We start from the raw sequence: 60,948 nt of genomic DNA, 5'->3' as shown, positions 1-60,948 counted from the left end.
ACTTTTCATTATTTTACTACCATTTATAAAGTTGCTTTACAAAATAATTATAAGGTTTTAGACAAACCTTTGGAAAAAAAAAGAAAAAGGAAAGCAACCTATGTGTTTTTTTAGAAGAGATATAGAAAGCCCATTCAAGCCTTAATCTTGTCCTTTCATTTGTTTCCTAAGATTAGCTCTTTAATCTCCACCTTACATCTTTTTCAATCACTTAATTTAGCAACCCTTCTCACCCAAAATCTATATATCAATCTCTCTTGAACTCTCTCCCATTTTCTTGAATTTTTAGTCTCGTCTCGTCTCGTCGCGTCTTCAGCAGTTTTTTTTATTTTTTTCTAAAACTTCAACGGACCATAACTTCTTCGTTTTAGCTCCGATTCGAGCGTGGTCAGATCCGTTGGACTTGTATCGACGAGAGGAATCCTATCTAGGCTTGAAGGAGGACAATGATTCAACCATTTAAGGAGAAAAAGAATAAGTTTTTCTTATTTTGCTCTTTATTTTAAATTACAATTTGATGTATTTTTGCTTTCAATTTCAATTAAAATAGAGTTCTTTTTTGTTTTCTTTTTCCTTCTCAAGTTCTTAATGGCAATTCTCTTCTTTCTACTTTTTATTTTTATTTTTTTGACTTTCTTCATGAGTAACTAAATCATATATACTTAGGGTTTAGATGAAACCATGGGGAAGGAGAAAGGTTTTTAATTAAATTTAATGGTATGGAATTAATGGTTTATAATTGTTGCATACCAATCATTCATGCCATTTGATTTCCCCTTTCGTATGAGTGATTGTTATGAACATTATAAATATTTTTATAGCCTTTAAAATTGGAGTGTCTTTGATAAATTACTCATGAGCAATGACATCCATTGATCTTATTTTTCATAGACTAATTATCAAATATACAATTCAATACACAAAAATTATTTTAATTAATTAATCTAATCCAAGCCCATGGTGGATTCTAACCCTAAGTACTCTTTTATATTGAATTAAGGTTTTTACAATATTCCAAATTACTTTTGTAATTTTTCAATTTATTTAAGCCCTTAGAATTTAATTTTCTAATTAAATTAGATAAGTAGTCAATAGAGATCATTAAAATTTGGTACACTTTGCCTAAATTGGGATTTTAAATAAAAAAGATCTTAGTTGAATTTGATTCTTAGATTGAATAGAATATACGCTTATATAGTGTTGGCTCCGAGGTCAAGTCCACGGAAATCCTGAGTCAATTCCAGGCAACATTATATCATAGTTAGTATTCTAATCGGTACACGAATAGGATTGACAACTAGATTTCTCTTCACTGAGTTCGACCCTTATTTACACGATCCGTGCACTTGCGGTTATTTAATATCTCTAACAAGTTTTTGGCACCGTTGCCGGGAAGAGAGTTGCATTAGAATCTTAATTATTCGAAGTGTTAGATTAGTAGTTATTTTTAGTTTAGTTATATTTTTGGTTTCTTGCCTATCCATCTTTCTTACTTGGTTTTCTTGTGTCTATAACCGTAGGTTGGGTGAGGAACTCGGCCAATCGACTAGAAAGAGCAAACCGGTTAGAGTCGGCGGAAGACATCGAACCAAATCCAAATCAAGTAGTCATGGCGGAAGAACAAGAGCCGCCCAAGAGTTTGCGCGATCGCTTCTATCCGGCTCGAACCACGCAACCTTCTTGCATTAGATTGCCGATTGCACAAGGCACTAATTTTGAGCTAAAATCGTAATTTATCTCTTTGCTTCCTCATTTTCATGGCCTCCCTTCGGATGATGCTTATTTATTTTTGCGTGAGTTTGAAGATGTGTGTACTTTGATTAAGTTGCAACAACTTACCGATGATGCGGTAAAGTTGCGGTTTATTACGTTTTCACTCAAGGATGGAGCCAAAAAGTGGCTCTATGGATTACCAACGAACTCCATCACCACTTGGGAGGAGTTCGCCGTCGCTTTCCTAAAAAAGTTTTTTCCATTACATAAAACTAATAAGCTTAGAAATGATATTTTACAATTCAAACAAAAGCCATTAGAGTCATTTTCTAAGTTTATGGAGACGTTCAAAGACCTACTCCAAGAGTGTCCTCACCATGGAATTGATTTGTGGCACTTATGCCAAATTGTTTATGAGGGCATAGATTACCAAACAAAGCAACTTCTTGAGTCCATGTGTCCTAACGGTTTTACATCTTTCACAGATGAGGTCGCGGCATGGAACTTCTTACTTGATTTGGCGGAAAAAATAAGAGAGTGGGAATCCACTCAAGACGGTGAGAGAGCCACTTCAAGCAAGGGATTTCTCACAGAGGGTGCCGTGGCTAAAGAGGCCAATCTTGATAGCCTAATCAAAAGGCTAGAAGCAATAGTTGTCAAAGGACCCTCACAAGTCAATCAAATTGCACACAGTGTTCACATGTGTAATTGGTGTCAAGCCACGGACCATGTCATGGAAGAGTGTCCAACTCTTGTTAAATTTGGTAATTCTAATGAGAATGTGAGTGCTCTTTATGCTAATAATCCTTATTCTAGCACTTATAATCCGGGATGGAGAAATCATCCCAACTTTTCATGGAGTCAAAGTGGGCCATCTAATTTCCAAGGCCAAGGCCAATTCGACCAACGTAGGCCCGCCTTCCCTCCCACTTTTGTTCGGCCATCACCTTCCCCTCCTACTTTTCAAAACCCCATGATTAATAATGTTTCAAATAAGCAACCGCTGGGATTTCAAAAACAAGGAGAGTCAGCACGCATAGCTTCCTTAGAAAAAAGCATAGAACTTCTCACTAGCACTTTCATGACAAGCCAACACAACATGGAGAAGCAAATCTCCCAACTTGCCATGGCGTTGCATGAGAGGGAAAAGGGAAAGATGCCAAGTCAACCCGTTCCTAATCCAAGGAACGTGAATATGAATGTGAATCAACAGGTACAGCCAAATCAGTTGAATGCCATTCAACCAATTTTGCCACTGCAAGAGCCCTCCAACGAATGTAATGCCGTATATGCTTTATGGAGTGGTAGAGATTACCACAAGGAGGATGTCAGATCCGAACCCTCTAAAGATCATCAAGAGATAGCCAAAGAGGTAAGTAAAGACTCCCCTCTCACAAGTTCAACTGCGGAACCCGAACAGGTAAGTGAAGAGCAGGCAATTTCTCCACCTGAAAAGGAGTATGTGCCTAAAGCTCATTTTCCAATGAGACTTGCTAATAATAAGAAGATGGATGCCGTGGATAAAATTTTAAATGTGTTTAAACAAGTGCAAATTAACATTCCTTTATTAGATGCGATTTCTCAGGTTCCTACTTATGCCAAAGTGTTGAAAGATTTGTGCCCACAAAAACGCACAACTAATGTGCTCAAATATAAGTTCCATCTTGTCTCAACAAATGGTGGCTAAGTATAAGGATCCAGGATGTCCTACTATTTCTTGCATTATTGGTAACACAAATATTGAACATGCTCTTTTGGATTTGGGTGCAAGTGTAAATCTCTTGCCTTTTCTATATTTAAGCACCTAGGATTAGGAGACCTCAAACCAACCACCATCACTCTTAAATTGGCGGATAGATCAATTAAAACACCCAAAGGGATGGTTGATGATGCGTTAGTTAAAGTAGGTGATTTTTTATTTTCCGTAGATTTTGTTGTGTTAGATACCGAGGGGGTGCATGGTCTGCTAGGTATCATATCTTCTTAGGCTTTATACTTATCTTGGATGTATTCATATGGTTTCATCATTTCCAATGATAAGTATCATGTTCTAGAGTCTTAAAACTCTCTAGAACTCTCCTTCATAGGATATTGCTTGAGCTATTTATCTCATTGCTTATGAAGTGTGTCTCTTATCATGAGTTTTAAAGAACATCTTTCATCATGATAAGATCAAATGGCTATACATTTATACACATATCTACAGCCATTGTGTATTGTCATGCCTTGCCTCATAGGTTTTATCCAAGGCCATTGACAATCTCTTGGGAGAGAGAATTGATTCTTTGAGCTTGTCATGTTCCATCATCTCTTCCAAGATTTTAGCTTTGGAGAACTCAAATTGATTGATTTAAAATTATCAGTCATTCACAGCTTGTCTTTGGTACTTGTCTCCTTCTATCATGCTAGATGTAATAAGATGGTCATGACTAAAGGCTGGCATGTGCACTTCATGTTCATCCTCTCAAGGATGACTTTTTGATGAAGGAGAAGATTTAAAACAAATACCCAATCTCTCAATCCAGAAAGATTTGTCAAAAGATGCTCCCTTACATGGAAAAAAGGGTCAAGCATTTATCTAAGCTCTTCTAAACATTCATCAGTAGAAGAGTTTCAGATAGAAGAAAAGAAGTTTAGTTGTACTTCTTTCGAGAGATTTTCAAATACCACTTTTTTCATTTCAAGATGTATTAAATTGAAATGTCGTATCAAGCTTCCTTTATTTGATCATGTATATTGAGCTTTATGGTTGCCATGGATATGTACCTCATTGAGTTCATTCGCGTATCCATGTGTTTATTAGACCATCTGCCTTAAACTCATATCCTTTGTCTAATAATCATCCATTCATATTCAAAGTGTGATTGTTTTATGAATGGAGCAATCCTAATGGTTAAAGGTGATTAATTAAATCATGGGTTCTATATGCCCTGAACTATTACATTTAGATTAGATGCACATAGTCAGGGGAAGCTTTCACTTGCAAATATATATTCCTCTAAGGGCAAGCAACTGGAACTCAAAAGTTATTTTATAGTTTTGAGCATGTTCATGCTCAAGAAGAGACTTGTCTGCCCTATGACAAGAAAACCCCCATTCGAAGCAATTTATGAACCTAAATGGTTATGTCATCAATCCGAGGATATTCTCGCTCAGGTAGATACTTATCTGCTTCAAAAGTTGCAAAATAAGCCCAAGTATTCAAATCACTAACCAGTTTAACCATTTTCTGTCATGCCCTAATACATAGGTTTCACCTACGGCTAATGACAAATAAATAGGGGGAGAGCTAAATAATTATATACTCATGTTTATATAGATCATTGTGATGTGCTCACATGGTTTATTGCCCCCATACTTGTGCTTACCATGCAGATCTTTAGATCAAATTAAAAAAAAGGGCTTATCATGCACTTTACTTTATTTTCTATTTTGATAAGCATCATATGAGCTTGAATGTCATATCATATACAATATATATAGCTTATATAAGCTATCATTCATCTTGGCACCCCACTTGCACTTTCACTTGCATATCCCTACCTTTTTGCTGTTGCCAAAAGGGGGAGAATTTTGAAAATTGATTAGGTAGTCCAATTGTATATGCACCATATGATTTACATTATCATTTTACGCTTGTGTATATAGTGAGGGGGAGCATGGCTTAATTGTTTATAATATTTAATGCTTATTCATCTATTTGTTTAATATCTTCTGCCTCTCTAATCAATTTTGTTTGCCATCATAAAAAATGGGGAGAACGTAAGCCCAAGGGTTCCCATGGGTTAATCATTCACCTTACCTTCTTGTTTTGATGCTAGCAAACCAAATTGATTAGCATTTATGGACAAATGTGTCGCTTTGAGGTGTTGTGTTGTACACAGAAATTTCATTTCATAATCGCCATTACCCAACTCTTCACAACACATGGCTTGTGGATCAAGAAGCAAAGGAACCAAGAGCTTGCACCTACAGTGAAGAAATTCTCATTTGAAGATGTTCAAATCAAGAAGCTCATCATGAAGATTCCACAAGTTCCTAGCAAGTGTCAAGAAGGAGCTTGGAGTTGAACATGCCATGGTGACACCTCATGCACCTCACAACATGATTTGAAGATTGGAGGAAGTCACAAAAGCCAAGACAAGTTGAAGATGTTCACCTCAAGCTAAAGAAGTCCATGGAAGTGCAAAGGAGCCTACACATTCCAAGAAGTCTCAATGGTATTCATTTTTAGAATGTATTTAGAGTCCTCTTGATTTTATGTTTAAATGCACTTTCAAAAGGTTTTGAAATGGTTTTCATACTTAACTTTTCACATCTTTGAAAATCATACACACACCCAAAAATGTGTTTGAAAACCTAGGACTTAAGCCCAAAGACCATGGCCCAAAAGCACCTGAACTTTTAAAGTACAAATGAAATTTTATACAGGGTCGGTCGACGTGGAGGTTAAAAATAGATAGGGTGTGCCCAAAAAATCAGCTCCATAGGATCTGATTTTTGATGGGCCCTATCATAGATAGGATGTGCCCAAAAAATCAGCTGCATAGGATCATCCTAGCCTTTCGATTTGTGGAGGTTAAAAATGGACAGTGGAGGTCAAAAACACAGTGACCCCACGTTGTTTTGATGGTCCAAAGCATTCCTTTGATGGGCCCTGACATAGATAGGATGTGCCTAAAAAATCATCTCCATAGGATCATCCTAACCCTTCGATTTATGGAGGTTAAAATGGACGCGTATAAACTCCAAAAATCTATCCATTTTTAACCTCCACAAATCAAAGGTTTAGGATGATCCTATGTAGCTGATTTTTTGGGCACACTCGATCTATGCGAGGGCCTATCAAATGAATGTTTTGGATTATCCAAATAATGTGGGCACACTATATTTTTTCGTCGGCGGACTAGAGAAGCTTCTCTAGTCGGCCGACTAGAAAAACTTTACTCTATATAACTATTCGATCTAGGCTTACGAGTTGACACAGATTGCTGACGAAATAGTAGCAAACATTAGAGAACACTCATCTCTAAGATCTTAAAATTCATCAGATGTACTTTTGGAGTTCCTGGTTGGCTTTCGGTTGTTTTTACTCTTATATCCTTTAGTAAAAAAAAAAAAAAGTTGGGTAGACCCAGAACCGAACTGAACCAACCTGATCAAGATCGGTTCTTGTTCGGTTCAGTTCAATGGTTCCATGGTTCGGTTCTAGTTCCCAATGTTGGGAGCCGATAGGGATTGGTTGGTTTTGGGGATACCCTAGAACCGAACCAACCCGAACTATGTCCACCCCTAATCATAATGCATACAAGATTGAGCTCCCTCCAAATATCGACACTCATTCAACTTTCAATGTTCAAGACTTGAGAACATATCATGAAGAGTTTGATGAGAACTCGTGGGTGAGTACTTTCTCATCCGAAGATGATGATACAGTGCCAACATGGCAGCCAGGTCATGCGTAGGTGGCTTGGGTGGAGTTCCGAATTGTATTCCTGCTATAATGTTGCTACCCATTTTTTAACCTTATTTTTTGAATTCTATATGATAGAATTTGGAAAAGTGGTAAACTAAGAAGTTGTAGATATTTTTAGACATTTCCAACAAGTATTTGTGCTCGAAAATTGGATAAGTGGTTAAAAAGTTATGGTAGTTTTAGTGGACTATGTCTGTGGGCTCCCAAGCTAATCAAATTTTGTCAGTTCGCTATGTAAGTCCCTAAGCTAGCTTGTGGAGGAGCTTGAACGAATTTTCTCTTGTTGTCTTTTATTTAAAGGGCTAGAAACCATCTTTAGATGGATTTTGGATTTTGATTAACTTATGTAATTGATGGAATATCAATTGGATTGAGCATTGCTCCCATCTTCTTCTTCTTTTCTAATTTATGTTCTTCAGTTCTTATTTCTCTTCTTCTTCCCTCTTAAGCATCCGCATTAAAAGCCATAAGAGATACCATTAGAGAAAATGTCGCATGGTGCATCAATAAGTAAAGTTATTTTGTTTTATTTGTGCATGATGACCCTTTTATTGACATGATTATTGATGAGCACATTTATGTGTGAATATTAGTTGTTAAGAATCCTTATTTTCTACTTATAACAGTGCTACCGAAGGTATTTTCCCTTGTTTTTTTATGTTTCAGGTTATTTTCAAAAAAATCCATGGAAAATGTGCTAAGGAGATGGAATTACAAGGAAAATCCAAGCTTGGAAAGTTCTTTGGTGAATTGATCAAGTGTGAAATGCAATCAATGGCTGAGATCAAGTGAAGATACGATCTCATTCGAAGATCAAATGGGTGATCCAATTTACCGGATTTGTAGAGTGCAAGCTTTGGATCGAAATCGGTATCAACACAATCTCATCTCATATGAAATTTCACCGGATCTACGGACTACGAAGGAGATACATGGCTGATTTGGATGATCACACCATTGGACGGTCAAGATTACGTTTTGGAAAGTCAATGGGCAGCTATTTATTATGAAGCAAGTCGAATGGATGGTATAGACCATTCCTTGGAGATCAACGCATAGAAGAAGCAAAAAAAGTTGTTTTGTGTGCATTACATTGGAAGGGTAGATTAAGCATTTGCGAAACTATATGGCAAACTTGCAATTATTGGGAAAAGTGGGGACGAAAAGGTAGTTTCACAAACCAAAGAAGAGGAAAAATGGAAATTCAATCCCACGTATCTATTTGTCTCTCTCGCACTTTCTCTTCCATCCAAAGTTGGTTTTTCCATATTAACTCAAAACTCTCTCCCCTTTATACCCTTTTATCCCACGGCTCCGTATTTCTTTCCTATTCTCACAACTCATCTCATCCCTTGAAAACATTACACAACTTTCACTCACTCTCATCTCTCCCTATATTATAGCCCACGATCCTTTTTTCTCTCATTTTTCCTTTATTTTCTTTCTCTCCCCTAGCCGACTCTCTTTCTTTATACTCCCCTCTCGTTTCTTATTTTATCTCCCCATTATCAACCGACCCAATCAAATGGATGGTTTGGATGAGCCCAAATAACTCCAACCGACCCTACTCTCTCTCATCCCTTACTGTTTAGCCGCCCATATCACTCCCTATTTCGGTAGATTTTTTTTTAATAGCAATTCCCTTATTTTGTTGGCACCATTAAGTGGAAAAGAAAATAGCTGAATTTCATCCCGTTGAATGGATGGTCCGGATTGTTTGATGGAGTTGATTCTCGGATGCCACTTATGCATTATACCATGTGTGTCTCATGTATGGTGTGGCCCTCTCATGCTTATTCACTTCCGGCCAACTATGGGAGAGATTCACTACTGTTTTGTTTTAGAAATACTCTATTCTTTCAATTCGGTTCAAGAAAGTGGGACCCTTGGAGTTTTGCATGCAAATTAAAAAAAGGTAATTTGTTACTGGAATCAATTTGAAAGCAAAAATCTGCCACTTTTGTTGAGTCTTCAATTAAGAAAGGATATGTGAAAAAGAAGATGCTAGCAAGATGATATTGGGAAAGAAGGATATTTTGGGAAACAAAATATGGTAATTGAATGAGTTCTATTCAACGTTTTGGGTTACTTCAACTTTTTGGGTTACTCTCTCTTACACTATTTAGAAAGTCATAGTCTCCTTTGTAAATACGTATGATATAAGTGGGGCCCACAAAAATTCGTCAAGTAATCCACCGACTTGGGGGAAGAATCCAATTGAAAAGGGGTCATTTAATCAATTTAAAAAAGAGAATCGTGCAACCCTCTTGGGATTTGGCCCATCTTAAAAAAAAGAAAAGAAAGAGAAGTGAGTATTTTTTTCTTTCCCATGGCTACCATCAACCAATTCCAAGAACTCAAATTCACAAGAAAGCTCAGTCATCATGAATCATCCAAGGAGAATTGGAGAGGAGTTTTGAAGAGGAGGGTCGAAAATTTCTTTTCTTTCTTTTGGAATATGCTTGTACTTGGACAATTCAATTAAAGGGGAAGCACTCTTATTCTTTTGAATTATTGTTTATTTTTATTTCTTTTAGTTTAGATTATTGATCATGGTAATCTTTTATTATTTGTGTTTTGAATCAATGATGAGTAGCTAAATTTTTAATCTTAGGGTTTAGATGAAGCCTTAAGGGTAGATTAAATTTGTTAGTTTGTGTGATCTAACGGTCTAGATTCAATTTTGTGAATATAATTTTCATATACAAGGGGTTGTAAATTCGAATTATAGATCATATATGCCATTGATTTTGTCTTGTATATGTGATCGTTGATGAGAACTTATAGAGACTTGTATAGATATTGAAAATTGTTTGTGTACTTGATCGATTACTCATGGGAAATGTCATCCATTGATTGGATTCTTCATTGATCGGATTGATCATCTGTACAAGTCAATCTAATTCAAGATTGTGATAGAAGCGAATCTATATATAGAAACTAATAATTTTTGTCTAACCTATGGTGGATTCTAACCCTAAGACTTTTTATTTGAATTTTAGGCAACATTCCAATAGTTTTACAACTTTGCACCTATATAGTTCTTTAAGTTTTTCATTAAATTAAATAATTATTCTGTTAGATTAGTGACTAAATTAGTGGTTAAAATTCTCAATCAAATCAGTCATTTAATTTATTATATATATAAAAAAAATTTAGTAGTTAAATTGCTTGAATAGGTTTCCCTTAGATTAGAGAAGTTGTTTCTGTTAATTGAAAAATTGTTAGACTACTAAATTGGCTTTAATGTAATCATTTAGATTAGATAATCAGTAGATAATTAGTAGTAATATTTTGATAATTGTTCACTTTGCCTAATTTAAGAGGTTTAATAGCTCTTCCTTGAGTTCGACCCGTAGCTACGATTGACCCGTGCGCTTGCGGTATAATTTTGTGCAAACAAGTTTTTGGCGCTGCTGCCAGGGAAGAGTTTTTATTAAATTCTTAACTATTCGAAGTGTTTTAATTTTAGTAATTTTTTTTCTAGTTTATATTAGATTTAATTATTGCATATTTTTAGTTGCTTGTTTGTTTGCCTTGGTGATTTTGATCTTTGCATGAGTACTGGTTGGGTACGAAACTCTGTGAACCGATTAGAAAGATCAATTAAATCAGAATTAGATACAGACACAGAAACAAAAGTCGAGATTCAACCTATACCTATAGACATTGCAGATGAGGTAGCACCCAAAAGCCTTAGGGATAGATTTTATCCAGCCCGAACAGCACAACCCTCATGTATACGTTTGCCTGCTGCACAGGGAAACAAATTTGAACTTAAATCCCAATTCATCACCATGTTACCTCATTTTCATGAGCTACCTTCTGAGGATGCCTATCCATTTCTTCAGGAGTTTGAGGAAGTGTGTGTCCTCATTAAAATGCAGCAACTCTCTGATGATGCGGTAAAGCTTAGATTTATCACTTTTTCACTCAAGGAGGGAGCTAAGAAATGGCTCTATGGTCTCCCTACCAATTCCATCACCACATGGGAGCAATTTACTATTGCCTTCCTTAAAAAGTTTTTTCCTATGCATAAAACTAATAAACTGAGGAATGATATTCTTCAGTTTAAGCAAAAACCAATTGAGTCTTTTTTCAAGTTTATAGAGAGGTTTAAGGACCTCCTCCAAGAATGCCCTCATCACGGACTTGACACTTGGCATTTGTGCCAAATTATTTATGAGGGTATTGATTATCAAACCAAGCAATTATTAGAGTCTATGTGCCCAACAGGATTTACATCATACACAGATGAAAATGCTGCTTCGAATTTTCTGCTTGATTTGGCTAAAAAGACTCGTGAGTGGGAATCAACTCAAGAAAGTGAAAGAGCCACTGGTAAGGAATTTTTTATTGAGGGTACTGTAGCTAAAGAGGCTCACCTAGATAGTCTTATCAAAAGACTAGAAGCCATAGTGGTCAAAGGACCTTCACAGGTCAATCAGGTTAGTCAAACAGCCCCTATGTGTAGTTGGTGTCAAGATCACACCCATATTGTGGAAGAGTGCCCCAACCTTTCTCAGCCTAGCAGTGGTACTGAGAACGTAAGTGCTATGTTTCAAAATAATCCATTTAGTAACACTTACAACCCGGGTTGGAGGAATCATCCTAATTTCTCGTGGAGTCAACCCAATTACCAAGCTGCACAACCTAGTTTCCAAAATCAGGGCCAGTTTGGCCCACCAAGGCCAAATCTGCCACCAAATCTTATTAGGCCATCTACTAACCCCCTACCCAATCCAAATTAGTTCCAAAATCAAATCCAAATTCACTTTTCAAATCAGATCCAAACCCCTCAGGTTTCCCAAAACAGGCTGATTCGGCTAGGATCAGTTCCTTAGAAAAGAGCGTAGAACTTCTCATGAGTACTTTCATGACTAGTCAACACAATATGGAGAAGCAAATCTCCCAACTTGCTAATGCCTTACATGAGAGGTAAAGAGGAAAAATGCCTTCCCAACCCTAGGAATGTCAATCCAAACCAACAGGGTCAACCGAGTCAGTTGAATGCAATTCAACAGAACCCACAACAAGAGCCCTCTAACCAGTGTAATGTCGTCTATGCTTTATGTAGTGGCCGAGATTATAAGAAGGAGGAGGTCAGATCCGAACCATCTAAGGACTCCAAAGATTCATCTGTAGAGGTTAGAGATCAGCCCCCTGTCACCGGATCACTTGAGGAGCCTGACAGTGTCGCAGTGGAGCAATCTGCTCCACAACTTGAGAGAGACTTTATACCTAAAGCTCATTTTCCTAAGAGGCTTCAAAATAATAAAAAGGTTGCTGCCATGGACAAGATTTTAGATGTTTTTAAGCAAGTGCAAGTGAATATCCCATTATTAGATGCTATTTCCCAAGTCCCTGCTTATGCCAAGGTACTTAAGGACTTGTGCACTCAAAAGCGCACAACGAACGTACCTAAGAAGGCTTTCTTGGCTGCCAATGTTAGTTCCATCTTATCTCAGCAAATGGTGGCCAAGTATAAGGACCCGGGATGTCCCACAATAGCTTGCACCATTGGCAACACAAGAATTGACCATGCCCTGCTTGATTTGGTGGCAAGTGTCAATCTTTTGCCATACACTGTCTACCAGCAATTAGGACTAGGAGAACTCAAACCAACCACTGTCACTCTTCAGTTGGCAGATAGATCAGTCAAAACTCCTAAAGGGATGGTGGAGGATGTCTTAGTTAAGGTGGGTGAATTTCTGTTTCCTGTGGACCTCATAGTTTTAGATACCAAACCTGTTGCGCCTGTTAAAGATCAAATCCTAATCATTTTAGGTAGGCCATTCCTTGCTACTAGTAATGCATTACTAAATTGTAGAAATGGCCTCATTAAACTCTCATTTGGTAACACATCAGTAGATTTCAATATTTTTAGATTAGGAAAGCATCCTAGTTTGCATGAAGAAGTTAATTTATTGCATTCATTCCCAGATGAGATAGAAATTGAGTTTGATTTTGATTTTGCTGCAGGTTTTCAAGAATGCTTAGAGGAGTTGGGAGATACGGGAGAGGACTTCTTCTCTGAAGCTTTCAGCCTACAACACATAATGGAGCCCGTGGGACCCCTTTCTAAATCCCTTCTCAAGCCATCCATAGAGGAGCCCCCACAACTAGATTTGAAGCCTTTGCCTTCAAATCTCAGGTATGCTTTCTTAGGCAATAATGATACTCTTCCTGTTATTATTTCTTCTGATTTTACTTCTAGAAGACGAGTTACTTAATTTGTTAAAGGAAAATAAGGAAGCCATAGCTTGGACCATGGCTGACATCAAAGGAATTAGCCCTTCGATTTGCCAACATCATATACATTTGATGGAGGGTTCCAAACCTTCAAGGAAATCCCAAAGAAGGGCTAATCCTGTGATGAAGGAAGCCATTCAAAAAGAAATTTTAAAGTGTCTTGATAATGGGATTATCTATCCCATCTCAGATAGTCAGTGGTCAGTCCAGTCCAAGTAGTGCCTAAGAAGTCGGGAGTCACTGTGATACAATCTGCCACCAATGAGCTTTTACCTACTCGTATTCAAACGGGGTGGCGAGTTTGTATTGACTACCGAAAGCTTAATGCCACCACTTGGAAGGACCATTTTCCTTTGCCTTTTATTGATCAGATGTTAGAGAGACTATCAGGACATGATTACTATTGTTTCTTAGATGGATATTCTGGTTATAATCAAATCCCTATAGCTCATGAGGACCAAGAAAAGACTACTTTTACATGCCCTTTTGGAACTTTTGCTTACAGACGCATGCCCTTTGGGTTATGCAATGCACCTGCCACGTTCCAAAGGTGTATGATGAGCATATTCTCGGACATGGTAGAGACATTTCTCGAGGTCTTCATGGATGATTTTTCCATTCATGGCTCCACCTATGTCGAGTGCCTTCACCATTTAAAGTTGGTATTGGAAAGAAGTAGAGAAAATAACTTAGTTCTTAATTGGGAGAAATGCCACTTTATGGTGAAGGAGGGCATAGTCTTAGGCCATGTAATTTCAAAAGAGGGTTTAAAGGTAGATAAAGCTAAGGTGGACCTTATTTCCCATCTACCATCACCCAAAAATATGAAGGACATCCGATCATTTTTTGGCCATGCTGGCTTTTATATGAGATTCATAAAAGACTTTAGTAAAATAGCTAGGCCTCTAACTAACTTGTTTGCAAAGGATGAAAATTTTGATTTTTCCAATGAGTGCTTAGAGTCTTTTGAGCATTTAAAGAAGGAGCTAACCACGGCTCTTATCATTCAAGCACCCATATGGACTGAGCCATTTGAAATCATGTGTGATGCTTCTGACTTTGCCATTGGGGCTGTTTTGGGTCAAAGAATTAATAAGTTATCCCATGTTATTCATTATGCTAGTAAGACCCTCAATGATGCACAACTCAACTATACTACCACTGAAAAAGAATTCTTAGTAGTTGTGTTTGCTCTTGAGAAGTTTAGGTCCTATTGATTGGCTCACATGTGATTGTTTATACAGATCATTCCACCATCAAATATCTTGTGGCTAAGAAAGATGCCAAAGCTCGCCTCATTAGGTGGGTTTTGCTTCTTCAAGAATTTGACCTAGAGATTAGGGACAAGAAAGGTACATAAAATTTGGTTACAGACCACTTGTCCTGTCTCCCCAATGCAAATGACGATGAATGTCCCATTAATGAGAGTTTTCCAGATGAGCAATTATTGGTCATCTCTAGTGAGCCTTGGTATGCAGATATAGTAAATTACTTGGTCACGGGTGCGACCCCAGATCATTGGTCCACCCAAGACAAGTATAAGTTTCACTCACAGGTCAAATATTTTTTCTGGAACACCCTTACCTGTTCAAGACATGTTTGGATCAGATTGTCCGACGTTGTGTTCCAGATCATGAGCACCATTCTATTTTATCTTTTTGCCATGATCAGGCGTGTGGGGGACACTTCGGTCCAAAGAAAACTGCAGCCAAAGTCCTTCAATGTGGTTTCTATTGGCCGACCTTGTTTAGGGATTCATTTGAGTATTGTAAGGCTTGCAAAGCCTGTCAGTCTTTAGGTCGTGTCACCAAGAGGAATATGATGCCCCTCAACCCCATTTAGAGATTTTTGATGTGTGGGGCATAGACTTCATGGGTCCGTTTCCCAACTCTTTTGGGATTTTGTTCATCTAATTGGCCGTGGATTACGTTTCAAAATGGATTGAGGCCATAGCTTGTAAAACCAATGACCACAAGGTTGTGGTCAAATTTCTCAAAGAAAACATTTTTTCCCGCTTTGGTACACCACATGCTATCATTAGTGATCGGGGTAAGAACTTTTGCAATAGACCTTTTGGAGGCCCTTATGAAGAAATATGGGATCACCCATAACTTAGCTACCCCTTTATCACCCCCAAACTAGTGGCCAAGTGGAAGTGTCCAATAGGTAAATTAAGCAAATTTTAGAGAAGACTGTCAACCCAAATCGCAAGGATTGGTCCCTTAGGCTAGTGGATGCCTTATGGGCCCATAGAACCGCATTCAAGACTGATCTTGGTCAGTCTCCTTATCGCCTTGTGTATGGGAAGGCATGTCATCTTTCTGTTGAGTTAGAACACAAAGCCTTTTGGGCAATTAGAAATTGAATTTTGATTTACCTATTGCTGGAACCCATAGAGGACTCCAACTAGCTGAGTTGGAGGAATTACGTAATGATGCCTATGAGAATGCAAGAATCTATAAGGCAAAGACTAAGGCTTTTCATGATAAGCAGATTCTTAGAAAATCCTTCACAGTAGGTGATAAAGTTCTCTTGTACAATTCTAGAATGCATATTTTTCCAAGTAAGTTGAGATCCCGTTGGGATGGTCCGTATATTGTGCATAATGTGTTCTCACATGGTGCTATTGAGATCTTGAATCCAAGTACTGGTGAGACTTTCAAGGTGAATGGACAACGTTTGAAGCCTTTTATGAAATTACCATCTAAATCTTTAGAAGAGGTCATGTATCTCCATGAGCCTCTTTACCATATGCCTTCTTAATTGTATAAGGTACGCCCCTCTCTTTTCATTGTCCTTGCCTTTATTTATTGTTTTTGCATGCATTGAGGACACTGCATGATTTAAGTATGGGGGGTGTTAACTTATTTGTAAAATTCTTTCTATGGTTTAAAGTAGGATTATTGCTTTTTCCCTTGTTTTTGATATTTTTGCAAAGGAAAGAAAGACTTAGATACCCTCTTTTGTTTATAAAAGAATTTTTTTTAAATTATTCCGTTTTAAGGAAGGAAACTAGACTATATTTTAATTTGGGAATCTAAAATAAAAAAGAACACTTTTTACCTATAAGTCGATCCAATATGTAATCTTGTTTACTTAAGTCTTGGTTAGGAGACGAGATTAGACTTTGAATTTTTTCATGGTTAGGAAAAACGTGGAATGAAATGGTGGAAAGAAAAAGAAAAAAAGAAAGAAAAGAATCGTTGATCCAATCTTGATTTGTAGGCTTTTTGGCTCGAGTAAGTAAGCCCGAGGGGTGTTTACACCTAATTCCTTAAAGCCAACTGGCTTGAGAGTAATTGGCCTAAAGCTCATTTCAAGGGTCATCTAGAAAGCTTAAGGGGTCGAGACATTGCACGGATCAAAGTTATTTGAACTCTACTTCATCACTTTCTAAAGTCTCATGAAAAATAATATAGAGAAATATCCAACAATAATTCCAACGTTGCTTAGTAACCTGGGTGTTTGGTGCACCTCCTGCATGTCATTCACGCCAACGACAGTAGAGGAATAAATGAGTTCAAGCCTTGAAAAAAAATATATATTTGGGAATGTGGAAAGAAAGGATGGAATCATGTGACTGTCCATATTTTTATCAAATTTCCGCACTAAGGTCTTTTGTAGACTAGACTGCATACTTGGATCTATCCTATAGGGATAAAAGTGTGAAAAACATTGAAATGGTTTCTTGATTAAGATATATGATAGTTTCACAACTTGAAATGGGACAGTAAAATTTAAGTATGGGGGTACTCTTGGTGGATTTCATTCTTGAGTAAAATGTCTAAGGCATTGGAATTGTTATATTCTATTTTATTCCGTAGTTAGACTCTGCATTTAAGTTAGAAAAAAAATGAATTTTGTGTGTATATTTACTACAAACACTCACGAGACACAACTTGTCCACTAGGATAACCTAAGGGTTTAAAGGCTTGTTGCACGTGCTAAGTACAATCGTGATTCCTACGAAAGTGAGTTAGGATTTCTTTTGTTTCGTTTTTATTTTTGTTCGTTTTTGTTACTTTACTTGCGGACAAGCAAAGCTTAAGTATGGGGGAATTTGATGAGCACATTTATGTGTGAATATTAGTTATTAAGAATGCTTATTTTTATACTTAGAACAGTGCTACCTAAGGTATTTTCCCTTGTTTTTTTTATGTTTCAGGTTATTTTCGGAAAAATCAATGGAAAATGTGCTAAGGAGATGGAATTACAAGGAAAATCCAAGCTTGGAAAGTTCCTTGGTGAATTGATCAAGTGTAAAATGCAATCAATCGCTGAGATCAAGTGAAGATACGATCTCATTCGAAGATCAAACAGGTGATCCAATTTACCAGATTTGTAGAGTGCAAGCTTTGGATCGAAATTAGTATCAACACACTCTCATCTCATATGAAATTTCACCGGATCTACGGACTACGAAGGAGATACATGGCTGATTGGATGAACACACCATTGGACGGTCAAGATTACGTTTTGGAAAGTCAATGGGCAGCTATTTATTATGAAGCAAGCCGAATGGATGGTATAGACCATTCCTTGGAGATCAACGCATTGAAGAAGCAAATAAAGTTGTTTTGTGTGCATTACATTGGAAGGGTAGATTAAGCATTTGCGAAACTATATGGCAAACTTGCAATTAATTGGAAAAGTGGGGACGAAAAGGTAGTTTCACAAACCAAAGAAGAGGAAAAATAGGAAATTCAATCCCACGTATCTATTTCTCTCTCTCACACACTTTCTCTTCCATCCAAAGTTGGTTTTTGCATATTAACTCAAAACTCTCTCCCCTTTATACCCTGTCATCCCACGGCTCCCTATTTCTTTCCTATTCTCACAACTCATCTCATCCCTTGAAAACATTACACAACTTTCACTCAGTCTCATCTCTCCCTATATTATAGCCCACGATCCTTTTTTCTCTCCTTTTCCCTTTATTTTCTCTCTCTCCCCTAGCCGACTCTCTCTCTTTATACTCCCCTCTCATTTCTTATTTTATCTCTCCATTATCAACCGACCCAATCAAATGGATGGTTTGGATGAACCCAAATAACTCCAACCGACCCTACTCTCTCTCATCCCCTATTGTTTAGCCGCCCATATCACTCCCTATTTCGGTAGATTTTTTTTTAATAGCAATTTCCCTATTTTGTTGGCACCATTAAGTGGAAAAGAAAATAGCCGAATTTCAGCCCGTTGAATGGATGGTTCGGATTGTTCGATGGAGTTGATTCTCGGATGCCACTTATGCATTATACCATGTGTGTCTCATGTATGGTGTGGCCCTCTCATGCTTATTCACTTCCGGCCAACTATGGGAGAGATTCACTACTGTTTTGTTTTAGAAATACTCTATTCTTTCAATTCGGTTCAAGAAAGTGGGACCCATTGAGTTTTGCATGCAAATTAAAAAAAAAGGAATTTGTTACTTGAATCAATTCGAAAGCAAAAATCTGCCACTTTTGTTGAGTCTTCAATTAAGAAAGGATATGGGAAAAAGAAGATGCTAGCAAGATGATATTAGGAAAGAAGGATATTTTGGGAAACAAAATATGGTAATTGAAGGAGTTCTATTCAACATTTTGGGTTACTTCAACTTTTTGGGTTACTCTCTCTTACACTATTTAGAAAGTCATAGTCTCCTTTGTAAATACGTGTGATATAAGTGGGGCCCACAAAAATTCGTCAAGTAATCAACCGACTTGGGGGAAGAATCCAATTGAAAAGGGGTCATCTAATCAATTAAAAAACAGAATCGTGCAACCCTCTTGGGATTTGGCTCATCTTAAAAAAAAGAAAAGAAAGAGAAGTGAGTACTTTTTTTCTCTCCCTTGGCTACCATCAACCAATTCCAAGAACTCAAATTCACAAGAAAGCTCAGTCATCATGAATCATCCAAGGAGAATTGGAGAGGAGCTTTGAAGAGGAGGGTCGAAAATTTCTTTTCTTTCTTTTGGAATATGCTTGTACTTGGACAATTCAATTAAAGGGGAAGCACTCTTATTCTTTTGAATTATTGCTTATTGTTTATTTCTTTTAGTTTAGATTATTGATCATGGTAATCTTTTATTATTTGTGTTTTGAATCAATGATGAGTAGCTAAATTTTTAATCTTATGGTTTAGATGAAGCCTTAAGGGTAGATTAAATTTATTAGTTTGTGTAAACTAACGGTCTAGATTCAATTTTCTGAATATAATTTTAATATACAAGGGGTTGTAAATTCGAATTATATATCATATATGCCATTGATTTTCTCTTGTATATGTGATCGTTGATGAGAATTTATAGTCTTGTATAGATATTGAAAATTGTTTGTGTACTTGATCGATTACTCATGGGAAATCTCATCCATTGATTGGATTCTTCATTGATTGGATTGATCATCTATACAAGTCAATCTAATTCATGATTGTGATTGAAGCGAATCTATATATACAAACTAATAATTTTTATCTAACCTATGGTTGATTCTAACCCTAAGACTTTTTATTTGAACTTTAGGCAACATTCTAATTGTTTTACAACTTTGCACCTAGATAGTTCTTTAAGTTTTTTATTAAATTAAATAATTATTGTGTTAGATTAGTGACTAAATTAGTGGTTAAAATTCTCAATCAAATCAGTCCTTTAATTTATTTTATATATAAAAAAAATAGTAGTTAAATTGCTTGAATATGTTTTCCTTAGATTAGAGAAGTTGTTTCTGTTAATTGGAAAATTGTTAGACTAGTAAATTGGCTTTAATGTAATCATCTAGATTAGATAATCAGTAGATAATTAGTAGTAATATTTGGATAATTGTTCACTTTGCTTAATTTAAGAGGTTTAATAGCTCTTCCCTGAGTTCGACCCGTGGCTACGATTGACCCGTGCGCTTGCGGTATAATTTTGTGCAAACAATTATGGACTTATGTATTTGATTTTTATTTGCATGTTTAATCAGTTGCGAGTAAATGTTTCATACTTGTCTCTTACTTTATTTACGGAAATTGTCTACGTAACAACCATAATGATTGTTGTAATAGAACGAGTTTACGTAATAGTACATTTGATAAATGAAATATTTGTCTTGGTAAATTGAGTTTATAAATGAAATATTTGTTCATGAATGAAATGAGGTCTCTCTCTCTCTCTCTCTTGGTCAAATATCCTAGAACCAAAGAGACAATTACTCTCTTCTAAATGCTCCAAAAGGCAAATTTTTAACTTTTCCAATATAAATTTTATTTTAAGTAATTATGTTTTAAATTTTTCCTTGCTCAGTCTTTTATAGGAGAAGATTGACTCTGCCATGGTTTTAATCATACTTGAAATATTCAAGTAAAATAATATCTGGGACAGGTATCAAGCCAATGAAAGCAAAGGAATCCAAGTGCTACGATGAAGCTCATGAGGAGAAACTTTTGGAAAACTTCCTTCGGGACGTCGAAGACTACTTCAACTATTTTAATGTCGGTAAAGAAAAATGGGAGATGAATATTGCCGCACGGTACTACATTTGGTGAATGAAGTATTTGTTTTGGGAAATTGAGTTTATGAATGAAATATTTGTTCACAAATGAAATGAGGTTCTTCTCTCTCACGATCAAATATCCTAGAATGAAAGAGACAATTACTCCCTTCCAAATGCTCCAAAAGGTAATTTTTTACTTGAAAAATTAGGTGAAAGGGATAGAAGCTTCCCTTCTTGTAATGCTCATTGGCACTCACTACTCTCATATGAATGATTAGTGGAAGTTCTAGAACAATGCATAGTTCCTAAAGCATGACTTTGCACAATAGAAAATCTAAACAAGATCTCAAATCTCTATGAAATGAATTTAGGTGGAGATGGTTGGGATGTTGTGCATGAAGTAGTGGTAGAGGCCATTTTCTATTGGCTTAATTGAGGTTTACTAGAGCTTAAAATCTAAGTAGTGTCAAAGCTTTTTTCATTTATTTCTTTTAAGCATTGTGTGTTTACAGTGTTCCAATTTTGTTTCTTGTGGTGCATGAAAGTAAGTACCAGTCATTCCAAAAAAACAATGAGAATGTTATAGACAAAGCTTCTGAAAGTGATGGAACTACTAGAACTGAGGTTGGTAACGATGATTTCTTGTCATATAGCAATTTGATGTATTGACAATCCTAGAACTCGGTCAATTTTAAGTTGTAAAATAGAAATAGAGGAGTTCGATGTCCTCAAATTTCCTTGTCTTGAACCTCATGAGAGGAATCAATAAGAAAACTTGACCCTTTAAGGCAGTATATTGCAACAGAACTTGTAAAATAGCCAAGTTTTCACCTTGTCGTGTTTAGATCTGATTTGCAATTTCGATATCTTTTGGGTCTTATTTGGATAATGAAAAATCATTGTTTTGCATGCAGTTTCCATATCTTGTGGATTTGATTTGCAGAGAATAACTCATGTTCTTATGAACTGGATTGCTGATCTTCACTCATTTCAAGGTTTTGGTATTTGGATTTGTAAACTAAAGCAGTACAATGTATGAAGTTAAAATGGTTTGTCTATACTTAGAATGCATGTTGCATCAATAGCATGATTATTTTGAAAGTGAGGCTATCAATGTTCTCATATAAGGTATTAAGTAACTACAAAAAAGTAGGTATAGACAAATTCACATTTGTAAGGTGTTTGATGATATAAATAAAGTTTACATTCATAAGGCATTTACTACTTTAACTAAGCTTTATAAGGCATTAAATACACACAGAATTATGTGGAAAGCCGTATTCGATGAAAGTTTGTATGTACGACTTAGAGGGAGATCTTCCATATCTTTCAAGTCCACCCTAATATATGGGGTTTGATGGATTTGATCATTGGGTAAAGCCATAGTAAATAAGCTTACATAAATGGATGTCCATTAACAGGTTTACAGGTTCACAATTTATTGTACCCATTTTTGTGATTTTTTATATTTAAATTATTTTTAATAAAAAAGTTACTGGAGTTCATGACCGCTTGTATATCCATTTTTTAAAATTTATTTCACACTTATATTAGTGCCCATAGACGCCTGTATATGAATTTCACATATTCCATGTAATGATCTTTTTCGACAGTCGTGGCCGTAGGTAGAGGCCAAAAGTCCAATGATTCTTTCAAGCCATTTACGGTGGATATAAACGTTAGTAAATATTGACCTTTATTGGTAGATAGATTTATCCACTGATAAATGATTCACTGACAAGGCAGTTGAACGACGTTTATCCGTTAATCATCTTCTACCCACAAATGCATTTGTAAATTCCTTTTTAATTAATGTGTGTGTAGATTTGGAAATCCTTTTGTCAAACTATTTATCAAAATTTCAAAAGACAGGTTTCTAAAGTTCGTCCCGTGATCAAAATCATAACTAACTTTCCTCTTTTGAGGCTGTGTCTTCCTTATCTGGCATCCTTATTAATCTTCTGGGTTACCCTACAATCCAGTATACCCAAATTTGCTTCTTGACTGAGAACCATTATGAGGTTGACTAAAACGAAAGAGTAGGCCCTAGGCCAATATGATCCCTTATGTCAAAGGATACAATAGGATCTATGTCTAGAATAACATTACCATAATATCTTGTCGAGAGGTTATTCTAAGATAGTTTGATCCCGTTCACTATGTAAACCATTTAATGCATGCACAGAGGTAATGCTTGCTGATAATTGTGTACAGAAAGAGATGTTCAATCTCCACTCCAACTTTTAACTTGTAAGGTCTATAAGGAATTGGAATATATTATCTCCCTGCATCTTAGGATCTGTGAATCCATGGGCATGATATTCCTACAATGTCACCTAGGGAAAAAATGTGTTTATAGAAAAAATGTGTTCAATGAATAAGCACATCACACATTCCTTTGAATTTTAATTATAATGAAATAAATAAAATAGTAAAAAATTTATTGCCTATTTACTTATTTTTTGGGCATATACTCTAACAGGTTGAAGTTGGAGATAGGATTCTGTGGAAGTTGAAGATAGGATTCTTCTGCTTCTTCTTCTTATTCTATTTTTTCTTGGATTGAAAATTTTTTGGGGGTAGAAGGCCTATTTTTTCCCTTGTTAATTCTGTTTAGGGTTTCTCTCCCTCTAATGGAATTCATGTGGGGTGAATTAGAGTTGGGAGCTTCCAAATTTCTTTGGCAATTAAACGCGAAGCTACCTAACCTTCCATTCTCCTCTCTTTTGGACCTGTAGCAATTAGATATGGGTATATAATCCGAGAGCTGTAGGTCCCTTGTCATTGGATTTTTAGAAAAAAATCAAAGAGATTAGGTCTTTGTGGGGAGTTGTACTTATATTATTAAACAAAATCCATAAAGTACCCTTAGGCGCAAGGTATGCCCTATAACATTGTATGTCCCTAACGTCTATTCATATAAGACTAACTACTTAGTCCAATTAATTAGACATTGGTAATCAAGGTCTCTCTTACTTTCTTTTATCTCTTGTTGTCCACATGAGAAAAACCATGCATTTAAATTTCGTTCGATAAGGTTTGATTATTTAAAAGATTTTATTTTTGTTCCAACATATAAATATATAAGGATACTATACATTTCAAAATATGTAACATTGAAAAAAATATTTGGTGGACCTATACTTTAGGGATCAAGCAAATTAAACTAATTAGAATAGATAAACAAAATAAATTATTCTCGTAAAGAGATACATTGTTGAATGTTTATGGTCTTAAACATAACCTAAATGCGTACCCAAAACACTGTGGGTTTTCCCATTCTTTAAAGATAAGACTTCTAGCAAATCAAAGCACACATAAATTATTCTAAGACTTATAAATTTCTTAAATTAAGTAACATATATTTCTCCCAACCTATGGTTTGAAACACTAAGTTGATTGTAGTGCAATCATATTTTCTTCTCATAATTCACTCCATCAATGTGAGTTGGGCTCGCACTCATATGTGGAATGAGGGAACCCTCCTGTGATCAATAATCACCGTCCCACTATGTAATAGACATATAAGCGAGTTATTTTGACTCAACGCAAGTGAAATACAAGTAGGGCAACCCAAGAGGGGGGGTGGGGTGAATTGGTTAATTAAATTTTTTGTCTTAATTAAATGTGATTGTTAAAATCAATTTACAAATTTAAGCAATTTATATCTAACCCTTGTTAATATAGATTAAAAATAAATAAATACAAAAGGAAAAAAAGTTACCAATCACCAAGTGCAAGGGGAGAAGAAAAAAGCAAACAACAATGAGAACACCAAGATTTATAGTGGTTCGGTCTATCAACATGACCTATTCCACTCTTCCAAGTTTGTCTCCTTGGGTAGGAGTGAGTATTCTGTTAAAACAGGAAAGTAGAAACCAAATATATTTCGGTTACCCAAAATTGGAACCGAAACCGAAACCGGATAGGTGACGAATCGAACCGAACCGAAACTGAAAATCGAAATCGGTTTTTCGGTTTTTACCAAAACCGAAATCACTGAAAATCATTAGATTGGGTCATTGGGTATTTCTTCTTCTTGAAAATCAAAGTGGGTTTGATGGAGGGTGAATGGAGAAGAAGATGGTTTGGTGGAGATTAAAATCAGAAGTGGGGATGGAGGCTAGGGAATATGGCAGCTGTGGAGGATTTTGCCGGATTCTGGCAAGGGTTCCCGGAGAAGAAGGTCGCAAAAGTGGCTGAAAAATGGAGATGGTGGTCGAAAAATGTGCAGAGGTGGGGTTGCGCAGGATTTGCAAGGGGTAGTGGTGGTGGCACTCAGGTGGAGACGAAGGTGGCTCGGATCCCTTCTCTGCACTAATACGAAGGTGGCTCCGAGCCATAGTGGAATTTCACTCAAAACCATGGAGGCGAAGGTGGCTCAGATCCCTTCAGTGCAACATAGTGAAATTTCACCCAAAATAATTTTGTTAAAAATTTGTAATGGAGCCATGGAGGAGTGTAATGCAGGTAAAGACAACAAGTCATGTCGGTTGTCACAAGTTTGTTGGAGGATGTGAAACCCAGCCCATGGTTTTCAAGAAATGGTATTAGTGCTCAAAAAGTCAAAAGCTGTCAAAAGGCAAAAGCATTTTAAATTCACTAAGAACAATTGTGCAAAGACCAAAGAGGACAAATAAAAGAGCAAATGGAATCTTAGCAAAAGCCACTATTCGGTTAATCGGGTAGAGCCGATTTTTTTTAACAAAAACCGAAGCCGGAACCGAAAACCGAAATTGGTACAAATTATAAACCGAAACCGAACCGAATCATAAAAAACTGAACCAAAATAACCGAACAAATTCGGTTCGATTGGTTATTTCGGTTTTAATCGAATAGTGAACACCTCTATCATTGGGTACTCCACTAATGGTGAGATTCCACACCTCGAATCTCCGAGCCTTACAAACACTTCTCCGCCTCCGAGGGAACAAACCCTCTTTGCACAACGTCTCCGAGGGGACACACCCTTTTTGCTCCAGATTCACCTTTGTTACTGGCCCGAATCGTAGACCCTCTTACAATATCAAGATTCACCTTTCTTACCGGGCCGAATCAGAGACCCTCAATACAAATGAAGAACTATAAAAGAAAAACTCTCAAAGCCTCTTGATAGGCAGATACAAAAATAATAGCACACAATTCTCTCCAAAAGATAATAAAGATAAAAGCCCTATGGAGATCCTCTTGGTAAATGCAAATACACAAATTAAAGCATAGAAGAGGAGAAAACTAAAAAACCTTAGATTTGAAGGTGTAAGCTCAAAGAGATTTGAAAATGATCTTTCAAAAGGTTGTTTAGTTAGTCATGGATAGGGTATAAATAGCCCATACAAATATATGACTGTTTGGGGGCAAAACCATAAATAACGGGCTAAGAAAGAACTAGTCATTTGAGCCCCAACGACTACTTTTTAATATCGGCGCGATCGACCGAGGTGTCGCGTTCGCCCTCCCTATCGGGCACTCTCTTTTTTATTTTGAAATTTCTTATCGCCGCGGTCGACCGGGTCTATCGCGGTCGCACCGAAAGAGCAACCTGGACTTTTATTTTTGTCCAGATACCTATTCGCGATCGCCCGACCCTATGGCGGTCGACTGGCCCGACCATGCTGGATTATTTTTGGATTTTCAGAAACACATCCGCGGTCGCCCAGGAGGCCCCGGTCTACCGGCCCGCTATATTTTAGTAGGTGCTGGATTTTCAACCACCTTACTGCAGTCGCCCGGGGAACCCCGGTCGACCGGCCCTATTTAAAATTTCATTTTAAAGTTAAAATCTCAAGGACTTGGGCCATGGTCTTTGGGTTTTGTCCAAGGTTTTCAAACATATTTTGGGCAGTGTGGATGGTTTCTAAAGATATAAAATTTGTTTTAAGAAAACCATTTTGAAAACCTTTGAAAGTGCAAATACATTTAAAACAAGAGGACTCCATTACAATCTAAAAGTATGTAACCTTGTGTCTTCTTGGAATGTCTTCTCTCCTTGGCACTTTCTTGGACATCTTCGACCTGAGAGAGAACTCTTCAACTTTCTTTGGGCTTTGGGACTTCCTCCATTCTTTGAACATCTTCAATGGTCCAAGAGGTGGTCACCAATGCTGGTTCATCTCCAAGCTTCTTCTGGCAGTTTGCTAGGCATGCTTGTGGGATCTTTGACTTGAGCTCTTGACTTCAACATCTTCCGAGGATGATGTCTCCTATGTGTGTACAAGCTCATTTGATTCCTTGTGCATGTTGATCCGCAAGCCATGTGTTGTGTTGTGTAATGGCGATATGACATGTAGAGTTCCTGTCTAAGACACAACACTACAAAGCAACACATTAGTCCATAAAGACTAATCAATTTGGGTTTACTAGCATCAAAACAACATGGTACAGGTGAATGGTTGAACCCATCGAATTCTTGGGCTAACAACAAGCTTTGACATTTCATTACTTTACACATATTTATCTAAAAAATCAGTTCTGTGAATGTTATCATAATATCTGATTTGTCCTGTTCCCAAGAGATGGAATCTCTATCTAATGAAAGCATTTTCTGCAACCAAATATGAGAGAGAGAGAGAGAGAGAGAGAGAGAGAGAGAGAGAGAGAGAGAGAGAGAGATTCCTATATATCAGCTAAAGGGATCAAGAGAACTAAAATCATAAAAGGATAGACCAATCACCCATTATTTTTGGCAATTCATTTTGTGACAAACATATAAGGATTATATTATTAGCAGTGGTAATAATGCTTAATAATGTAACTAATACCCATAATAAACATGGTAAATAATAACAATGAAACATTTATAAAAGATCATCAGATGACGGTGAAATCTGACCTGAGGCTGGATGGGATCTCGGCTGGAAGCACTCTTGAGGTGATGGATTGCGCGCTCACTAACAAACAGTCAGAAAGTCCCTGGAATTCGTCTTAGTTATTGGGTGGATCAAAGGGATTTTTCAAAAGATCAAAGATTAGACCGAAGAGTTGCCCGAACTGTAATAAACATGGTAAATAATAACAATGAAACATTAATAAAAGATCTAATGATGGTGAAATCTGACCTGAGGCTGGATGGGATCTCGGCTGGAAGCACTCCTAAGGTGATGGATTGCGTGCTCACTAACAAACAGTCAGAAAGTGCCTGGAATTCGTGTTAGTTATTGGGTGGATCAAAGGGACTTTTCAAAAGATCAAAGATTAGACTGAAGAGTTGCCCGAACTGACAACTTCTGCTTAATCTACTCCTCATTTCACTTCTCTCTTTCTCAAAGAACTCTGTCCCGTAAGTCAAATCAGTGACCTCATTTGATTGCCACATATGGAGGATTGAAGAACTCTTCAACTTCTAGTTCACAACTAGAACAAAGATATGGAGAGGAACGAAGAAGAGAAAGCTCTAGGGTTTTTGAGAGGGAGAAGAGGAAAAGAACTCTTGGACTTTTTTCCGCTAATTGTGCAAATCCAGTGAAAAATGAATTTTGTCCATTATTTATATTGCCTTGGACGTCCAAGAGACATTTTTCCAATTCACAGCTTATTTCCTTTCTGAAATGTAATTCCATAATTAGATTTGTATAGAGTTTTTAGAAGCTTTCTCTCTTCCCTTAAATCATCCAATTAGAATAAAGCAACTCCAATATACATTACTAACTAATTAATCACATTAACTAATTAGATAAAAAACACCGTATATGTAGAAAAGTGTATACACCATATATACGGTGTAAATCCTCCCTCTATCTTATATATCAGATCTCATATGTCCGTGCAATCTATAAATCTGGGACCCTGATCCTCCAAGGATCATAACAGGTCAAGTGAGTTATGAGTGTGATTGTCATAGGGATCTGACAGTCGATCTTACAGAACCTAAGATGGGCCCCACTACGACCTTGCTCTGTAGTTACACCACGGTCGCATTGCGCAAGTAGCCCCCACCAGGACATGACCCTGAAGATGACCGTCCGATCATCCAAAACCCCTAATCACATCTTTTGTGCATGTCTCTCCTCCAATCTCCGTATACTGGGCTGCGTCCTACGAGGGGTGGGCATTCACTACTCGTGGGCCCACCCAATGGTATACCGTCCGACGATATAGCCTCAGCTCGCAAAGGCTTTTGCGAGAAACTTTCAAAAACACAAAAGCATTTTGGAAAACCTTTAATAAACCATTTAGCAAATCGTGAGGCTAGGCAGTTTTAATGGCCACTACCATGACTTAAACTGTAGATGACTTTCCTTTTCAAAATAGGTGAAGGATTCCATGTTAGGCATCCCTATTGACCTCATGGGTTACCATAGGACCCAACACTATCCGAGTGTGACGCTGAACCTAGAGCAACTATAAGGTAGACCAAAGCCACAGAGTGGACCCACAGACCAGTATGACCCTTAGGGGTAAAGGACAGATAAAGGGTCCTAACTGGGCAAAATAGCCTTATCATTATTCATGTCCACTGGTTATTATGTAATTATCCCGTTTAGTATGTGAACCATTCACTGCACCCATTTTGCCTGCTTAGGGTCCACTACCTCAGTGGCCGACATAAGCCATCCCAATTCATGTATGGAGGCAGGTCTAATGCTGGTTGTGATGGCATCTGAATCCGGGTCTGCGATCGCGCGGTCGGTAGAGAGCCTCCGCGGGGTCTGCAATCACAAACAGAGGGGGTCAGGGGGGTCCGAGGTGGGTCCCGGACGACCACTTCGACACCCAAGTCAGATCCTTTGACCAATCAATATAAAGGACAGCGAGAAGGGGAAGGGGTTTTTATCAGGGTTACCAGGGCCAGCGCGCGGGCTCTTTTCTGGGTGTGTGAATGAGTGGGTCGGAGGGGACTAGCAGGGAGAGTAGGATTGGGTTCCTAGCCTCCTCTGTTGTTGCCTCGCCTCTTTTTCCGGTTGTCCTGGCGGAGCAGAGAATGGGGGAAGTCTCTTTTTTTGGAAAAAAGTCCTGTTCTTCTTCCTTTTCCTCCCTTTTAAAGGGAGTCGCGCGGCCCCTTTCATCATTATGGAGAGAAAGCCTTCCTTTGCAGGATTGGGCCGTCCCCTGCCTTGCCGGCGCGCGTGGCTTCGCCGGCCGTTTCCTTCCACAGTTTCTGATGATGAGGCCTGGGTGGCGACGCGTGTTATGTCGGCATGGTCTTTATCATTTTCCAACGTCTTTCTTCATGATGGTTGGGTTCTCCTCGTGCATGGGCTACATGTGGCGATTTCTGAGAACGATGCCGTATTTGTGTCCTATCATAACTCCCCCTTACTCCTTTGGTCCATTGAATGGGCCAAGGGAGTAACGTTTGGTTCGAGTGATGCCATGATGAGGGCATTTTCGAGGACTTCGGGGCATGAGGAGGCGTGCCGTTTTATCCGGCGGCCGTCCCCGGGAAACGGTAGCGTCGTCAGATGGGTTGCCTTGTTTCGAGACACCAGGATTCCCTTCTTGAGTTTAAAAGGGGGATTACCCTGATGCTTTGCAGTAGGTGTCCTTTCGTGCCTTCTTCAACAACATGTCTGGTTTTCCTTCGCGAGTTAGGGGCAAGGCCTGCCTCTTCCAGGAATCGTCGAGTGACCCTGACTTGTCTTCCAATCCGAGGGAGGATCTTGCGGCTCATCGAAAGAAGGCTAGGAGGGACCCGGGTTCTTCCTCCGGCTTCCTCCCCCTTCGCCTTTCCTCCTTGCCCAGGGGAGACAAGTCGTCTCATTCCCGTGTCGCCAGGGAGTGGTCTTTTTTCTCCCGAGCCTATCACCAGGGAACGGAATTACGTGGCCGTATTTTGAAGATGGGCAACGAGATCAAGGCCTTGAAGCGGGAGAACGAGGCTCTACAGAAAAAGGTTGACCTTCTTAATGAGCAGCTGTTTGAATATGAGGCGGACCCCCTACTGGAGAGCTCTTGGGAAGAGGAGGGGAACCCTTCGGGAGAGGAGTCTGCCTCTGATTAGCCTCCGACTTCTCCTGTCTTTCTGCGTGTCTTTCCTTTTTCCTGTTGGGGATTTTGGGGCCTGCATGCCTTTCCTTTTTCCTGTTGGGGATTCTGGGGCCTGCGTGCCTTTCCTTTTTCCTGTTGGGGATTTTGGGGCCTGCGTGTCCTGCCCTCTGTTTCTTGTTTTCCTTTCTTTTTGTAGGCCTGTGGGCCAGGATGATGTGAATGGGTAATCTTTATGAATTCGCGCTGCGCTTCTCTGTGTTGTTTTTCCCATCTGTTTGATATGAACTGTCTTTGTCGTGAGGGACTACGACGTCTTGTGCGCCGCGGCCTCGCGCCGGGGTCGTAGGCCGAGGCGCGAGTTTTTCCTCTGGCGTGGTCGAGGTCGGACCCCTCTACTTGGCTTCCTGCTTCCGGGTCCCTCCCCCTTTATTCGTTGGGGAGGGGTCAGAAGTGACTTGTGGTTGCGAAGTCGGGCCTGCCGTGTCCCATCGCCTTTAATGGAGATTAGGTTGTATGGGTGCATGGGTGACGCGTGGCGAGAGCAGCGCCGTTTTTTACGTCCCATCATACCTTCGTCCGTTGGACGGATCGAGGTAGAAGTTTTGCTTGTCTGGTCAAAGAATATCGGGACGAAGGCATTTATGAGGGCCTTGGAATGCGAGAAGGCGTGCTGCCTTGCCCGGCGGTTCCCTCCCGAGGAACCGTGGTGCCGTTTTGGCAAGTCGCTTAGTTTTCCTGCCCACTAGCTTCATAAGGTTTATAAGGAGCAAGTCCTTCTGCCTTGTATGCAGATTACCTTTTCGTTTCTTTTCCCTTCCTTTGCTTTCTATCGGTCTATTTTCGGGCCTGTCGTAGATGTCGTCGTCTTTCCAGGGTCTCTCTATTAGCGGTGGGGGGAGAGTTGCTACCGAGGGGAGTCCTCCCAGCAGTCCCGAGACTGACCCCGACGGGTTGGGGCCCAGGCAAACGATTCCTGAAAGGAGCCCGCCTCCAGGGTTTTCCCCGCGCTCTCCCCTTCCTTCGCCTTACAAGAGGGAGTCCCATGAAGCTTTTGTTCATCGCCACCGGTCGTTTTTCTCCCATGTCCATCGTAGGGAAATGGCGGTTTGCAGCCGGATGATTGACATGGATCGGGAGATTGTGGCCTTGCGAGCGGAGAATGATTTGTTGAGGAATCGGGTGCGCTGGCTAAATGACCAGGCCCGACTTGTTGAGAATCGCCGCTGGAGGAGCTCTTCGGAGGAGGAGCAGAGTGATAAGGAGCTCCCCGATGCGGAAAACTCTTTTAGCGGCCAGTCGTTCTGAGCTGGAGGTGGCGGGAAGAGCAGGGTTTTGGAGGGGGCCTCTTTTTGTTGGGGCCTTGGGGGCCCAGGCCTGCGTGCCTTTTTGTTTTTTACTCCCCTCTTTTGTAGGCCCGTGGGCCAGAAGGAAGTAGTTTATGAATGGCTCTTTTTTGGCTTATGACTTGTATCTTGCGTTTGCTTTTCTTTCGCTGTGCTTGACGTATCTTTTGTTTGATGGTATTGCCGTATGCTGTATTTTCCATCTTGTGGATTTTTATGCCGGGCCGTTATTGAAGGGTTCCGAGGATTTTACCATCGGACGTGGCCTTTTTCATCTTGTGGATTTGTATGCCGGGTCCTTGTGATGGGTTCCGAGCCTTTCACCATCGGACGTGGCCTTTTCCATCTTGTGGATTCGTATGCCGGACCCTTGTGAAGGGTTCCGAGCCTTTCACCATCGGACGTGGCCTTTTCCACCTTGTGGATTTGTACGCCGGGCCCTTGTGGAGGGTTCCGAGGATTTACCATCGTAGCGACGTCTTTTCAGTATGGCGCTTCGACTTTTGGCGGTTCCCTTGGGTTTCCCAATCGGCGCCACGTGTGCGTGTCCCATCGGATTGGAAAAGAAGGGAGATCAATCGACGTGTGTCGAAACCCTAGCCCTTTTTAGGGTCTTTTGGAGATTTCTTTCTATATCTTATTTTCTTCGTCTTCCTCAGGTGAAACGGGTTTTCTGTCGCGGGGATTATCTTGCGTATTGCTCTTCACCAACCTTCTTCCGGTGAGTTCTGCGTCTTTTATCTCATTCGACATTTGATAGTTTTAGGATGTTTGTCGCGACTGTTCCTCAGAGTCCCTCTTCTGAGTCGGTGGAAGTAGTAGAGAGGGTTCTGCCAAGAAAAAGGAGGCGGTTGTTTGTGGAGGGAGGGGGCGACAACTCTCGAGATGTACAACAGCCTACGGAGTTAAGAGATAGCTCCGGGGCTTCTGGGTCATCGGTGGAGGCCGCTCCTTTGGAATCTCCCGCTTGTGAGGCGGAGATTGGGGACATCCGGTCTGGTGCCGTTATTCGTCCCGGTCAGGTGACATGTTTCAGGAACACCTTGAGAGAAGGGGCGGCAGAGAAGGTTAGGAGGGAGTTCCACATTCCTGATGAATATGGGATTAGGGTTCCCTCTTTTAGGGAAGGGGTGTGCGAGGGTGCCACGGAGGAGGAGGTAGCTTTCTACGTGGAGGCTTTCCGGGCAGGGGTTAGGTTCCCGCTTTTGGGCATTATAGTAGAGGCCCTTGAGTTTTACCGGGTGGCCCCCTCCCAGCTGGCGCCTAATAGTTGGCGCACTCTCTTGGCTTTTGTGGCCAAGGCAGGTCTTTGCAAGGTTCAGCCTACCCTTCCGCTGCTCCGGGCCTGCGTTGGCCTTAGCCCATTGGTGAAGGGGGAGGACAGCTGGTTATATTTGACCCAGCGTCCTGAGGTGAAAATCCGGCGAGCTTGCCTTCTTCCATCAAAAAGTGGAAGGAGGAGTATGTGTTCATTACTCCTCCATCGGATGTTGGGTGGGATTTCCCTCGCTCTTGGAGACGCTCCGTTGAGTGGCGGAGGAAGTCGCTCCCCGACGAGTCTGATTAGAGCAAGTTTGACTTGGGGAAGCTCGCCTCTGGGGAGGCTATTGACGTTTTTGAGTTTAGATGGGAGAGGGGCCTGAAGAGGCTTGGTTTGCTGAGAGCTGTGGAGAGGAGGGCCTGCTGTATGGTCGAGGGAGTGGGGGAAAGTTCCGCCAGCTATCGCGGTGAGCCCCCCCTTCCCTTTGTTGTTGTTTTTTTGTTGTTGCTGTTCCCCTTTGTTCTGAGCGGTTATTGTTCTCTCGTCTTTGGCAGGAGGCATGTCTTCTTCTGGTGATGCTAGTAAGGGAAAGGAGGTGGTGGCGGCGACGAAGAGTCTGGTGAGCCACAAGAAGATCCCTTCTGACTTTATGGCCGCAGCCAGGCTGGGCCGGTCGCAAGCGAGGCTTCCAACATCCGTGCCTTCCAGCCCCTCTGGTCGAGTGGTCGGAGAAAAGGGGGCGGCTAGGTCTTCTCCTCCGGAGTCGGAGCCTTCTGCTAAGAGGGCTGTCCCTCATGGCGCTCGACAGGGGGAAGCTGGTCGGGCGGCGCATCCTCCTGCCTTTTTGGAGGACGCACCAAGCCGGATGGAAGGTGCGGTCATGACCAAGCTTCTTTTGGAGCGGGTGGAGCTTCCGCCGCAGAGCTTCCAGGTGCGAGGGGAGTTGTTTAAACCTGACTGGAAGATTGGCGTTGAGGATAGCGTTCTCGCGAATCCCCGGGTTGGGGTGGAGCTAGGAGTGACCACCGCTCTCCCTGGCGACGAGGCTGAGTTGGAGGGCTTCGATCGTAGGGCCCTGGGGGCTCAGTATTTTCAATCAACAGCTTGCGTAAGTACCGGTGGCTGGTTTTTCTGATTGTATTTTTCTCTCTTTGTTGTTTTTGAGACTGTACGTTGAAAATTTTCTGATGGCTTGCTTTTGTAGTCCCAAAGCTATGCCAGGAGGATGGTGCAGTGCCTGCTTGAGGATGAGGCTGAGATAGGTACTTTTGAGGAGCGAGTCCGGCAGCTGAGCGAGGACTTGGACAAAGTCCGGGCAGAGAAGGCGAGCTTTGATGACACCGTCGCTCGACTTCGGGAAGACCTCCGAAAAACCATGGAAGGGAGGAGCCGTGCGTTGGGCAAATTGCCAGTGGCTCGACGAACGCATGTCAGGGAACTGGCGAAGGCGCGGGAGGAGTGGCGTGACTCTGAGGAGTTTTTTAAGGCCGCGGCCGCGTTCAGTGTGGACGTCGAGATAGATGCGTTTGCTGAATGCCGGTGGTGTGTCCGCGAGGTCGATCCTTCCTTCCCCCTTGACAAGCTGATGCATGAGGCTGAGGGAGGTGCTCCGGAGGGTCTTTCGACGGCACCGGTGGAAGTGCCGGGGTCGGCCGAGGAGGAGGTGGCTGCCTTGGCGGAGCCTGTAGTTGCCGAGACTTCTGAGGGGGCTTAGTAATGTTCGGATGCGTCGGGAAGGTTGCTCTCCCCTTCTTTTTGGCGTTATTGACGCGTTTGGTCTGTAATAACATTTCAACTATTTTTCTTTCCTTTATACATGTTGTGCCGCGAGCTCTTTGAGCTTTCGGTATTGCTCTTTGGGCTATTTGAGTTGTGATCTTTGCTGGTGAGGGTACTCCTAGTGCACCCCGTAGGGCGTCTTTTTTATGGAAGGACTATCTTCCCCTCGAGTGATCAATTCGGGGTTAATGGGTCCCGCCTGCCCTTAAAGGGGAGGTCTTTTTTGTCATGGGGAGCGTTTTAGGGTATTCTCAGGGGGATCGGCCCCGATGCTACCTCTGTCTCACTCCCTGTTTTTCATGGGGAGCGTTTTCGGGTATCTTTGGGGGGGCGGCCCCGGTGATACCTCTGTCTCACTCCCTGTCTTCTTTCGGGTCCCTTATTTATTACGGGCCGGAAATTGGAGATGCGTATGGCTCAGGTAGAAACGCTATTCCATTGATTTGTTAAGGAGGAAAATACATCTTTGCTTCTAGACACAAAAAGGAGACAAACAAAACACTCGTCATAAAAAGGAAAACATTGGACTTACCCTACCCTTTTACTGGTAAAACTTTCGGAGGTTGTCCATGCTCCAACTGCGAGGGACTGGAGTCCCGTTGAGGTGTTCTAGCTGGTAGGCCCCGGGGCGGAGTGCTCGAACGACCCTGTATGGTCCTTCCCATTTAGGCGCGACTTCCCAGCGTTGCGGGGGTCGGATACCTCCGCCCGTCGTAGTACCAGGTCCCCGGGTTTCACCGAGCGCTTTCTCACTCGGGCGTTGTAGTACTGTGCCACCCTTTGCTGGTAGGAGGCGGTTCGGAGGAGGGCCTGTTCTCTTTTTTCAAGCACGAGTCGAGGGTATTCCGTAAGAGTTCAGAGTTTCCATTTTCGTCATAATTCTTCATGCGGAAGCTGGAGAGGCCGATTTCTAGCGGAATGACCGCTTCGGTTCCAACGGTCAAGGTAAAAGGGGATTCTCCAGTTGCGGTCCGCGGCGTCGTCCGATAGGCCCAGAGGACGCTAGGGAGTGCTTCTACCCAGTTTTTCCGGGCTTCTCCCAATCGCTTCTTGAGGCTCTGAAGCAAGATTCTGTTAGTTACCTCCACCTGTCCGTTGGCCTGCGGGTGTGCCACGGAAGTGAAACGGTGCTCCATGTTTAGGCTATCGCAGAATCTGCCGAATTCAGCACTTACAAACTGGGGACCGTTGTCTGTTACGAGTGTCTTTGGGATGCCGAAACGGCAGACTACGTCGTGATAAAAGAAGTTCTCTGTCGCTTTTTAATTGGGCTTTGCTACGGCTTCAACCTCGACCCATTTAGTGAAGTAGTCGATGGCGACGTACAACATTGTACGCCCCCCGGAGGCTTTGGGGAAAGGCCTGAGTAGATCCATGCCCCACATGGCGAAAGGTAGGGGCCCTGCCATCGCGGTGTATGGTGTGGCCGGTTGTCGGGGGGTGGTCGCGTACCTTTGGCAAGGGCTGCACTTTTTGACGAACTCCTTGGCGTCCCTGAGGATCGTAGGCCAGAAGTAACCGTGCCTCACGATTTTCTAAGCCAGAGTCCTGCCGCCTCCGTGATTTCTGCAGATCCCTTCATGTACTTCTCGTAGCGCGTACTCCGATTCGGAGGGTACCAGGCATCAGAGATACGGCCATGTGTATGATCGTTTGTAGAGCCTGGGCCCGTGGACCACGTAATGGGCGGCTCTTGCGGTTAGGCGCCGGGCTTCTAGCTTGTCCGCGGGTAGTACCCCGTCTTTCAGGTATTGCATGATGGGGTCCATCCAGTTTGGTCCAGGTGGAATCTCCAAAACTTGCACCTCGTCGATGCTGGGGTGGGGCAGTATTTCTATGAGCACGGTGCCGAAGTCATGGGTCTCTTCGGCGGCCATTTTGGACAATGCGTCCGCTCGATTGTTCATGTCTCACGGTACCTGGAGGATTTCTACCTCTCCCATTCTTTGCAATTTTTCTTTTACCTTCTGGAGGTATCTCTTCATTCTGAAGCCTTTGGCTTTGTATGTTCCGTTCACCTGGTTGACGACGAGTTGGGAGTCGCTGTGGACTTTTAGCTTTTCCGCACCAAGCTCTGCGGCTAGGCTTAGTCCTGCTAGCAAGGCTTCGTATTCGGCCTCATTGTTGGAGGCTTTGAAGTCTAGCCTGAGGGCGTATTCCAGTGTGAATCCTTCGGGGCCGCGGAGGACCACTCCCGCCCCGTGCCCTGTTTTGCCTGCTGAGCCATCAACATGTAGGGTCCAATGGGTCTCGTCGCTCGGTTCTGGTGAGCTTGGCGAAACATCTTTGCGAGCCGTCTTCTCGGTGGAGCCCTCGCCATTCTCCGGTGCTGTTGGATCCCCGGGCAGGGCCGTGGATTCCACTATGAAGTCAGCGAGGGCTTGGGATTTGATAGCTGGCCTCGGGCGGACTTGTATGTCGAATTCTCCCAACTCGACGGTCCAACTTACCATCCTGCCTGAGGTCTCTGGCTTTTGGAGAATTTTTCTCAGGGGTTGGTCGGTTAGCAGTACAATGGGGTGGGCCTGGAAGTAGGGACGGAGCTTCCGAGCTGCGCAGACGATTGCGAGGGCGAACTTCTCTATGTTTAGGTACCGGACCTCTGCACCATGGAGAGTCTTGCTCACGTAGTACACCGGATGTTCCCTCTTGTCGCTTTGCTTGGCTAATACCGCACTCACCGCCGTGGGGCTGATGGCCAGGTACAGATATAGTTCCTCCCCCGGCTCAGGTTTGGCGAGTACGGGTGGTGTCTAGAGGTATTGCTTTAGGGCATCGAATGCTTCTTGGCAGGCCGGGGTTCATTCGAATTCTTGTATATTTTTCAGTTGTTTGAAGAAGGGTTGGCATTTCTCCGCTAACTTTGGCATGAATTGGCCGAGGGCCGTGATTCGACCCGCGAGCCTTTGTACTTCTACCGCTGTTGTCGGGGGCTCCATGTCTAGGATGGCTTGGATCTTTTCAGGGTTGGCCTTGATCCCCCTCTGGCTAACCATGAACCCTAAGAACTTTCCGAAAGTTACCCCGAAGGCGCATTTGGCGGGGTTCAGCTTCATCCAGGCTCGCCGCAGAGTGTCGAAAGTTTCCCGAAGGTCGGAGATGTGCTTGGAGGCTTCCAGACTCTTTACCAGCATGTCGTCTACATATACTTCTATGTTCCTTTCGATTTGCGCCCAGAATAGCTTATTTACGAGCCGCTGGTAGGTGGCGCCCGCGTTTTTGAGTCCGAATGGCATAACGGTGTAACAGTAGACGCCCTGATCGGTGATAAACGCTATTTTCAGGATGTCTCGCTCGTGCATTTTGACCTGATTGTAGCCCGAGAACGCATCCAAGAAGGTGAGGAGTTCGTGCCCGGATGTGACGTCGATGAGTTGATCTATGCACGGGAGGGGGTAGGGGTCCTTTGGGCAGGCCCGGTTCAGGTCCGTGGAGTCTATGCAGGCCCGCCAGCCTCCACTAGCTTTTTTGACCATGACGACGTTAGACAGCCACTCAGGGTACCGGATCTCTCTGATGAACCCGACTTGTAGCAGCTTCTCTACTTCGGCCTTTATATGGGTTTGACGTTCTATCGCGAAGTTCCTCATTTTTTGCTGGACGGGTTTAAGGGCGGGGTTCACGTTTAACTTGTGAACGGCCAACTCCTTGGGGATTCCGGGCATGTCCTTTGCGGACCATGCGAATATGTCTTTGTTTGCTCTGAGGAAGGCGATCATCTGGTCTCGCAGGGGGCCTTTCAGTAGGGAACTTATCGGGACTTGTCTCTCTGGCTGGTCATCGGCTATTGGGATGGAGTCTAGCTCCTCGGCGGGTTCTCCTCTGATTGTACGGGCCCGCTGCCGGGGGTCTTCACTACCGATTGTGAAGTTTTCGGCCGGAGCATTGGTTCCTCTTAGGCTCGCTGCGTAGCACTGACGTGCTATCATCTGCTGTCCCCGGACCTCCCCCACTCTGGTTGGAGTGGGGAATTTCATTTTGAGGTGGGGGTGGAGACCACTGCCCTCAAATCTCTTAGAGCGGGGCGCCCAATGATGGCGCTGTAAGTGAATGGTATATCTACGACCATGAAGGTGGTCAAAATGGTCAGAATGGCGCTGTAAGTGAATGGTATATCTACGCCCAATGATGGTGGGTAAATCGATCTTGCCGTCGACCCGTACGGACGCACCGGAGAACCCGTAGATGGAGTACTCTGCGGGTCCCAGCCTCTCTTTACCTAGTTTCATCTCTTCAAAAGTTTCGAGGTGCAATACATTGACGGAGCTTCCTGTGTCGACCAGAATTTTTCCTATGTCGAAGTTGGCGACGACTAGCCTGACGACTAGTACGTCGTCGTGCGGGACCTGCAACCTGTCGAGGTCTTCGTTAGAAAAGGTAATGATCTAGTCTTGTCGGGGAAGATCTGTGCGGGCCTTTTTGGAGGGCATATCCATGGAGAACACCCGCTCTGCATAGGCCCGTCGACCGGCCGTTGTCGGCCCTCCCGCTGCCGGTCCTCCCGCGATGATATTGATTTTTCCTATGATGGTAGGCGGCTGTTCGTGGACCTGTGGTTTTCGGGGGGCTCGTCTTTCCGGGAGCGCTGATGGCGGTGTACGCCGTGCCTGCTGCGGGATCGACGTCTGCTTCTGGAGCGATGCCTGCTCGGGGATCGGTGCCGGCTAGTGGATCGGCGACGGTTGTTGGACCGGCGTCTATTGGGTGACCGATGCCTACCTCTGGGCTCGTCGGGTAGGTGCCGGACCTCGCGCGAGCTTTGTTTAGGGCTCCTGAGATATTGATTTAGGTGCCCTTCTTCAGCCAGCTTTTCCAGCTGGAGGCGGAGATGGAAGCAATGGTCAGTTTCGTGGCCGTGGTCCCCATGGAATTCGCAAAATTTTCTGGCGGACCTCTTCTTTGGGTCTGTGGCCATTCTCTTGGGGGGGTCAGGAGACCCTGATCCCTGATAGCTAGTAGGACGTGGGAGAGGGGGAACTTCAGTGGGGCGCTTCCCAGTCTCTCGAAGACGGGGATGGGGTTTCGGCCCGCCTGTTTCTCCTCGGCCCTCGGCCGAAGGATCCTGAGGCCGTCGTTTTTTTTCTTTCATCGGGGCCGGGCTGGTTCTGCTCTCGGGCGCAGGCTTCCTCTGCCCGTATCAACTTGTCAGCCTTGGATTCAAGTTCCTGTAGGTCTCGAGGTGGCTTGAGGGTGAGATGCAGCTTGAGATTTGGATCGGTGGTGGCATGTTTTAGTGTGGCGACCGCTATTTGGACGTCCATGTTAGAGAGTTGGGCCAATTCGGCGTTGAATTTTAACATGAAGTCTCTTAGGGTCTCGTTTCTTCCCTGCCGGAGGGCATCCGCTGGATCATGGCGGAGGCGGTTGTTGGCGAATCTTGCGCTGAACTTTCTCCCGAATTCATGGAAGGATGCGATGGAGTCGGGCTCCAATCTCATGTACCAGTCGTTAGCAGTTTTTCTTAACAGGGAGGCGAAGGCTCTGCACATGAATCCGTCTGACGCGCCTCGGAGCGTCATTACCCTTTTGAAGCTTTGGAGGAACTCGAGGGGGTCAGTGCTTCCGTCGTACAGACCGAAATGGGGGAGATCTATGCATGTTTCTGCAGGGGTCTTTAAAACTTCCGCGGTGAATGGGGATGCCGTTTCCCTTTCCCATTCGTCGAGGATGCCATGGGCGTAGGGTTTCTTCATTTCTAATTTTACCTCTCGAATCTGCCTCTGCAGGTCGGCTATTGGATCCACGCTGGGCGGTTGCGCCGAGGTTGCCACTTCTTCCGTCCGAGCCAGGGGCTGTTCTTGGAGATGGGCAGCTTGGACAGGGGAGCGCGGCTTAGCGTAGCCTGCTTCTCGCTGTCTCGCTGGCGTCCCCTAGCTGCGGGGGGCAAAGGGCTATTTGCTGATGGGGACGGCGTTCGGTGAGTCGGTGCTTGCTTTCGCCGGGAATGACGCTCCACTGGCTGTTCCTCGTTGCCTTCGTCGTAGGCTTATGTCTGGTTCTGCATTGTCGGGGGCCTCTCCGGGACCGGAGGAGGCAAGCATTGGAGTAGTTCCCGGCGAAGTTCGTTGAACATTTCCATGGTGGGGACCATCTGCGGTGCGCTAGAGGAGGGCTCGTGTCTGCTCGAGAGTGGTGAGTTGGGCCCTCGGGAGCTTGAGCTGTTGGTTTGCGCGCGCTGAGCCTGACTCCTGGTGATTACCCCTGTTTCCTGCTGTTGGGTATGGTTTCTCATCGCCATGCGGCATTCAGTACTCGACGAGTCCCACGAATGGCGCCAATATGATGGCGTCTGAATCCGGGTCTGCGATCGCGCGGTCGGTAGAGGGCCTCCGCGGGGTCTGCAATCACAAACGTAGGGGGTCAGGGGGGTCCAGGGTGGGTTCCGAACGACCACTTCGACACCCAAGTCAGATCCTTTGACCAATCAATATAAAGGACAGCGAGAAGGGGAAGGGGTTTTTATCAGGGTTACCAAGGCCAGCGCGCGGGCTCTTTTTTGGGTGTGTGAATGAGTGGGTCGGAGGGGACTAGCAGGGAGAGTAGGATTGGGTTCCTAGCCTCCTCTGTTGTTGCCTCGCCTCTTTTTCCGGTTGTCCTGGCGGAGCAGAGAATGAAGGAAGTCTCTTTTTTTAGAAAAAAGTCCTGTTCTTCTTCCTTTTCCTCCCTTTTAAAGGGAGGCGCGCGACCCCTTTCATCATTATGGAGAGAAAGCCTTCCTTTGCAGGATTGGGCCGTCCCCTGCCTTGCTGGCACGCGTGACTTCGCCGGCCGTTTCCTTCCACAGTTTTTGATGACGAGGCCTGGGTGGCGACGCGTGTTATGTCTGCATGGTCTTTATCATTTTCCAACGTCTTTCTTCATGATGGCTGGGTTCTCCTCGTGCATGGGCGACACGTGGCGATTTCTGAGAACGACGCCGTATTTGTGTCCTCTCAGGTTGTGTATAAAAAGAGATGTCCAGTCTCAACGAGGTATGAGCTGGAATATCATATGTTTCTAAAGACAGAAAAACAAAATTCCTCTTCGTTCTAGATTTTGACAACATATTGTTAGTTGGACTCAAAATTACGTTTAGGCCATGTTTGTTTCAGATTGTGACAGCCGATTGTGAGCTCCCCATCTGATTATTGGCTCAAACTTAAATTTAAATTCGAGCCAATAGTCGGATGGGGGATTGACAATCGGTTGTGACAATCTGACACGATCAATTTTGAGTCGGGCTCATAATCGGTGTCACAATCTAAAACGAATAGGGCTTTACTTTTCATTCATATCTCCATCTATTTTCTTATCCTACTTCTATCCTAGTCATTGTAGAACCTCACTCTTTGACTGGAATATCATATGTTTCTAAAGACAAAAAACCATATTCCTCTTCGTTCTAGATTTTGACAACATATTCTTAGTTGGACTCAAAATTACGTTTAGGCCATGTTTGTTTCAGATTGTGACAACCGATTGTAAGCACCCCATCTGATTATTGGCTCAAACTTAAATTTAAATTCGAGCCAATAGTCGGATGGGGGATTGACAATCGGTTGTGACAATCTGAAACAAACAAGGCCTCAATTTTTAGTCGGGCTCATAATCGGTTGTCACAATCTAAAATGATTAGGGCTTTACTTTTCATTCATATCTCCATCTATTTTGTTATCCTACTTCTGTCCTAGTCATTGCACCACCTCTGCTCTTTGACGTTCTCGCGTGTCGCGTCACAACCCTTTGCCCTGTCGTCAATAGTAGTGTGTTGATGCCCTCCAATTCAACACAGAAGAAATTAAAGAAGAAGATTGTACAAAAAAAATTAGTATAAAAAATCGAGGTGAATCACCAATATCGGATTAAATCTAAAAGTAAAAAAGATAGAAAAAATTGGGTAGAATTCAATAAAAAAATTATGTTATATTGTCCAAAACATATGGTCAAATTGACCAAAATCGAATTTTATCTGCAAAGTATAATGGTAAAATGTCAGTTTAAATGGGTAAAAAATCAATTTAAATTCGCAAACATTGATTTCAATAAGCAAAATTTATGTTTTTTTACTAATTTCCCCCCAACTCATCAAATTTATACTGAAATTTATCGATTTAAACCATTTTTGCTGATTTAAATTATTTTTATTCCAATTTTTTAACTCAACTTTTTGTCATTTGAAAATATATTTTTATTGAACACGGTTTTTTGGATTGAACGCAATTTCTTCGTCTTCTCTCTTTCCTCTTTTCTTCCTCGTCCTCTTCTTCCTCTATTGACAAAGGGAGGCAGTGAGTGATGGGAGTTTTGGTGAACCAAAATGTGCGATGTCAATCCTCGAACAACGTTGCGACAAGAGGGTGACGGGCAGAGGAGAAACATAGAGTTTCAGAGAGAATATGGGTATTTTTGGTCTTTAGAACGACACGACACCCTTCTAGGTGAATACAATTGAAATCACCCTTTTGCAGTCATTTCAGCAACTTATTATAATTACCTAGTGAAAATAAGTAAAATGTTAAAATTTTGAAATTAGTAACGATTGATCTTGTAAATTATTAAATAAGAGGCAAAGTTGAAAGGTTGAATGGGATTTGGGTTAGTTGTTTAAATCTCACTAAAACAGGGTGATTCTAGTAGTCAAAGTTAAACTTATTTTGGGTGATGCTTAAGTATTATGTTGGAAAGTTGCCTTATTTCCCACCCACAGTAGCTTGCTTGGGTGGGAAGGCAAGAGGCAAAAAGGAAAGCTACTTTTTTAGGTTTTGGGAAAAACCTAAATAGAGAAAACCCACTCTCTTTTGGTATTTAGGTTTTCCCCAAAACCTAAAAATGTAGCTTTCCTTTTTGCCTCTTGCCTTCCCACCCTAAGCAAACTATGGTGGGTGGGAAATAAGGCAACTTTCCAACAATCTCCACCTTGGCTTGTTTCCCAGCCAGTTGAAGATTTTTCGTTGATGTCGCTACCGGTTCGCTATTGCGGCAAACCGCCATTGGCCTTCCAAAGTACCAGCTACACACCCTTGAATCACCTTGGTTCTGACTCCTCCCGATTCGATCAACACGACCAATGCACATGTGTAGCTGCTAACCCGTTGAATCACCCAGTCAACCTTGGAGAGGGATCTCGATCCATCCTCCCCAATGCAGGTACTGTCATCCTGATCCTGTCACAATCGTCTGCAACCTGGAAACCCGTCTCTGCACCAACTGCGAAAGAGACCCCACGTGTGTGCACACCATTCCCTTGTTTCCATCTAGCCATCGAGATCTTAGGAACAATAGTCACCGTGTCCCTAACAAGACGATACAATCCACCACACTTCTCGCCTTTCATCAGAACCATATAACCGCGTGTGATTTTCATGGCTACACCTGCAGTTGAAAAACTGCAACCCCTGGAGCCCAACCAAACAAGAGAGGTTATACGCCACACCACCCAAAGTAGGAACCACTCCATCAAATATTTTGATCTTTACCGTTCCAACTCCCGTGACGTCACAAGTAAACCCGTCACCCAAGGATACTACACCAGCCCTTGTCTCCTGGAACGTATCAAAATACTCCCTCCTGGAGCATACATGAACAGAGCAACCTGAATCTAGAATCCACTCATCATGAGAAGTGTGATCACCTGAGGAGACTGTGAGAACGTCTCCAAACACTTCGCTCTGCTCATCCATCGCCACCACAGTATTCATAGTACCATTGTCCACCTGGTCAGCTCGCTTTGGACAATCCCGCTTGATGTGGCCATATTTCTTGCAACGGTAACATTGCACACCCTTTCCGCCAACCCTGGATCTTGACAACCTTCCTCCTTGATTCCCACCAAGAACAACCAATCCATGTTCTTCACTTCAACTTTTCATCAACCTTGTGGAGCTGATCCACAAGCCCGTTGAACATCGTGATGTGTTCCAGAAGATCACCGCCTTCCTACATCTTTAGCCCGTACAATTGTCGCTTCAGATACAACCGGTTGGCCAAGCTTTTTGACATATAAAGCTTTTCCAACTTCTCCCATAATTTAGGTGCATCTTCTTCTTCCCTAACGTTAAACATAGCGCTATCTGCAAGACATAGTTGAATCATGCTGACCGCCTTCGACTCTATGTCTTCCCACTCGGCACTTGTCATCTTCTCCGGCTTCCCATCTTTTCCCTTCAACGCCTTAGCAAAGTCCTGTTGAACTAGGATGTCCTTCACCCTCATCTGCCATAGGGTGAAACTGCCCTTTCCGTCAAATCTGTCTATGTTGAACTAGGTAGAACTTGATTTTACCGCCATCTCAGATTACTTTGTACTTCTTGGTGCAGCGCTCCACCTCGAACATGAATCTTCTTTAACAATCTTTCCAACCCCAAAAATTGCTCTAGCCGCAATCCAACCACAAGACCCACTATCACTCCACCCGGCCTCGACGATCGCTCCACCTGAGCTTTGATACCACTTGTTGGGACCCGGGTAGAACTCACCCTCAAAAGCTAGCTGTTAAGGGGGGGGAACCCATTCCCTTTTAAGCCCATCCACATCGTTACACTTTTCCGATGTGGGACTATTTTGCTTTCACATGGAACCCCCCAACAATCTCCCCCTCCACATGGAAGCACCGTGGACAATCTCGCCCCTCCACGCGGAGGCAACATGGGAACTACGAGATCTTCCCCGAGGGATTTTCCATCCTCGGAGGCATACCAAGGTTGTCGAGATTCTTCCCGAGGGATTTTTCCGTCCTCAGAGGCTAAACTGGGATTACCACGTGCCTAGCTTTGATACCACTTGTTGAGAAAAATCCGTCGAGCAAATCTAATCCGATCGCGCACAAATTAAACGGAAAAGTAAAATAAACAAATCAAGCCACAAGGTGAACACCAAGATTTTACGTGGTTCGGCCAAGCCTACTCCACGGGCGAGAAACACGATCTTCCATTATGAGAGAAACAAAATACAAGGATTACAATGGATTAATCTCAAAACCCAAAACCCTCAACCCTTTCCTCACTTCTCAAACCCAAGATTGTACACAAGAGAACCACGAGAAAATCCGAAAGAAAACCTAAGAGGAACCCAAGAAGAAAATCAAGAAAAAACCCTTTTCTTCTTTCTTCTTCTCTCTCTTTTTCTCTTTCTCCCTTAGGGTAGCCGTCACACCCCAAGCCTCTCGCTTGTCCTTTCTTGCTTTTCTATGAATGAAGAGAGTAATGGTAAACAAACAGATCCTTATAATTGTGATCCAAAGAAAATGAAATTATGAAAATAATAGTGAAACAAGCGTTATATAAGGGAAGCTATTGATTCATGTCTTCTTATGAGATTAACAGCATTCAAGTAGGAAATTTGTTGTATGTTAATGGAATGAACATGCAATAATCAGAGATTATATGGAATAAATAGAAGAGAAGAATGTAAATAGGTTCAGATCTTCCCTGTTTCGTTTCTCTCCGAGGGATACCAGCATGATGAATGATGGGAAAAGAAGAGGAGAGGAATGAAAGGTGGGCCATGTTTGATGACTTTGAGATGGCGTTTGAGCAGCTACACCGGTCTTAAAACGATGAAAAAGATAGAAGAAGAAGATGGTGGGATTTTAGAAATTTTCTTTTGCATTATGTGAATTAGTTTGAAAAGAGAAAAATCCCATTTTTAGGTTTGAATGACAAATTTTATAAATTCAAATAGTTTCTTAGTTATTTTAATACTTAAAAAGGGAGTGGCAGGGACAGTAATAAAATGGAAAAGTAAGGGTATTTTGGGCTTTGTTTTAAAAGAGTGGTTTAAAAACCACGTGCAAACCTAGTCCAAAGCTCTTTTTCAAAATGTTAATTTTTTTGTTAAAATATATCCTATGTATCTAATTGCGTATATAAGATTTGTTTACTAAAGGAAGTTCTGTGTGTCATATTTAAATGGAGTTGAAGAGTTCATCAAATTTGCATTTCGTCGTACAAGTGGAAGTGGAGAAATTACATGTCCCTGTAAGAAGGGCTCCTTTGTGTTAGGTGATCGGGTATTTGAATGTAAGAGTCTAATAAAAAATACGCAGAATCAGTGAAGTTTTATAAGTACTTGAAGAGTGTCGAACAAATATTACACCTAAGTTGCACTTGTGAACTTATCATCACCGACAATCTTTTATTAATTATTTAAGTTTTGTTTTAATAGCTTATTTATCACTATTGAGATAGGTATTAGATAGAGTTTCTACATGTTAGGACTATAGATAATTTAGTGGCTAAGAGTTTTATTTTATCTCAAGTTATATTGTAGCTATCAGATATATCAATTTGTTATATATATATATATATATATATATATAGAGAGAGAGAGAGAGAGAGAGAGAATTTGGATGTGAATGAAAAATTAGATCGCATATTCACATTTTATCAGTGAGCTTCCACGGTTCCAAATATTGCTTTGTATTCACATTTTTTAGATAGTGCTTTTACGTTTTTGCAATTTGTGTTGTCTCTCAAGTTTTGCAAAGCAATGTCTTGTTAAATCCAATAGTATTCTTCAAAATTACTAGAGAGAAGTTCCCAACGCGAACGATTTTTCGAATCTTTTGTTCATTACTGAGCTATTTAACTTTTAAGTATCTCTATAAATGGAAATATTCATTTCATTTTTTACTTAAATTGTTGATGTGATCTTTCCCTACTAGGGTTCTTTTGTTTAAAGACTACTATGAAACTAAGAAATTGAGAATCGAGAGGTTATCTATGTTCTAAAAAACGACATCATCTATGGGTTGTCACGATGAAAGGGGATATTGTCCATATCTTCACTAAAAATTACAGAAGCATCTCTAATGAAGCTAAAGACATCATCTTCAGATTCTTTCAGGCATGAATAGAGTAATTATATTTATTATAATTAACTACGTGTGTATTTATTTAACTGAATCTAATTGTGCTACTGGAAAGATTTATGATGGATGATTCAAGAAAGATAATGTTGGCAAAAAAGAATGGCGAATTGATGGTGATAGCCTAGACAATGTGTGTTACTCATGTGGCGCATGGCATGGCTCGACTTGACTATATTGACAGAGGATTGCCAGGCCTTATACCTCTATTGGGTTACTCCTCATGCTCAGGTACGCATGATTTTTGTTTATTTATGTCCATACCATTAATAATAGAAAATAACACATGTGCATGCTATTTTGTAAATAATTTAGAGACAGAGTGAGATGTATAAACAAGGCAAAGAATCAAACAGGGCAAATAAACTTAGACTGACATGTGGCTTGCACTCCACCCTAAGAAGGGTAACAAGCTTCCAAACAATGATACTGCATGAGAAAAGTTTGTAAGTTTTATAAGTTTATTTATGTAATAGATAAATAATATGTAAATTTTAGAATTTCAACATGTTCATGCCTAATTTATTCAGTACATATACGAGGAGATAATGCAGACCCAACAGATCCCCATCCTTTGGTGTTGGTAAGAGCTCACAGATAACAGTTTATATGTTTTGTGTTATGTATAATAGTCTTTGTGAATTTATCACATGCACTTACTATATATGATATTCTTTGCAAATGATCAGGTACCTCTTAGCATTGTTGTTTTTTATTATCATATACCACCTCCTCCAAAGAGGACCATGACTGATGGTGATCTCGTAATTAATTTCTCGCAATCTCTATCTGATGCAAAACGTGTGGCGTTGAACAAGTCTTTTACGTTTTATTTTCTATATTCGTCATTTTATTTGTAGTATTTATTTTTTGCATCAAAACAAGTCCATTTAGCTTGATTTTGGTATTTTTATAAAGGTTTTTCGATTACCTATCTAAAGAGCCTAAGATTACATGATTTAGACTTGATTTGGTTATGTTATAGACATTTTCCAGATATAGTATAGGTATATTGCAGGATTACTATTTTTGAAATATTTTAGTCATGTTTCTACTTCTTATTTATGTTGCTTTAGTTAGGAGATTGAGAATAATGGTTCGGCAAGTATTTAGGGTTGCTATTCTTGGGTTTTGGCTCTCTATATAATGTAATGGCATGAGGAAAGAAAGAAAGAGATTGAATAAAGTTTATTTTTGGAATATCACTTATGAAGAGAGCATTGGCTCTTTCACGTGGGTGAAGGAGCTTCGCTCCTTTCACTTGTTATATTGGAGTTTTTCTCAGTTTTCAAACCCCCACGAGATTATTTTAGTTACTCTTTGTGTGGTCTCCATCTTGGTATCAGAGCACATGGGATCTTCGACGCATGCACAACAGGATGAAGAAGAAACTGCGCCTAACATCGGCCAACCTGATCTAGCTGTAGAGAACGAAGAACTCCAACAACATGTGAAGACTTTTTTTATACACAGTTAGCACTACTCGAAGCCCGCATCCATGGGAAGACACCCATGGATCTGAGAGTGCCTTCAGAGCCCTTTTCATAGCTAAGCGTCATGTCGGGATTACAAAAGGATGAAGAAAAGAAATGAAGAATAGAAGATTGATGCAACGCCAAATAATTAGATTTGGAGGATAGTAGCCTATACTCGAGGTTAAGTTTTCTTCAAGCGGGGGTGAATGATGCAGAACGTGTGGTGTTGAACATGTCTTTTACTTTTTACTTTTTATTTTCGTCATTTATTTGTAGTATTTTTTTGGGACGTCAAAACTTGTCCGTTAGCTTGATCTTGGTATTTTTAGAAAGGTTTTTCGATTATCTATCTAAAGAGCCCAAGATTATGCGATTTAGACTTGATTTGAGTAAGTTATAGGCATTTTATGGATATGGTATAGGTATATTACATGATTACTATTTTACAAATATTTTTGTCATGTTTCTACTTTTTATTTACGTTGCTTTAGTTAGGAAATTGAGAATATAGGTTGGGCAAGTATTTAAGGTTGCTGTTCTTGGGTTTTGGCTCCCTATATAATGGAATGGCATGAGGAATGGAAGAAGAGATTGAATAAAGCTTATTTTTGGGATATCACTTGTGAAGTGAGCATTGGCTTTTTCACGTGGATGAAGGAGCTTCGCTCCTTTCACGTGTTATATTGGAGATTTTTGACAAACCGTGGCATAAGTTTTCAAACCCCCACGAGAATATTTTAGTTTGCTTCATGTGTTGATCTTTATCTTGGTGTTGCTGCTTCACGCTCCTTGCATTACTATCTCTCTTATCTTAACACACTTGGCATAAGTCTTGTAATGTAAATACTGAGAGAACCCTTAACTGGGTATTTGTAAGGAATACGGATAAATGGAAGCGTTGTTGTGGACACCTGCTCCTGTGGTAGTTCCTGCCTCTTGGCCGCTTTTACGAATCGAGTGGGGCCTCAGTTCAGCTCATTCGCTGAGGCATAGGGTGGTGGTTAGAGTGCATTCTCCCCATAATTGGGCCTGAGTAGGATTCTTTAGAGAGTGAGAAGAATCACCTCCTAGGATTGGGGACTAGGACCTGTCTAGCTTTTTGAGAATGAGGCGATGTCACTAAGGAATAGGTAAGTTTTTTAGTCATAGGGTCTGAAGGTGTTAGGCACCGGCACTTATCCTGCCCAATCATAGAATGTCTCTACTGAAGTTGAATGGTGCTTGCCCAATCCAGGTCCGAATTGGATGCATGTGGATGGTCTTTTTGATGCATGGAATGTGAGCGGCAACACCAATATGAAGATCAACACAAGCAACAACTAAAATAATCTCGTGGGGGTTTGAAAACCCATTCCACGGTTTGGAGAAAAACTCCTATATAGCACATGAAAGGAGCGAAGCTCCTTCACCCACGTGAAAGAGCCAATGCTCTCTTCAAAAGTGACGTTCCGAAAATAAACTTTATTCAATCTCTCTTTCTTTCCTCATGCCATTACATAATATAGAGAGTCAAAACTCAAGAATAGCAATGCCAAATACTTGCCTAACAATTATTCTCCATTTTCTATCTAAGGCAACAAAAATAAAAGCAAGAAATATGACTAAGATAATCCTAAAATAGTAATCCCATAATAGACACTTACCATATCCTAAAACTACCTATAACATAGTCAAATCAAGTCCAAATCGTGTAATCTTGTGCTCTTTAGATAGGTAATCGAAAAACCTTTCTAAAAATGCCAAAATCAAGCTAATCAGACAAGTTTTGATGCCCCAAAAAAGTATTACAAATAAATGACGAAGATAGAAAATAAAAAGTAAAAGACTGTCCAACGCCACACGTTCTACATTACTTTTGGGTTTGGAAAATGAGTCATACACATTACTGTTTATGGGTATTTTTGCGAGTGCGAAATTCGACTCAAAATAAAGGATGCAATCATAGGGAAAAAATATGCTTCAAAGAAGATCCTTTGGGGCTTCACTAGTTTCTTAGGTTGGGAGTCGAAAATCTCCATTGCTGTGAGTTTTCTGAGAGTCCTGGTAAGATTCTCCCATCTTTAGAAAGGACATAAGCCAAAAGGGAGGAAGAATGGTAGTTCCCTAGAAGCTTTTCCTAGAGAGAGAGAGAGAGAGAGGGAGAAAGAGAGAGAGCTTGAGAGAAGATCTATTGTTCCCTCACAATCTATTGTTCAACCTAGTTTAGATTTAGATTTAGCAGCCCAGATCCTTGGATCTAGTCTCATTTCCCCTCACTTTGATTGCATCATCTTCTTTAAACTTTCCAATTGAAATTCGTGCAAGAACAAAGTTAATCTTTGCAGAATTCCAATTGAAAATTACAGAACTAACAGTCTAGTCCACTATAAAAGCAAATCTGTCATATGAACAAAATTCGATCGTTTGATTCATCTTTAGTTTTGAACGAATTCCCATTGAATTTTCGTCAAAAATACATACCAGAATATCTATCTATCTATCTTAGGTCCACAAGATCTAAAGATTTAGAATTCAAATCTATCAAAGTATAATTATAAATATAAAGTTCCTTGTAGAACATGATATAAGCTCATGGTGTAAGCTTGTTCTCCATATTTTGCGTGCTCAAATCATAATTATGTGATTGAACAAATTAAACGTAAGAAGAGATTGGGCATACATACCTCCATCCATGGATTTTGATGCTTTGGCAAATATGATTTCATGATCCTAAGTTGATTCCGATCCTCAGCAACATGAAGAACAGTTTGAGGTGGTCTTCTACCCCCTCCACTTCCTTCTATATATTCCAATGAGAAGAAATAACAACCCATGTGAGAGTAGGAACCAATCCCATATTTATAATAACTCAAAAGAAAACCGTAAAGTCCACGTCCACCCATTACAGACTCTTAATCGTCAAATATGCCCACATGTATTATTAACCTATCACTATACCCCTCGGAATATGAACACACATAACGAAGGTGTTAACGGCTCAAAACTTTATTGATCACTAGCCATCTATGAGCAAATTTGGATAGCTCTATACTAGAATCAAACATTCTCTACAATCCGATTTTTTACAAAATACAAAACAAGTGCCATGCAACTCCATTAAACGTCTTACTATTCTAACTCTCCCAAGCTTTGACATTTCATTACTATATATATATATATAGTAATGAAAGAGAGAGAGAGAGAGAGGAAATGAAGTATGTGCAGTTGAACAGATAAGCTATCTGTGCATGGCTGCACAAACCATAGTGGGGGCCACATTTTTGGGGGATCCAAAGCATTCATTTGGAAGACCCTTTCATGGATAGGGTGTGTACAAAAAATCAGCCTTATAGGATCATCCTAACCCAATCAAAGTTGGAGGGGAAAATGGACAGACATTGTTTCTGCCCATTTTTTTCCTCCACAAATGCCAGGGTTAAGATGATCCTAAAGGGCTGATTTTTGGTACACTATCCATGGAAGGGACTTCCAAATGAATGCTTTGGATCCCCAAAACAATGTGGCCCCCACTATGGTTTGTGCAGCCATGCACATATAGCTTATCTATGCAGCTGCACACACTTCATTTCCTCATCATATATATATATATAAAGAAATATCCAACCCTTTTGAACCCAAGTCCGCCTAGAAAGTCCTTCTGGTGAACAAGCAGAGGTTCAAAGTCAAGAAGAAAAAACGATGGAGTCTGAAGACCCGCTAGGCTGAAAACCCGAGAGGGCGGTCTAGGCAAAATTTAAGGTCATTCACCCGCTAAGTTGACAACTGAAAAGTCGGCTTAGGCAAAAATTAGGGTATCAAGCCCGCTGGATTGAAAACCCGAAAGGGCGAACCAGGCAAAAGTTAGGGCAAGCGGTCCGTCAGATTGAAAACCTGAAAAGGCAATCTGGTCAATGGCAATGACTTCCAACAAAAAGCGAATCATTGAGATGGAGAAACAGTCTTCAACCAGGGTAAAATCTCGGATTCCAAGTAGTGCCAGCAAACTTACTTTTGCATTCCTCTAAACTAGGGGCATTGAAACTGAGCAATCCGAAAGGGATAATACCATGACATAAACACCAAAAGAGGAGAGTAGTGCCTCTTGACACGGTCTTCGAAATACTCTAAGAGTGGCTAAGCCATACCCTTAAAAAATGACACATCAGATCCAAGAATGAGTCGAAAGTGAGTCGAGTCCTTCGAACAACAAGAATCTTCTTTGATTGAGTCCTTGGAAATCTGTTCCTCTTTCATATTTGTGTTCCCTTTCCTTACAAAGTCCAAACTGTCGGGTGCTGGAAGAATGGGAGTGTGTCCTCCAAAATGCGAAGAAAATTCAGAGTAAATCCTGGTTTAGGTATCAGAAGGGGCGAGAGACATCTTGTTCAAACCTACCAGAGACCTTAAGCCTCCAAAAGTGAGCAATGCGAAAGAAGGAATTCTCAGACTCAGCCATCATGGTGATTGTCCTACTCTCTCCACACAAAAAAATGTGCAACCTTAAGCCTTCATGAAGCGATGCATCTTCTCTTCAACCATCATTGTCCTGCCTCCTTAAAACTCCTGTCATGGAAACACAATATACTAGGGGCATCTTGTATGACTTGCGTCATAAAAGATGTCAAGCACACAAAGGCAATCAGTAACAATGTCTCCAACAAGTTAAGATAAGAAGGGTACGAGCGCATCTCAAGCCAAACCTCTAAACTCCTCAGTCGAGTCCACTCTTCAGAAGAGTCAAGTCACCAAGAAAATCAGTTTCCCTAACGGAGTCTAGAATTTGCTCGCGCAGCCTTCAATCCCCGGCAAAATTCAGCTCTCTTAGAAAAAAATGGTCAATACTCAAAACCTCAGCAAGTTACCTGTGTCTGGTTCTCAACAGAGATCGCGCACTCCTAAAATTCTCGGCAAGAGACAATCAATCATGTAATGGAATCGATCGAAATCTCAATTTCTTGAATCAAAATTGTTCCTTCTTGAGTTTCGTGTTCTTGATTCCTAGAGTGGTTTGATCAGGATAACTGTCTTATCATTCCGCTTTGTTCATCTGTCAAGATGCTCTCTTCTCAGATCCCAATTTAGGTTTGATCATTATGCTGTCTAATCATTCCGCTTTGTTCATCTGTCAAGATGCTGTCTTCTCAGATCCCAATTTAGGTTTGATCATGATGCTGTTTAATCATTCCGCTTTGTTCATCTGTCAAGATGCTGTCTTCTCAGATCCCAATTTAGGTTTGATCATGATGCTGTCTAGTCATTCTGCTTTGTTGATCTGTCAAGATGCTGTCTTCTCAGATCCCAATTTAGGTTTGATCATGATGCTGTCTAATCAATCCATTTTGTTGATCTGTCAAGATGCTGTCTTCTCAGATCCTAATTTAGGAGTGATCATGATGCTGTCTAATCATTCCATTTTGTTGATCTGTCAAGATGCTGTCTTCTCAGATCCCAATTTAGGAATGATCATGATGCTGTCTAATCATTCTGCTTTGTTGATCTGTTAAGATGCTGTCTTCTCAGATCCTAATTTAGGAGCGATCATGATGCTGTCTAATCATTCCATTTTGTTGATCTGTCAAGATGCTGTCTTCTCAGATCCCAATTTAGGAATGATCATGATGCTGTCTAATCATTCCGCTTTGTCGATCTGTATAGATGCTGTCTTCTCAGATCCTAATTTAGGAGTGATCATGATGCTGTCTAATCATTCCATTTTGTCGATCTGTCAAGATGCTCTCTTCTCAGATCCTAATTCAGGTTTGGTCATGATGCTGTCTAATCATTCCATTTTGTTGATCTGTCAAGATGCTGTCTTCTCAGATCCCAATTTAGGAATGATCATGATGCTGTCTAATCATTTCGCTTTGTTGATCTGTCAAGATGCTGTCTTCTCAGATCCTAATTTAGGTTTGATCATGATGCTGTCTAATCATTCCGCCCTGTTGATCTGTCAAGATGCTGTCTTCTCAGTTCCTAAATTTAGGTTTGATCATGATGCTGTCTAATCATTCCGCCCTGTTGATCTGTCAAGATGTTGTCTTCTCATATCCTAAATTTAGGTTTGATCATGATGCTGTCTAATCATTCCGCTTTGTTGATCTGTCAAGATGCTGTCTTCTCAGATCCTAATTTAGGTTTGATCATGATGACTGTCTAATCATTCCACCTTGTAATCTCCAAATCCATGAGTGGCTTAATTAGTGGCTGTCTAATCATTCCATTCTGCATTTGTGAGACTCTGTCTCACTCCCCCTTGAGAGTCTGTCTCATTATTTCATCACCATCTCAATTTTCTGTTCAAGAATCTGTCTCGTCAATCCATCTTATCATTCATTCTCGATGAGAATCTGTCTCGTCGATCCATCTCGTCGCCCCCTTGCATCTCTTCCGTTTTGAAACCTTGGGCCAGTCAAAATGTGTTGTCTGCTCGGCTTTGGCTTTCGTGCGACAAGCGCACTCTGCCAAAGAGGGGCATCTGTAGACATCCCATTTTGACCGGACCCTAAAGTCCCCAAAATCGAATAAGAACCAATAAAAAAAATTCGAATAAAGCTCCGAAACCGAATCTCAAAATTCTCAAAAAATGAAGACGTGAGCTCCAAACCAATTTTTGATTCTCTGAAACCAATCCCCGAATGTCCCAAGATCAATCCCCGAACCCCGGTCGGAACCTTGCATTTAACCGCTCCTAACCTCCTCGTTCGCTGTTGCAAAGATCGAAAAGCTCCGATATTGGCACCTCTTTATCTAAACATGGAATTTTTGCGTGTCTCACGTTTGAGAAGGCAACTTGGGTTAGGCCGAGTCGAAATTTTGCTCAAAATAATGAATTGAATTGACCTGAACCCAGCATGATCTCAAGTTAAAAGCCCAACCCGAATCCTGGAAAATTTAACCCGTGTTGCAACCCAATCCGTATTTTTAATCTCAAAACCCAGCATGGAGGTGTTAATATCATTTTTCTAGTTAGACAAGGAAAAGGGGTGTGTTTAGCTAGAAAAAGAGTGCCATTATCAAAGCCGTATATGCAAAGAGAATAATGCATTCACCCCCTTTTATTTCTAGGGACAACCCACCCCATTTTGCAAAAGAGAGTGATAAATACACCATCAGGGCTGTCCAAGGAAATGTAGAGGGCGAAAATGTCATTTCCTCTTAAAAAGGATCGAATTAGGGCTTTGAGGAGAGGGGAGGTTTTTGATTTTTTGGGCAAGAGAGAAAAGGAGAAAAATTTTGATTTTTTTCTTGCGAAGGAGAACCAGAGAAGCAGGGAGGGAGACTAACCTCCGGCCACCCTCCGACCCTCGGCCTCTTCCCAGCCACCCTCATACCTCTGCAAATCCGGCGAGCCACCATTTTCCCCGTCTCCTCCACCGAGACACCACCTCCATTTTCCCCATCTCCTCCACCGAGACACCACCTCCATTTTCCCCATCTCCTCCACCAGCCACCATTCTTCCAACGACCAACCACCCTCCTCTTCACCACCACTGCCAGCCGAAATCCGGCAAGGCCGAACCCATCTCCACCCTCTCTTCCACCCACCTCCACTAACCACCAACGTCAGCCACCTCCATCTTCTGCCATCCCCAACCTCCATTAAACCACCACCACCATCAGGCGCCGCACCCATCTTCTCCTCCACCTTCATCTCCATCTCTCCCCCGCCACCAACCACCCTCTACCATTTTCCCCAAAACCCACTTCGAAAATCAAACCCCCAAACCCATTTCATTTTCCATTTCCACCTCCTCCAGCCACCGAAACCCTCTCCTCCACCTCGTGGTTTTTCCCAACCTCCATTGAAACCCTCTCCACTTCCACCCCATTCTCTGCCATTTCCCCAAACCCATTTTTAAAAAAACCCAAACTCTCTCCACCACCAGCCACCTCCATCTCCGATCCCCATCCACCACCTCTGTTGTTTTCCCCCAAAACCCATTTTCAAAAAACCCAAACTCTCTCCACCACCAGCCACCTCCATCGCATTCCACCGCCACCAACCACCTTCTTCACCATCACCACTACCATCCCAGCCGCCCACCGTAGGAGCTCCAACATCGGCCGGAATCCGGCAAGCTCACCCTCACTCCGGCCAGCCACCATCCACCCTCACCGACCACATCCAAACCCCCATCCCCAACCTCCATTAAACCTTTCATCAACCATTCAGCATCTCTCCCACCCCTAAAACCCACTTCGAAAAAACCCATTTGGGTGAAAAAAAAAAAAAACAGAGAGAATGGAAGGACTTTGAGCTCCATTGCTGCCACCACTATCTCGATCTCCACGGAATCCATGCCCTTTCTCAGCCACCCAAAACCCATTCGGTTTCCACCGAACCCCCAATCCTCTGATCTTCAGCCACCATCTACACCCAAATCACTTCAACCAATATTTAGAGAAAGGGATTTTCCAAGGAAAAATCAGAGAAAGAGCTACAAAAGGGATTGAGGTTTTCAAGAGGGGAGGTCTTTTCATTTTGCTGAAATTACAGAGGGAGAAAGGGGAGTTGCAGAGGGAGGAAGAAATTGTCCATGCTATGCTGGTATGTTCTTGTTGACTGTGTATAATGCTCCCCCTTTGTCATTTTAAAGAAGCATATGGCTTGGGCTGTTGATTTCATTTATGCATTTATATCTCCTTTGCATTCTCTTCTACAAACAGATTCTGTTCAATTAAAGCTTGACCTATTTCATTAGTTTTGCAAAACCTCCTTGGTCTTTTCTTTGGTTAGTTGGTTCAGCTCCTCCTAGGGGAATCATATTGGTCCCTTGGTAGTAAAGGGGAATATGGGGTTTTGTTTTGGGAATTAGTTTTCTTGCTTAGGTTTGTGATCTCAAGCCCCCAGCGGTTTCCTTTCGTTTCTCCTCCCGACTATGCTTCAGTGTTCAAGATTTTGTAGGATTTCTGTGATCTTCATCTGCTCATGGTTCCTTAGGAATTTCAGAATCATCTTTGTCTTTCGAGATCTACACCAGTTCTTCGAGATTACTCTTTTACTCTTTTTCTATGATCTTCTTCGAGTCTAGGGCGATCCACTGATTTTAGGAGCATTCTACCGGGTTTAGGCTATGACGGAATGTATCTTGAGCCAACCCCTTCCCTTCCTGCCTTAGAGTCTTCGCAGGTTAAGGGATTTCTTCCTCTATAGAGTCGGTTGTAGAGAGTTTAGGGGTCTGTCCTACCCTCTTAGAGTTTGGGAGTCTGTCCTACCCTTGTAGAATTTAGGATTCTGTCCTATCCCTTCACAAAGTATGGGATTCCGTCTTTCCATCTTCCAGAGTCCGTCTTCAGCATAGGAGTCAGTCCTTCAGCCTTTCAGGGGTCTGTTCTATCATCATAGGGGTTAGGATTCTGTCCATCCCCTCATCAAATCATGTGATTTTTATCCGCTCCTGCAAGGTATAGGATGCTGTCCAACCCTTGCAGAGTTGTTATTCTATCCATTCCCCCCGCAAAGCATAGGATGCTGTCCAACCTTTGCGGGATATCAGGAGTCTATCCTACCCTTATGATGATAGGATTCTGTCATCTTGTGTCAAAAATTCAAAAACACTTCAAAAACATCTAAAAACCAAAAATCTCAAAAATCAAGAGTCATTAAGAGTAGTTCGGAAATTTTGGTCCGAACTACGGATGGCTTGATCCCTAGCTGAGGGGTACGTAGGCAGCTCAGGCGTGCTGCTGGCATCCTGAGTCCAGTCACCATTTTTTTACACCATCTTTTTACACCCTTTTTTTAAACCATCTTTTTACACCCTTTGTTTACACCATCTTTTTACACCCTTTTTTTACACCATCTTTTTACACCCTTTTTTTTTTACACCATTTTTTTACACACCCTTTTCATCACCGTTTTACAAATATTTCTCACCTTTTCGTCCGAACTACGTTGGCTTGATCCCTCTCCGCAGGGTACGTAGGTAGCTTGGGTCCACCCAAGTTCAGTCAAACCTTTTTTAATAAATATTTTCAAACATTTCAAAACAAAAGCAAAAATGGGCAAGGATGGTGATTGCCAGGTCACTCGGAGCCCTCTTTTCATTCCATTTCCGGTTTTCATCGTGATTTTCCGGTTTTCATCGATTTTCTGACGTTTTATCGGGTTTTGGGACGGGCGATGACGTAGCGTGGCCCCTTTACAGGGATTGTCCTCGCTGAGTCCAACGATAGGTCATGATGATCGCGAGACTTGTCCGATCTTCAGCAGATTAGGATCGCTGGGCTTGATTCCTTTTGAATCGCCCTCTGAGCCTATCGTGTGTTCCATCGTGTTTCCCCTGGTATTTTTGGTTCTCACATGCCGTCGACTTTCCGATTTCTTTCTTTTCTTACACCTTTTGGCTTGCTGTGTGCTTATCTTAGATTTCTCATGCATTCTAGTTTGTTTGTTCTTCTAGCGTGCGATCGATTGCCATTTTCTTAGTATTATCTCTTGCATAGGCTCGCATGCTAATGTGTTTACTTTACTGCTTTGATTGCTTAGCTATAGCGTTTATCCATTCGTCTCAGCTTGATTATCTGTCTAAACTTAGATATTTGCTTTCCTTATCTCATTATATCTGTCATTATCTGCTTAGCTGTAGCTATGCATGCGATTGTTTATTGCTTTCTTAGATGTGATGAGTTAGGATTAGATGCGATGAGTTAGGATTTGGATGTTCACTTTCTTTGCCCATCCCCGGGTCATGCATGCTTAGATAGAAGTTTTCTCGGGGATGATGGTTCCCATTTCACATGATTTTTGCCCAAAACTCTTCAAAGTTAATAATAAATGGCATAAGAGACCAGGTGCTTGCACTTGGGCTAATTGGGGGCGCCTAACCCCTTCCCCATTCGTCATCAGGCACGGACCTTTTGTATCTCTGGTTATCTGTTGCGACAGAGCACAGCATGGGATCCAGGGCCACTTCCTTGGATGGCGACTCTTTCTTTGTTTAAGGTGCGCCTCGAATCCGGGCTAATCCCCGAATCAAGAGGTATCTCACTTTACATCGCCCCTAATGCTGTGAGGGGCACTCTTTCGAGAGTTCCTTGGCGGAGCTCTCCTTCAGGTGGATGATCCTGAGACTCGCGTGGGGGCCCGTCCCTCTGCCTCTCTCGGATCGGGGTCCACAGATTGGCGACTCTGCTGGGGATTTCTTGAAACATTGCCTAACTCTGTGAAAATGCCATTTTTACTAATTTTGAAGAAATTTGGGTCAAAACCAAGTTAAATGAGAACTTTATCGTTAGAAATCCAGGGGCACCAAGTAGGTGCGTAAATAAAACGAGGGATTCACACACTGCACATTATATGTTGCCATATTCTTCATTCTTTATTTCGTTCATTGTTTTTCATTATTGGCTCCACGAGATAGATTCAATGCGTGCCCGACTGGGATGTTATTACACCCTGATGGTGCTGTTGAATCTATTTCCAAGCTATGCGCCAGCGCTGCAGC

The 60,948-nt window shown here is 41.8% G+C and overlaps 2 non-coding genes and 1 pseudogene across 2 annotated transcripts; 1 reads left to right on the top strand and 2 right to left on the bottom strand.

Moving 5' to 3' along the window:
* Window positions 1–1,990: 1,990 nt before the first annotated feature.
* LOC143889033 (small nucleolar RNA R71) lies at window positions 1,991–2,097 on the bottom strand. Its single transcript, XR_013254658.1, has one exon. It is a non-coding gene; the product is annotated as a small nucleolar RNA R71 (small nucleolar RNA).
* Window positions 2,098–11,235: 9,138 nt separating this feature from the next.
* LOC143889031 (small nucleolar RNA R71) lies at window positions 11,236–11,342 on the bottom strand. The gene has a single exon (XR_013254656.1). It is a non-coding gene; the product is annotated as a small nucleolar RNA R71 (small nucleolar RNA).
* Window positions 11,343–12,120: 778 nt separating this feature from the next.
* Window positions 12,121–21,565, top strand: LOC143888668 (uncharacterized; annotated as a pseudogene).
* Window positions 21,566–60,948: the final 39,383 nt, after the last annotated feature.

Source organism: Tasmannia lanceolata, unplaced genomic scaffold, assembly GCF_043159265.1.
Source record: "Tasmannia lanceolata isolate RefF3 unplaced genomic scaffold, GAP_Taslan_0.1 ptg000012l, whole genome shotgun sequence".
Taxonomy (NCBI): Eukaryota; Viridiplantae; Streptophyta; class Magnoliopsida; order Canellales; family Winteraceae; genus Tasmannia; species Tasmannia lanceolata.
Note: the sequence above shows the minus strand (reverse complement) of the source record. Positions and strands in the feature narration are given on the sequence as shown.